General features: G+C 42.0%; 1 long non-coding RNA gene across 2 annotated transcripts; it reads right to left on the reverse strand.

The window, feature by feature from the left end:
* Positions 1-1,827: 1,827 nt before the first annotated feature.
* Positions 1,828-59,908, reverse strand: LOC135232927 (uncharacterized). Of its 2 annotated transcripts, XR_010323548.1 has the most exons (4): positions 54,496-59,908; positions 48,891-49,035; positions 41,855-42,010; positions 1,828-15,330 (listed from the first exon to the last, which is right to left on the reverse strand). It is a non-coding gene; the product is annotated as an uncharacterized LOC135232927 (long non-coding RNA). The 2 variants fall into 2 exon arrangements; XR_010323547.1 differs by lacking the exon at positions 1,828-15,330 and having other exon boundaries at positions 39,577-42,010; positions 54,496-58,009.
* Between the last annotated feature and the right edge of the window lie 12,181 nt (positions 59,909-72,089).

The raw sequence follows: 72,089 nt of genomic DNA on the forward strand, positions 1-72,089 counted from the left end.
TCTTGGAAAGAGTAAGTGAAATAATATATGTATGAGGTCAGGGGCAGATGATCCAATAGGCAAGGTAAGCACGGTGCTTACCATGTGAACAATTTCGCATTTTTTTTACCACATCAAAGATTCTGCTTCTGGGTACGGCTGGCATCTGTCTCCCAAAACCATAACACCTTCCTACAGAATCAAAGCCTCTTTTCAAATTACAATCCCTGACAGAGGCAGATAACCCAGTAAGCAAGGTAAGCATGGACTTACTTGTGCTTACTAACACATCTTTGATGTGGTAAAACCCATGTGAAATTATTCACTACAGATTAGTAAGCAAGCACAAATAAGCCTGTGCTTACCTTGCTTATTGGATAATCCGCCCCTGTATGGGATATCCAGCACAGTGACAGCTGGCTTCCCCTTTCAACAGCCTCCTGAAAAGCAAAGACCTATACAAGGAACCCTTCCTTCTTCGATGGGTGATCCCCCACGGTCTGAGCCCCGTGCTATGGGAGTTTAGAAAAGGAAGCGACATCACTGGAGGCAAAGGACCTCAGAGAGCAAACAGGACACAGTGGTGTTCAAATAAGAAAAATTTGAAGCTGAGGATTATAACCAAACGGATGCTTTCAAAAGTGAAGCCACTGGAATGTCAGTTTGCTGTCACTTCCATTTCATCCTTGGGCCAGTGCTGTTTCTACCCACCTTGACCGCCACCACCAACAGCTCCTACTGGCTCTCCAGAGGCTATGCAAGGCTGGAGAATGACAGGAATGAAAGAGCCCTCCACCTCATCTCAGGATTCCTGGTGATCAAACAAAAAAAAACCAAAACACAACCTTCTAAAACACCTTAAGCAACCCACTTTCCCATTCAGAATTGCTCTGGGACAATTTGAACAAATGCCTGACTGCAAAAGCAAGCCCATACCACGTACGACCATGCGGCGGCCCCCCAGGAAAGCTCTCTCGGGGCACCCGCCTCACTGTAGCTTGGAGAGCACCTTCCCACCTCCACTCAGCGCCCACAGCCTTCATCCGTCTACACTGAGAACATCTATGGGAGAGAAAACAATTGTCCCAGGAAGACTGAAAACATCACTCCCGCTCCTTGCCAGACCATTTGCATTTTTGGAAGAGGTTCTTATTTCTTTTTAAGGCTCAGAGTGAGAAGCTTTTAGAAAAGCTAAAAATATCTGGTGAAGAAGAAGAAGGGAAAAAAAATCCAGCTTTCTTTCCTTCGTGCAAAAGGCTCAGCAGCCCTGAGAGGTGCAGAGTCAGCATTTAGATTCTCTCATGAGCTGAACATCATACAAATGAAAAGGTGTCATTGGGGCAGGGGCAGATTATCTAATAGACAAGGTAAGCATGGTGCTTGTCTTGCTTACCAGATCATCTGTAGTGAACAATTTCATATGTGAATCAAAGATGTGGTGAAACACATGTGAAATTGTTCACTATAGATTAGTAAGCAAGCACAAGTAAGCCCATGCTTACCTTGTTTACTGGGTAATCCACCCTTGTCAGGGACTGTAAATTTGAAGATGCTCTTTTTTTTTTTTTGATTCTGTAGAAAGGTGCAGTGGGTTTAGGAGAGAGATAGATGCCAGCCATACCTAGAAGCAGAATATTTGATGTGGTGAAAAAATGTGAAATTATTCACTACAGATGATCTGGTAAGCAAGGTAAACACTGTGCTTACCTTATCTATTGGATAATACACCCCTGCATTGGGACCTGGCTCTTTAAGAAACAAATACTGAGATAAAGATAAAAGAAACCCAAGAGCACACTATGGAATCAGAGAAGTTTAAAGCCAAAAATGGTCTGTGAGTTAATATAAATTCCACATTTTACAACTAAAAAAAAAAAAAAACACAGTTGCCATAGAATCTATTGCAACTCCTGGTAACCCCATGTATGTCAGAATAGAACTGTACCCCATAGGATTTTCAATGGCTGTTATCCAGAAGCATATTACCAGGCCTTTCTTCTGAGGCATCTCTGGGAGGACTAGAACTGCCAACCTTTTCTTTAGTAGCCAAGAACTTAACTGTTCACACCACTGAAGTGGCCACTTTCACAACTAAAAAAACCAAACCATTGCTGTCAAGTCAATTGTGACTCACAGCAACCCTAAAGGACAGTGTAGAACTGCCCCATAGGGTTTCTAAGGAGTGGCTGGTGAATTCAAACTGCTGACTTTTTGGTTAGCAGCCAAGTACTTAACCACTGTGCCACTTTTTTTTTTTTTTTAAGGAGACTAAAATACAGAGTACTTTGCCCAGAGCCACAGGGCACAGAGTCACAGCAGCTGGGACTAGAACCCAGGTTCCTCGACTCCCTGCAGTGCTGCCTCACTGTGAGCCTCTTAGGTGGCAATGAATTGGTACAGAAGCTCCCCCGGACCATCACACCGTACCTACAATGCCAAACAGGGCTTTTGGGGATCTGTTCAAACCATGTGAGGACACCTGATTCAAAGATATGCTGATTCAGGAGCCCCCGAAGCAGCCTTGGATTTCCTCCCAGCAGCCTCATGAGCTCCCACCAATCTCAGACTGGGGACTTGACTTCTATAGGCCTCACTGAACCACTGACATTTGCAGAGGGTTTTTCCATAGGAAGGAAATGCAATATCCATAGGAAGGTCATTAGCTCATTCAGGGTTTAGGTTGATTACTTGAAGGATTCAGTTAGAGCCATAAGGGCCACTGTGATGGATTGAACTGTGTCCCCCAAATATATGTGCTGTAAATCCTAACCCCTAGAGCTGTGGTTATAATCCCATTTGGGAATGGGTTTTCTTTGTTATGTTAATGAGGCAGGATTAGTGTAGGATACGTCTTAAATCCATGTCTTTTGAGATATAAAAAGAGCAGATTGAGCAAGCAACCAAGCAAGCAAGCAGAGATGGGGGAGAATAGAAGCCAGGCCACATGAGATCTCCAAGGAACAGGGAAACAGAAAGCCGGCAGAAAGGGAAAGCTTTCCCCTGAAGCTGACGCCCTGAACTTGGACTCCTAGCCTCCTAAACTGTGAGAAAATAAATTTCTGTTCGTTAAAGCTGCCCACTTGTGGTATTTCTGTTATAGCAGTACTGGATTAATAAGGCAGCCACACCCTCCATTCAAGAAAAGGAAGGCCTAGAAATTGATCATGATTTGTGCAGCCATGCCCAATCAGTCACGGCAGGTTGGGAATAGAATTCTACTTTTTACATCAGTGCTGGCCCCGCCTTGCTGTGCTGCTCATTGAGCCTTTTGTATATCTTTCATTCATTCTTTCAGCCAACATGCTAATGTGGGAATGGAATTTCACTCCCTTGTGTGTCCTTTGGAGCCCTGGTGAGGCAGTGGTTAAGAGATCGACTGCTAACTGAAAGGTCAGCAGTTTGAATCCACCAGCCACTCCTTAGAAACTCTGTGGGGTAGTTCTACCCTGTCCTATAGGGTCGCTATGAGTTGGAATGGAACCCATGGCAATGGGTTTGGTTAGATTTTGTGTGTGCTTTAAGTCCATATCTCTAGCACAGGATTGCCAAATTTGGCAAATAAATATACAGGACACTCAGTTAACTCTGAATTTCCCATAAATGACAAATAATTTTTTCAGTATAAGCATGTTCCATGAAATATTTAAGGTGCATTCTTGGCCAATGCACCTCAAGGGCAACCATCACCCATCTGTCATTGGAGGCTTGCATGTTCCTAGATTGTTGAACAGGTTTCAGCAGAGTTTCCAGACTAAGATGGACTAGGAAGAAAGGTCTGGCAATCTACTTTGGGAAATCAGCCAGCGAAAACCCTTTGGATCACAATGGCCCTATCCCATTGCACATGGGATAGCCGTGAGTCAGGGGCCGACTTAACGACAGCAAACAACAACAAAAACAATACTCAAAAATTATTTGTTGTTTGTTATAGGTTGATACATGTCCTGACCTCCAGTATCTCTGAATGTGGCCTGGTTTGGAAATTGTTCTTGCAGATGAAGTCCATCACACTGGAATTGGATGGACTCTAATCAAATATGACTGGTGTCCTCATGAAAAGAGGAGAAAAGACACAGAGAAGACAGCCATGGGAAGACAGATGCAGAAATTGGAAACACATCTATTTACAAGCTAGGCAACACCAAGGATGTGGGAAACCATGAGAAGCTAGGACTGAGGAATGATTCTCCCTCAGAGCCTCCAGAAGGAACCAGCCTTGACAACACCTTGATTCAAGACTTTCAGCCTCCAGAACTACAAGAGAAAACATTTCTATTGTTTTGGCCACTCAGTTGGTGCTACTTCGTTTATCTGAAATTCAAATTTAACCTGCATTCTGTATGTCATCTGGCAACACAACTCCAGTAAATCATCCTATTTGAAACTGAAGACTGCAATATTCTCGTATTATTAGGAAGAAAATTCCTATGCAGTGCTTTCAAATTAGTGCATAAAATTTGACCCTTTTCTTCAATTTACCTATGGGAGTTGCTTAGGCCTCAGAAACAGAATGTCCACAGTAGAAAACATAAAATAATAGAAAGCTTATGACAACAGATGAGCATTCTAGATCCCTCCACTCTCCTTATACTTCTTATACGCCTAATAATTAGCCAGGCTTGTACTGCCCTTGAGGTTTTTCAGTGCCTTTTAGCAGATGGTATTTTCTTGGTCTCATAGCCACCATATATGAGAAATAGGCTTGTTATTATTATTCCCAGTTTGCAAGCAGAGAAGAGGTCTGAGAGCACTTAAGCAAACCACTGAAGGCCCTTTCTGAATGTGGTCAGTGTTAGAACCACATAGGAGTGCCCGTAAGGTGCTAACAGTTAAAAACTTGGCTACTTCACTAAAAGGTTCGAGGTTCGAACCCACCCAAAGGTGCCCCAGAAGGCAGGCCTGACAATCACAGCTATGAAAACCCTATGGAGCAGTTCTACTCTGCACACGTGGGATGACGGAATTGACTCGATGGCAATCTGATTTTTTTGTTTGTTTTTAGAGCCACATATTTCCGTATCTCTGCTGATTTTTAGATGACACAGTGCTACCAGAGCCCTGGTGATTCAGCGGTTAAGACCTCGGCTGCTAACCAAAAGGTCAGCAGTTCAAATCCACCAGCTGCTCCTTGGAAACCCTATGGGGCACTTCTGCTGTGTCCTACAGGATTGCTATGAGTTGGGATCGACTCAACAACAGCAATGGGTTTGTTTTTTATACTGCTTTTTTTTTACCAGCATGGGTAGAGGTTTACTCTCAGGTTTCAATTTCTTAATCCTATAGCTCATACTTTGAAAAATGTCAGTACATGAACGGTTAGCTGAATAATTAAAACAATCCTATTTTATGAAATCACACCCTCAAGAAAAGAAGGTCTTCAGGGAGCCCGTGATCCTCTCCCTACCTTTAGGCGGGTGAGGAGGAAGCCTGTTAGGCAGGTTATCTGGGGCCCACAAGGGATTCCATGGATCCTTGTCCATCCTCTGTGTGAGACCATTTGGTGGTTGTACTTGGAGTCCATTTCTTCTTGCCCTGGACTCAGAAACGTGAGCAGACACTCACCTTCCTCTGAGTGTAACACCTCCACACCTTTGCATCAAATAATGACTCAAAAGCCCTCAACCTGTGACCTTCTGAGACATCCATATCAGGTATCAGCTAACTGTTACTGTGCGCGCTAGCACTAAACTGGACAAACAAGGCAACGGAGGCTCACGTAAATAATCTCTCTGCTTTCCAACCACCTGTCTTAGCTTAATCAAGGCTCCCTAGGGAGAGAGAATTAGTTCCATATACGCACATGTACATATGAAAAGAGAGAGAAAGAGCAGGGTTTATTTTAAGGAACTGGCACATGCAGTTGTGAAAGCTGGCAAGTCCAAAATCTGTAAGTCAGGTTACAGGCTGGAGATGCCCAGAGGCTTCAATCCTAAAATCTGTCCCTAAGGCACCTACAGGAAGACTGAAGTATTTCCAAAAAGATGTCTATTTATAGTCTGGAAGCAGAATATACCCTATGGAAAATTCCATCTTTGTTTTTAAGAGCTTCAACTGATTGGATAAGGCCCACCCACGTTATGGAGGGTAATCAATTGGCTTCACTTAAGGCCAACTGATTTAATCACACATAATCACTTCACAGGGTTGCTACGAGTTAGAATGGACTCAAGGGCAATGGGTTTGGGTTTTGGGTTTTTAATAACTACATGGGAGTCCCTGGGTGATGAAAACAGTTAACAGATTCAGCAGCTAACTTAAAGATTGGAGGTTCAAGTCCACCCTGAGGCACCTGGTGATATACTTCCAAAAAATTAGCCATTGAAAACCCTATGGAGCACAGTTCTTCTCTGGCACACATGGGCACACCCTGAGTAGGAAATGACCAGAAAACAACTGGTTTGGTTTAATTACTTCATAACAGCAACTAGGCTAGTGTTTCACCAAACAATTAGATACCTTATCCTAACCAAGTTAGCACATGCAATTAACCATCACACCTCTTGAAAAGTATTAACCATCTCGAAAGTTAAAAAATATCTTTAATATTTTTTTAAGGATCTTCTCAAGAGTTAACAGTAACAACCCTCTACACAATAATTAAAGAGCCCTGGTGACACAATACTGCTAACTAAAAGTTGGCTGTTGGAACCCATGAGAGAAAGACCTGGTGATCTGCTTCTATGAAGCTTACAGCCAAGAAAACCCTATGGGGGCAGATCTACCCCATTACATGGGACCTCTATCAGCCGGAATCCACTCTACGGCATCCAACAACGATGATAACCAACCAAAAAACCAAACCCACTGCCGTCAAGTCGATTCCGACTCATAGCGACCCTATAGCACAGAGTAGAACTGCCCCATAGAGTTTCCAAGGAGCACCTGGCGGATTTGAACTCCCAACCTCTTGGTTAATAGCTGCAGTAATTAACCACTACGCCTCCAGGCTTTCCACAATGATAACAACACACAGTAATTAGCCACCCCATGTCCCTTCTTATTGCATGAGGAAAAGATCAGGAGAGATCAACCCTCTGATTGCTTCTCCTGCGTAGAGGAGGCAGCAATAGCTCTGAAGCAATGGCCACATCATATCACACTACACTACCTGCTGGTCACTGGTTGACCTCTCAAGGGCGGCTGATGGTCACTCTAATCACAGTCTGTGACTCCAGCTAGTTAGCAGAGGCCAGGCCCAGAGAGCCTCCTCCCCTGCCCACCCAAATGCAGCCCTAATGTCAAACAGATGCACTTTGAACTGGAGACTCAAACCAAGGAAGACAGAAAAAGGAAAGGCAAGATAATAATAACTGTTTTTGTCAATAACCTACCTATCCATCACTTCATTGACGAAGCTTACCGTATACAAATTCTGCATGGCACACTCGGTGCCTGGCCTGTATACACATGCACACACACACACACATACACACACACACACACACACACACACACACACACACCTTCCAAGCAGATTAATCCCTGTATCATTGGCTGCCACTGGTTTCCTAAGGAGCTTATCAGGGCATGCTCTAACTTCAACAATGACCTGCTAATGGTTTTACATTTCTCTGAAATATTATAAGCCATCTTTGTCACTCTTATCTTCTAATGAAATCAATAAATTCAGGGGACAGCAAGAGATAGAGCAAAGGCAGTGCCAGAGCCAAGGGCATGGTGTGATTGTCGCTAAGCCATAAATAACTGGCATGAAACAATGATCAAACCTTGACTTTTGCAGAGAGAAATGAAGTTGCAGTTCTCCTTGCCAAACAAAATCTCTCCCCATTTTATTTTTAAAGAAAAATAATGTTGTGGGCCGTGGAGTCGACTCTGGCTCATAACGACCCGATACGGTAGAGTAGAACTGCCCCCGTATGCTTTCCTAGGATGTGATCTTTACAGGAGCAGATCACCAGGTCTTTTCTCCCTGGAACCCACTGATGGGTTTGAATCACCAGCCTTTCCACTCGTAGATGAGCGCTTAACCATCGTGCCACCAGGGCTACTTTAAAATAATAATTCACCCCATATTTTGTGATTTGCTAACACTGAAAAACCTACCCCTGACTGACAATTCTATTCCTGTGTCTTTCAGGGAGCCTGTCATAGCACCTTGTGGCCTTTTATCTCCAGTCCATTCTAAAGTGGCTTTTTAAAGCAACAGACTGCCTAGGTGAGTGGTTCAGTTTTAGTTACCACACGGTTTGCCTTGATCTTTAAAAGTCATCTGGCCCCTACATAAATCTTCCTCACCAAACAGCAAAGATCGCTCTTTGTATTTCATTACTTCTTCCTAATCCTCCCTTATTCTGGGACAAATCTGATCAGATCACCACCAGCCACCATCTCCTGCTTAAATTACTTCAGTGGCTTCTCACTGCTATTATGGAAAGAAAAAAATTTTAATATGTCCTCTGCCAACTTCTTCTCCATTCTCTTCCCTCCTCCTCTCTTTGCTGCCTGGGCTTCAGCTCCACTGGTCCATTTCCAACTCTTACAACCTGCCTTACTGCTTTCGAATACAGGGGCTTTGCAAACACTGTGCCCTACCTCAAGCACCCTCTCCTCCTGCCTATGCATCCAGTGAACTCCTACTCATTCTTCAGACCTGTGTTCCAATGTCTCTTCCCCCAGGGAGCCTTCCTTGATCTCCCTGAGTAGGGAGGGAATTATACCATTGCTTAGCATTTTGGGGAGCCCTGTGTTGCAGTGGTTAAGAGCTCGGCTGCTAAACCAAAAGGTTGGCAGTTAGAATCCACCACCTGCTCCTTGGAATCCTACGGGACAGTTCTCCTCTGTCCTATAGCGTCGCTATGAGTCAGAATCGACTCAATGGCGACTGGTTTTGTTTTGTTTTTATAGGACTGTGCACCTTTCTTTCATACCATCAATTGCAACCATCATTTTACATTTGTTTAAGTAACAACTTGATTAATATCTATCTTTTTCTCTAGTCGGTAAGTTCCCAGAGAGCAAAAGCAAAATGTTCCTAGGGTCTAGCCAGCATGTAGAAAATATTCCATAAATATTTCATGAATGAAAAAGACAGGAGCCTGAGCTAGTTGGAGGAGATGATATTATTCCTTGACTATTGTCCTGCTCCCCTTGACGCACAGAAGTCATATCATGTGATTCAGCGTAGTCATTCCCAATCAAAGAGACTCTTTGTTCCAAGTTGCAGCTCCCCCAAGAGGGGTCACTAATTGTTCCAGATGAGGTCAGACTGACTCAGCTATGGTCAAAGGAAGAGGGTCACATAGTACGGACAAATCCACAATTGCCTGTTCCACTGCGTCATGAAGCTTGACCCCTCAAAAAAGAATGATGAGCTGATCAGGCACCCCAAAAGTTATTCACCTGCGTCCTATCATGGGAAACACAACACAACATAGCAGAAACACACACACACACCACAATGCATTCAGTAGTACCCCTCTACCTAACGTGATACACTGATAGAAACATACTCCCTTTCTCCATAATGAAGAACAAGTCAAGATAACTGCAAGGCAATGTCATGCTGCCACCATTCCATGTCCAACATCTCTGTGTGATGTTCTTCTCTCCCTGAATTCTCTCATGATGGTGACCCATGAACTAAATGATAAGTGCAACCACGAAAATGCAAGAGTGAAGAAAAGGAAGAGGAAAGAGAACAAATATTCCCTCCTGAAGTCTAGGCTTCTAGAGAGAAGCGTGGGGGAAGGTAGAATCTGAAAGAGGGCTCAGCCAGAGAAAGGCCATGACTCTGAAGGCAAGGATCTCAGGGCCTGGAAAAAGGGCAGGTAAGCCCAGCCCCTCAGCCTACAGCAAGCTTGTAAGTCATGTGGGTGATTATATTTATAGACTGCATACCCCAAAGTCAACTCTAAATCATGTGTAGTTACTCTAAGTGATACCTGACAGTTTAAAATCCCAATTCAACTTCCCCTACCATGCCCTTAACCTAACCATCTACTCATGCCTCTCATCATTTCACCCCCAACACCAATGTGTTCCAGGACAGCATGTCTTAGACTTTCATGTGCATGTGAATTATCTAGGAATATTCTGGGGGTTTGTTTAAATGATGGTTCAATAGATTTGAAATTTTGCATTTCTAAAAAGATCCCAGGCGGTGTCCATGCTACTGGTCCAGGAGCCCCATAGCAGTTCTAGAATGAGTTAACAGATTAACTACATAGCTCTAAATCAGCCGGCTGAAGAGCAAGCTGATAACTAGCTGGTAACCAGTTGTTTTCTCTGGCTGTCTGTATAAGGCACATGTCAGCTGAATTCACCCCATCCTTTGAGATTTACATAAAATTAATTTGACTTCCCTCTTCCATGCCTAGAGAAAAGCGCAATGCCCTGTTCTTTAATTTCTAGTCACTTACATTCTCATAGGCAACCCTTGCCCACACCTCCCTCAGCTGGCCTCCCAGAATGATTCTCTTCCCCCTGCTTGCAACAAGCCTATGGGAGCTGATCAGCTACCTGAAACAACACTACCACCAGGTATTTGTATGTGGCACTCTTTACTGAAGATTTGGAGTCAAGAAGGTGTGTTACATAGGAGAACTTCACTGCTAGTAGCGTAAACGACTTTTCAGATGCCCTTGGAGCCCTGGCGGTGCAGCGGTTAAGAGCTACGGCTTCTAACTAAAAGGTTGGCAATTCAAATCCTCCAGCCACTCCTTGGAAGCTCTATAAAACCAAACCAAACTAAACCTGTTGCCATCGAGTCTATTCTGACTCATAGCAACACTACAGGACAGAGTAGAACTGCCCCATAGAGTTTCCAAGGAGCGCCTGGTGGATTCGAACTGCTGACCTTTCGGTTAGCAGCTATAGCACTTAGCCAGTATACCACCAGGGGTCTACTCTGTCCTATAGGGTCACTATGAGTCAGAATTGACTCGATGGCAATGTTTTTTTTTTGTTTTGGGGGGAGAGTGGTTCTCAAAAATTCTATCAACCCTCTAATAAAAAAATTTATTCTCACCTCCACAGGGCCTACCTTATCTGCTAGCTTGTTGCTAGGCCTTTCTGCCCCACCCTACCCCCAATTATTTATCTTGTGAGCAAAGTAGTGTTAATTTTATCTCCATTTTACTGTTTTCTTCCAAACTATGCCTTTCATCTCAAGCAAGAGTTTTGCTTAAAAAATAAAATGGCATACAGTCAGAAGAGAATTTAGACTGTTCTCTTAAGAACAGAAGACACTGCAGTTCAGTTGAGATTAAACCACTTTCTTTTTCCTCTGCTAGACACGTGGGATGGTCCAAAAAACATCAAGTTCCTTTTCTAGTAATTTCCAGTAGATGACATTGGACAAGTTGTTTCAACGCCACACCTGTTTCCTCATCTATAAACTGTAGTTAATACTACTTATCTCACAGGTAGTTGTGACATTTAAATAAGCTAACATGATACTGTACCTAATGCAGTGTTGTACATAGGGTCACTGCGAGTCGGAACTGACTCAAAGGCACCTAACAACAGCAACGACAATGCAGACTGCAGCAACAATTGCCTGACTACTACTGGCTACTACCATGCCTTTCCCTGAAACATTCATGATCATCTTAATATCAGCCACTTGTAGAAACAACTGGAGCAGTAGTAGCCCTGGTGAATTTAGAGGGAAAAGTATAATGTATTCTAGACCATTCATTAGTTTGGTTATCCATGCCACACCCCCTTTCAGCATCATGGATAATTGAAAGTTGACTGTACCATTAAATTAACATCAACTGTAAGCTTTCGATTTAATTAAACCTGCATTACATTATTCCTTAGTGCCAAGAGTAAATTCCTTAATGACTAATGAGTCCCTACACCCAGGCCCAGGAGTCGGCTTTTGTACAATAAAACCAGCCCTCGGAGGAGACACATAAGCAACCCTTTACAAAAGGAAGCCATTCTATTTTTATTATATTTGTTTTTTGAAAGCCCTGGACCAAAAATCAGAAAGCTAAGCAGAAGGCATCTGAAAAGAAATGCACCATTTGGTTTGCCTCCAAACGCATTAGTAAAGACACACGCCCTTTTAGGTTTCAGTATTTTTCTCCTCCGGATTTATGACACACACAAACAGCAAGAAGACAACTGTCCTCATTAAAACACATTAATATTGTAATGACATGAATCATAATGAAAACAGTTAGGAGAACGCTCACAAGATAGCAGGTATTCTTTAAGTCCTCGATAACCCTCCATCACAGCAGTCTTCTTGGAATACTCTTCCAGCCCTTGGAAAATAAAAAGCAAGAGCGGATGGGGGTGGAGAAAATCCTGCCTTGTCTGGGTAGCCAGCAAAAACGGAGATGATGGCTAAGCCAAGTGTCTCTGGACTCTGCCTCATCGTGATTTTCAACTCGAATAGGAGTTTCCTTTTCTTTTTTTCTTTTGAACAAACAAAGCCAGAACATGGGAATTAACATAATTGAGCCCCTTTGTACGAATTCCAGCTGGCACATCTGTGGGCAACATTGTCGGAATGACTGGAATCAGGCCCAAGAAGGGTTTCTGGGGCCCTGAGGTGAAGTCGGCTCAAAGGTGTTACTACTGGCATCCTGTGAACACCCTGCCACCTGCACAGGTAAATGAGCCTTAGAGAAGAAAAGAAAAAAAAGAAGAAGAAGAACGATAACCACAGAGTTTGCAAAACTGGTTATCTCGACTTGCAGGATCTGAATCCAACCAGACCAGCAACTGCAGCTGACCAGGATTTCCATCTTGGAACCCTTGCTGCAAAAGGAGTGAAATCACGTAGCTCAGTACCCAGCCTGCTGAGAAACTGAGCTTCTGCAGACAGCGGGAGAGTCACGGCCAAAGGCATGTAGGAATCTGGATGGGAAAGTGTCTGTCTGTCTGTTGGTCCTCAGACTTCAGCCGCTTGCTTTTCCTCCCTCACCTTCACTGCATCCAAGGGGAGGTTACAGCTCACGTCTAGAGACTGAGTTTCACAAGGCTCTTACCTACACTATCTCATTTAACCCTGGCAACAATACTGCATGTTGGGCTAAAAACCCATTGCCGTCGATTCAATTCCGACTCATAGTGACCCTATAGAACAGAGCAGAACTGCCCCATAGGGTCTCCAAGGAGCACCTGGTGGATTCTAACTGCCAAGCTTTTGGTTAGCAGCCATAGCTCTTAACCACTATGCCACCAGGGTTTCCATGTTGGGCTAGGCAGTGATTATTGTCACATTCACTTTACAGTTGAGAAAGTGGAGGATTAGAGAATACTCTAGGCTACCCAGAGCTGATGTCCCCGGGCGGTGCAAATGGTTCATGAGCTCAGTTGCTATCTGAAAGTTTGGAGGTTCTAGCCTACCCAGAGGTGCCTTGAGACAAAGGCCTGGTGCTCTGCTTCTGAAAAATCAGCCATTGAAAACCTTGTGGAGCACAGTTGTACTCTGACACACATAGGGTTGCCATGAGTAGTTGCTGGGTTTTTTTTCATTTACACATAATTAGTGGTTACTAGCAAAGTGATATCCCCAACCCAAGCCTTCTACCCTCAACATGCAGGGATTCTTGTACCGGGCCATGATGTCCTCTTTAACTAGTGAAGTCCTGAAGACTATGGTTATATGATCTGGACCTGCCCACCCAGAGTGCTTGTACCATTTCTACAGAGGAAAACAAATGGGCAAGAGAGACAGAAAGGAGAGATGAAGTCAAGGGTCTACCGTCAACCACCAAAACGACTATCAGAAAAATCCTGTTGATCAAGCAAAGCTGAATGTATGGGGCTTCCTACAGTAAAGCAGAGCACCATGCTAGGCCTGGTGGCATCTATGGAGAGAAGGCCCAAAAGGGATGTTTCTCAGGCTGTTTTAAGGCCAGGGCTAGGTGATTTTGAGGCAAGACTTACAAGCAGGAAACTGATTGAAATCAGACAGTTTATTACATAATATATATATTACCTCAGGTGAAAAAAAAAATTTTTTTTTTAAGGAACTCCTGTGGTGTGATGGTTAAGCACTAGGCTGCTAACAGAAAAGGTCATTGATTCCAACCCACCAATGGCTTTGAGGGAGAAAAGACCAAGGCGATCTGCTCCCATAAAGATTACAGTCTAGGAAATCTTATGGGGCAGTTCTACTCTGTCATGCAGGGTTGCTGTGAAGAAGAATCAACCGGATGGCACACAACACGATCATGGTGGCACAAACAGTTAAGTGCTCAACTACGAACCAAAAGATCAGTGGTTCAAATCCACCCAGATGTGCTCCTGAAGAAAGCCTGGTGATGTAATTCTGAAAGGTCACAGCCATTGAAAACCTAGGGAGCATAGTTTTATTCCGACACACAGGGGATCGTCATAAATCAGAATCCGCTCAACGGCAATTGAATTTTTTTTTTTTTTAATGACATAATAGGTTTGGATTGGTGGGCTCAGGAAGGTAAACGCCTTGAAGCAAGTACTGACGAATAGACTGTTAAGGCTGATAAAGCTATTTCATTTGTACACAGGTTTATCTTCTGGAAGCATGTATTCCTGGAGCGAATATCTATGCTATTTTTTGCTTGGTCTTGGTGTGTTAAGCACACCATACTAAAACAAAAAAAAAAGCACACCATACTACCCAGGTCTAAACCAGACTGCAGCCCTCTTCGGTCAGCCTATCCTCTCCGAGCTTCTTTTCCTCGGCCTTCTTCTGACACTTGGCACAAGCGTGCATTCTCTAGTCCACGCTCAATATCATTTTCCTCCAAATTTTGCTTTCGAACTTTTACCTTCTTTCTTATCTCCAAGGTCTCCAACCTGGACCAGAATTCTCTTCCCACTGGATCCTATCATCTACCTAGTTTTTGTTTTATAACACACTTAACAGAATAATCAAAATGTTCACAAAGGCATTATAGAGCATATTCATTGAAAATTATAGTGGTAGGTTTTTTGATTCCTAATTGGATAGACAAGAATGCAGTTTTTATAGACAAAGGGTAGAACCATGACCTGTTTCATGATTTCTGTAGCTACTTTCATGTATCGGTTGTTATGGATTGCTGTAGAGTTTATGTCAACTCTAGGCGACCCCATGAGTCAGAGTAGAACTGTGCTCCGTAAGATTTTCAGTGGAGTCATTTTTTAGAAGTAGATCACCAGGCCCTTCTTCCTTGGCGCCTCTAGGTGGACTCGAACTTCCAACTTTTTGGTTAGTAGTCAAGCACATTAGCCATTTGAACCACCCAGGGACTCCTTACTTTCCTATTTAAAAAAACTCATATGAGAAGTGTTTGTTGAACACCTACATTTGCCAGTAGAAAGAACAGACGCACCAGAATCTAATGGCTGTGTCATTTATTCAACAATTATTTTCTGAGCTCCAAATATTCACCAAGCATGGTTCTAGAAAACAAAATGAAGAAAAACAGCCAATTAAATCTGAAATTCAGGGATAGAAGCATTTTAAATAAAATAAAAATAATAAAGCAATGTTGAAATGATTTTAGCACTAGTACATTTAGGATCCTCCAAAATAGAGAATATTCCATTCATTAAAAAAAAAAAAAGATTAAACAAAACCAGATAGTAATAAACAAGAACAAGTAGATATATTTTAAAAACAAATTAAAAAAAAAAACTTTGTTACCATCAAGTCGACTCATAGTGACCCTATAGGGCAGAGAAGAACTGCTCCATACGATTTGCAAAGAGTAGCTGGTGGATCCAAACTGCTGACCTTTTGATTAGCAGCCGAGCACTTAACCATTGCACCACCAGGGCTCCCAAATTAGAAATACAGGATATGAAATGCTCATACACTAATTTTTTTTTTTAAATCTCAGCAGAATTTACCTAGAACATGACACAAGGAGTTTAAAAATTAGAGGTAGATATATGAAAGAGCTGTCAAATAAAATGAAAGACAGATTGAGAGGTTCCTTACCTACATATAATAGGAGTTTTTGGAAGAAAGGAGAGGAAATGGTAAATAAGCAATATTCAAAAAATATAATGGCCAAAAAAAGTAATTACCACAAGGGGGACATGAATCTCAATCTCCTATGATATACGTATTTTAAAACTTTAAGGCAACAAACATTACAACAGCACTAAACAAAGAAAGTTCCCACTACGGTTTCCAAGTTATAGTCGACAGACATTGGAACTAATCAAGCAAATCTCTAAATACTATAGGAAAGATTTTTGCCCCTTTATTCAACTTCACAATGATAAAATACAAATCAACATAGGTTTAACCTAAGTGTTGTGTTAACTTTAAATTGTAGATAATCAGTAACTTCTTTTCTTGTCTTTCTTTCTAAACAATGAATAGCAATAATTCAGAGCTTTGCATTCACAAAAATACTTGGTCAATACCTTCTCAAAGATTCAGCTAAGAAAAAAAAAAACTTGGAACTATGCTTTAAAAATCAAAGGTAAACTAAAGATATTTAGGTTTTATAATGAATTTATTTCTAATATACGATCTATTAGTTGATTAGATCTATTTTAGATATGTAAGGATGGTTCAATATCTGTAAATCTATCAACGTAATTTACCACAGTAACAGATTTAAGGAAAATATTAATAAGATTAGCTGAAGAGATACCAAAAAATTATTCAATAAAATTCAAAATTTCTATAAGATTAAGGTGGGAAATATCTCCTAACAATACATGAGAATTTCTTTAACCCCATAAATGGTATCTACCCAAGATCTCTGCAAATATCATACTAAACAGGCCATTAATCTCAGTAACAAGGCAAGATTCTCTGCACCCACTGCTCTTGTTGTTAGCTGCCTTCAAGGCAGCTCCCCACTCATGGTGACCCCATGCACAACAGAATGAAATGCTGCCCAGTCCTGCGCCATCTCCATGATCAGTTGTAGATCAGACTGCTGTAATCCATAGTGTTTTCTTGGCTGATTTTTGGAAGTAGACTGCCAGTCCTTTCTTCCCTGTCTGTCTTAGTCTGGAAGCTCTGCTGGAACCTGTTCAGCCCACTCCTATTCATCATGTCAGAAGGATTGAAAGCAACAGCCAGAGAGCCAAACTATCAAGATTTCAAACCTGGCTCTGCTTCTTATTAGTTGTGTTACCTTGGGCAAGATATAAATTCTCTCTACTTCAATTGCCTATCAATAAATAGGAATGGTAATATTATTTACCTCATAGATTTGTCATGAAGACGAAAAAAGTTTATATATGCAAAGTGCTAAGAAGAGTATCTAGCATTAAAAAATACTATAAATTTTAGTTATTATTATTGCTGTATAGCTATGTAAAAAATAAATACAACAAGTAGACAGGAATAGGATATATAGAACATTAAGAAGAAATCCTATAAAACTACAAATAAATGATTATATATGAGGTTGCTGGAATACCAAGCCAATAAAAAAATCAATACCAGCAATAACATAATTTTTCAAAGTAAAAAAAAAAAAAAAAAACTATACAGAAAAATATTGTTATAGAAATATAGACTGTATATTAATGTAAAGTGTAAAAACCCATTGTATAATATTATTCATTGTTTCTGAATACCTATATGTGGTGAAGTATAAAAACCCATCAGGAAGGACACACCATAATTTCAGGAAAGTGGTTTCCTCTGGGAGTGGAATAAGGAAGGGGAATAGACTTATAGAGGGATAAATAGAAGACTTCACAAATATATAATGATTTATTTCTTGGGGGAAAAAAGATATGAAATAAAATGTTCAGTCTAGGCAGTAAACACCTGAGTATATTTTTTGGATTGTTTGAAATAACCTGTAATAAAAATACTGTTTCTAAAATTTGCTCTTGTGTGGGAAGTAGACTATAGGAGGAAGAGTGGAAGAAAGCAGACTAGTTAGGAAGCTATTTCACAAGCCCAGGGTAGAGGCCGTAGACATTTGGAACACAGTAACAGCTGTGGAAATGTTTTGCTAATATATTAGATGTGGAAGAGTGGATAAAATAAGGAAGAACAAGCTAGAATTAATCCTGAGTTTTTTATCTGGGTAACAAGGGAGATGGTAGAGCCATTAACTGAGAAAGGAAGGCTGGGGAAGAACAGCTTGGAAGGAGATATCAAGAGTCTTTTGTGGACATATTAGGTTTGAGGTAGTTATTAAATATCCAGATAGAGTTGCTTGATAAACAATGCAGAAGATACAGATGGATACAGACAGAAACCTGGAGCTTACAGGTGGGATCGGGGATGGAGATAAAAATTTGGGAGTTACCAGCTTCAAGGTATCACTTAAAACCATGGCTCTAGGTAAGCTCTTCTTATAGGCTGTGGATGGAGAAGAGAAGCCAGCCAATGACTGAGTTCCTGGCACTCCAACATTAAGAGGTGTACCACAAAGGTGATGCTGATGAAGGAATCTGAGAAAGAGTAGCTACCGAGACGGGCGGGGGGGGGGGGAAGTAGGTATGAAATTGTTCATGTTTCACAAGCCAAATGGTGAAAGTATTTCTCAAAGGAAGAAAGAGCACTGTGTTAAACATTGCTGAGAGATTCAGCACATGAGTAGAAAGAAATTACCACTGGACTTGCTGAGAAGAAGGTTGTTGGTGACCGGGACAAACGTAGCTCCATGGAGTATGGGCTTAAAACCTTTTTTTTTTTAATTGTGGTAAATATATATGTCACAAAACATTTGCCATTTCAACATCCTTCACACGTACAGCTCAGTGACATCAACCTCTGTTCACCATGTTGTTCAACCATCACCCATATCTGATCCCAAACGCTTCCATCTTATAAACCTACTTTGAAGTGCATTAAAGAGAGAATAGGAGGTGTTTGCAGTTACAGGGCAGGCTACAAGTTCAGAGTGAACACCAAAAGTGGGTAAAAATTTTGGTAATTTTTTTTTTTTAATTTAAACATCTTTATGAAATAATAGAAAACATCTCAGTGGTAAGAAGCAAGGAGAAATGTGGGGTCAAACAAGGCTCATGTGTTTACTTTCGATAAGCTTGAATGCTAATGGAGACATTCCAGTAGAAAGAGAAGAACTGATCTTCTGGTAGAAGCTCCCCTGGGGAACAGAGAGCGGATGGACCATGGATGGACCATGAAAGCATTGGCCTAGGAGAAGAGCCCCAGAAAGGATGGCAGGAGTACAGACAATGAGCACATTGGGTGCATGTAAAGATGAGGTTCTTCTTACCTGAGTGCTTCCACTATCTCAGAGAAGTGGGGATCTAGGCAATCAATCGAGACTGGGGAGAAGGGAAGGGTAGGGATTTGGGAAGTTGAAGAAGTTGTGAAATTGTCATTTGGGAGATAGGAGTGTGATCCACCACTTACCAGCTAAAAGACTTCAAGGACAAGTCACTTAACCTCACTGGAGTTCCTATTTCCTTAATTTCCATCCAGCCCAATTTTCTACTGGTTAGTTCTTGTACAGAAAACCCACTTCAAAATGAAATGTCAATAGTCCCAGGCAAAAGGAGAATAAAAGAAATTCTTGGTTTTCTCTTACATTTCCCAGCAACAACAACAAAACTTACAAATTGTCCCAAAGATCATACTTCGTATTTCAGGAAGAAAAAGCATCCCAAAGTAAAAGCCCATTTCTAGAACTCTGACAGCAGGAAATTCAGTCCTAAAAAAATCAATGAGCACAATAAAGTCAGGGTCTTTGGGGGACCATTTTGAAACATTAAAACTCAATTTTCAATGTTAATACTTAAAAAAAACTACATGAAGCTTGATCCTCAGCTATATGAAATCTGTTACCATTTCTTAGACTTTGGAGATTTTATTTAATTTAAATATTGAACTATGACACAATTTTCATAAGCCTACATTGCAAACCATATGTTTCTAGAGTAGAAGGCTGTTTTCACTGCCTCCCCCGTTTAATGAACTATTTCACAACCATGAAAATGTGATTCATTTATTTATATTTAATCAAAATACACTACAAAAACTTGATAACTTACTCTTGAGAGCTTTGCATCATTGATGACAGATTAGAAAAAAAAAGGTTTGGGGAGTTAACCTCATTTACCATCATAAATATTCAAATCTTACATATTTGTTCCACAAAACAGTTGTTTAAGTGGCTTTAATTTATTTTCAATTTTATTGTCTCCACTGTATAATGCAAATCAATTGTTGGAATTGTTTCGTAACATGCATCCAATAAATGCTGAAGAGTCTCTCTCTCACTCTGTCTTTTTTTAATGTACGTGAAGTGAATTAAAATGAACATGACAGAGCTTCAGAACCCGTTCGTCCATCCTGCCAATTTCAAAGTGGGTATTTGCAGCACGTCAGCTGAACCAGTTCTCTGCATGTGCCGAGTGGGGAGATACTGAAATATCTTTTTTACTTGTTACTGCAGATGTCTGAAATTTCACTATTATCAATAATGTTTTCTTTAAAAAAAAAAAAAAATTAACCTCTAGGAATCCTGTTTCCAGTTACATGGCAGGCTACATGTTCAGAATGAACACCAAAAACAAGTAAAAAAGGTTGGTAAATTTTTTTTTTAATTTAAACATCTTTATGAAATAATAAACACTAGTGGCGTGGTGGTTAAGTGCTCCGGCTGCTAACCACAGGGTCGGCAGTTGGAATCCGCCAGGCGCTCCTTGGAAACTGTATGGGGCAGCTCTACTCTGTCCTATAGGGTCGCTATGAGTTGGAGTCGACTCGACAGCACTGGTTTTGTTTTTTTTTTTTTAATGAAATAATAAGGAATTAACAGTCCAAAATATAAGGGAAAATTGGAAACCAAAGGAGAATAGCAATGAAACCCCTCTTGTTCTGAGAGCCAATCTGGTGAACTTTCATCTTCATGGCCTTTATGACAAAGCCCAGGTCGCCAAAAAAGTGGAGAATCCAAAAAAAAAAAGAAAAACTTTCTCCATAAAACTGGAACCCCAAAGGGCTATAGGTTCATTGTAAGAGCAAATGGGATGCAAACCCCACACTTGCACCCACAGGAGACTGCCTTGGTTCTGAGAAGGCTGGGCTGGAAGCCAGGGAAGGCCTTGAGAACTTGTAACTAAAAAATAAGCTTCCTGTGGATCTATAGCTCAAATTCACAGAGCTCGAGCTTTTAGGGGGTATCTTTTTATGAGCTGGAATTGATTCAACAGCAATGGGTTTGTTTTTTGGTTTTAGGCAAATACTATCAAAAAATTGGAGTAGCTATAAAAATAATCAGGAAAAATATATTTTAAAACAAAAGTATTATCAAAGACAAAAGGGCCACAACATAATAATGAAAGAAAACTCATTAGGAAGGTATTTAAAGAAATTCCAAAAATGTGAGTGCACATAATAATGAATGTGTGAAAAGATGTGAGGAAAAAAAGGAAAACTTTGCTCACAGGGCACTGTATGATCCTAGCCTACAAATACAAGTGTGAACAACGTGCACCTCTGCTTATTTTTCTTTAACCCAACTTAAGTAAGTCACTGGGAGGAATGGTAACGAAGGCCACCCCTACTGCATTCTACTACCTCCTTTGGTTCCCATGCCCATGTATTCTAACTTCTAGGGACGCAGCATCATTGGCATAGTGTGCACGCTGTGCCCTAGAGGATAGTGTCCTGTTCTCATAGGGTATTAGCTGGCTCCTCAGCTGCTTCTATGAGAGGCCTTTCTGCCACTCTATCACGACTATCATACGTGATAGCCATGTCCCTGCTGCTGCACACCCTTCTGTAAATCCACACACAGTGGCTCTAGCTTAGAACCTGCAAGCAGGAAAGGCAAGCCCAAGCCTAAACTATTTGATGATCCCAGCCAGGATGAATTTCTATCCCTTTCAGGGTTAAAATTGTTCACGTAGTAACTGTTCACCAAATGTCTGATTGGTTTCTTTGAGAAAGGGGCGTACACCCACTCCTCACTTATCAGTAGTCTTGTTACCTGGCATTTTGCATTCACGACAATAGTAAAAAATCTACTACCCAATTTAACAACGTACATCTGGCAATAACAAACGCCAAGGTGTGAGGTGAGAATAATGCTCCCTGTGATGGTTAAGGTTATGTGTCAGTTAGGCTAGGCCATGATTTTCAGTGGTTTGGCAGTTATGCGATGAAGTAATTTGGCAGTTAATATAATGATGTCTGTCATTTTGTCATACTGTGGGGGCTTGTGTGTTGCTGTGATGCTGGAAGCTACGCCACCGGTATTCAGATAGCTTTAGGGTCACCCATGGCAGAGAGGTTTCAGCTGAGCTTCCAGACTAAGACAGGCTAGAAGAAGGACCTGAAGTCTACTTCTGAAAAGAATTAGCCAGTGAAAACTTCATGAGCAGCAGCAGAACATTATCTGATATAGTGCCAGAAGACGAGCCCCCCAGGTTGGAAGACACTTAAAAGATGACTGGGGAAGAGCTGCCTCCTCAAAATAGAGTCAACCTTAATAACGTGGATGGAGTCAAGCTTTCGGGACCTTCATTTGCTGATGTGCCATGACTCAAAATGAGAAAAAACAGCTTAAAACATCCATTAATAATCAGAACATGGAATGTACCAAGTATGAATCTAGGAAAATTGGAAATCATCAAAAATGAAATGGAACACATTAACATCGATATCCTAGGCATTAGTGAGCTGAAATGGACTGGTATTAGCTGTTTTGAATTGGACAATCATATGGTCTACTATGCTGGGAATGACAACTTGAAGAGGAATGGCACTGTCTTCATCATCAAAAAGAACATTTCAAGGCCTATCCTGAAGTCAGTGATAGGATAATATCCATATGCCTACAAGGAAGACCAGTTAATACGACTATTATTCAAATTTATGCACCAACCACCAAGGCCAAAAGATGAAGAAATTGAAGATTTTTACTAACTTCTTCAGTCTGAAATTCATCAAACATGCAATCGGGATGCAGTGATAATTACTGGTGATTGGGATGTGAAAGTTGGAAACAAAGAAGGATTGGTCGTTGGAAAATATGGCCTTGGTGATAGGAAATAATGCCAGAGATCACATGATAGAATTTTGCGAGACCAACAACTTCTTCATTGCAAATACCTTTTTTCACCAACATAAGTGATGACTATATACATGGACCTTGCCATATGGAATACACAGGAATCAAATCAACTACATCTCTGGAAAGAGACTATGGAAAATCTCAATATCATCAGCCAGAAACAAAGCCAGGGGCCTACAGTGGAAACAGACCATCAATTGCTCATACGAAAGTTCAAGTTGAAACTGAAGAAAATTAGAACAAGAGCCAAAGTACAAGTACAACCTGGAGTACATCCCACCTAAATTTATAGGCCATCTCAAGAATAGATTCGATGCGTTGAACACTAATGACCAAAGACCAGACGAGTTACGGAATGACATCAAAGACATCATACATGAAGAAAGCAAGGGGTCATTAAACAGACAGGAAAGAAAGAAAAGACCAAAGTGGATGTCAGAAGAGACTCTGAAACTTGCTCTTGAATGTCGAGCAGCTAAAGCAAAAGGAAGAAATGATGAAGCAAAAGAAGTGAACAGAAGATTTCAAAGGGCAGCTCAAGAAGATAAAGCAAAGTATTATAATGACATGTGCAAAGAGCTAGAGATAGAAAAGCAAAAGGGAAGAACACACTTGGCATTTCTCAAACTGAAAGAACTGAAGAAAAAATTCAAGCCTTGAGTTGCAATAGGAAAGGATTTTATGGGGAAAACACTAAACAATGCAGGAAACATCAAAAGAAGATGGAAGAAATACACAGAGTCATTATACCAAATAGAATTGGTCGATGTTCAACCATTTCAATAGGTAGCATATGATCAGGAACCAATGGTACTGAAGGAAGAAGTCCAAGCTGCGCTGAAGGCCTTGGCAAAAAACAAGGCTCCAGGAATTGACGGAATATCAACTGAGATGTTTCAACAAATGGATGCAGCGCTGGAAGTGCTCACCTGTCTATGCCAAGAAATCTGGAAGACAGCTACCTGGCCAAATGACTGGAAAAGATCCATATTTATGCCTATTCCCAAGGAAGGTGATCCAACTGAATGTGGAAATTATCAAACAATATCATTAATACCACCCAGAAACCCAGTGCCATCAAGTCGATTCCAACTCATAGCAACCCTATAGGACAGATTAGAACTGCCCCATAGAGTTTCCAAGGAGCGCCTGGAGGATTTGAACTGCTGACCCTTTGGTCAGCAGCTGTAGCACTTAACCACTACGCCACCAGGGTTACCACACGCAAGAAAAATTTTACTGAAGATCATTCAAAACTGCTGCAGCACTATATCCGCAGGGAGCTACCAGAAATTCAGGCCAGATTCAGAAGGATGCAGAACCAGGGATATGATTCCTGATGTCAGATGGATCCTGGCTGAAAGCAGAGAACACTGGAAGGATGTTTACCTGTTTTATTGACTATGCAAAGGCATTCAACTGTATGGATCATACCAAATTATGGATAACATTGTGATAAATGGGAATTCCAGAATATTTAATTGTGCTCATGAGGAACCTGTAGATAGATCAAGAGGCAGTTGTTCGGACAGAACAAGGATATACTGCATCATTTAAAGTCAGGAAAGGTATGCATTACGGTTGTAGCCTTTCACCATACATATTCAATCTGTATGCTGAGCAAATAAGCTGGACTATATGAAGAAAAATGGGGCATCAGAATTGAAGGAAGACTCATTTACAACCTACTATATGCAGGTGACACAACCTTGCTTGTTCAAAGTGAAGAGGACTTGAAGCACTTACTGACGTAGATTAGGAACCATAGCCTTCAAGTATGGATTACACATCAACATAAAGAAAACAAAAATCCTCACAACTGGACCAATAAGCAACATCATGATAAATGGGGAAAAGATTGAAGTTGTCAGGGATTTCATTTTACTCGGATACACAATCAACACCCATGGAAGCAGCAGTCAAGAAATCAAAAGACGGCAAGAAGCAGCATCAGAGAAATGGTGGCAGCAAAACCAAGAGACCAGCAGGGGAGACCGGTAGGAAATGGTGGCTTCTTGGCCCCTGGAGCAAGAAAGATGAGTGCCTTCAGGCAGGAAGCTTGCTGGCAGAGAGGGGTGTCTCTGGGTACTTCTCAGCAGAACTAAAAGAGCTTCGTAACACTTGCCAGAGCAGGGCAGAGGCTAAGGGCCAAAGAAAGGCCTGCCTGGGGGGCATGGCTGAGAAGAGATTATCCTGGTGGAAGAATTGTATCCTGAGCATTCCTGAACCTGAATTGTAAACCTGTTACTTCCCTAATAAACTGTATAACTGTGAGTATGGTCTGTGAGTTCTGTGTGGCCATTGCAATGAATTATCAAACTCAGTAGAGAAGCAGAGAATGCAGTGGGAGAGACGATTGGTATCAGAATTGGTAAAGACGGCTGAGAGAGGTGGCATGTCTGACCTCTGCCTCATAGGAACAGCCTTGGGCTTTTGATCCTGATTCTCTTTCCGCCTTGTGAAGTTAGGTAAGGTCAGGCCATGCCCCTGCCATGCCATTTTTATAACATCTCAACCCTATCCATACTCCACTCACCACCCATGGTGGCGGTCCTCGTTGTCAGCTGGCCATGAGATCCGTCTCCAAATTCCCATTTAGAATCTATTTCTCACAATCACTTCCGGTTGTCAACTGTCTTGGAGGTTTCTTAGAAACAGAGTCTGAGATGGAAAATTGAATGCAGATGGATTATAGGGGAGTATTCTTGAGAGATTCACTTACGTTGAAGTAAGAAAGAATTTTGCAGGAGAATCTGACCTGCAGTGTGGTTGCAACAGAGGCTGCCCTCAGCCAATCCTGTGGGCAGCTCTGGAGCTGGAAAACCCTTCAAATTGAGGGAAAAGGGCTGAGGCATTGTATCCCTACCTCAGCCAGTCACTGAACATGGGCTGTCCTATGGGAAGGAATGTAATGGCTGGGGGGGGCGGGTGTGTACGGTTTTCTGCAACAGAGGGAAACATCCATTGAGAGACTCAGCTGTGAGTCGTTGCAGCCACAGTTCCCAGTAAGTGGGTGCTGGTGCATCACCCCTGAAAAGGAATCCAGGCAGAGCATCCCGTATCCACTTCAACCAAAAGGGGACTGACTGCCTTTTGTTCTCTTCCTTCTATTCCCACATCTATCACCTAAGATAATGAACAGAGAAAGGTCCTGTGTGAATGGGAAGGAAGGCAAAGGAAACAAGGAAATACAGGGTGAAAGGGAACCCTCAATGAATATTTCAAAATGTGATTCCACATCAGCTTAACACTGCTAAGAGAAGGTTCAACTTTTCTACCACACTCTCTTCTCCATCACACTGACATTTTCTCGAAGGCAGTGACAGGGTCATGTACATCTTTGCATCCTGAATGCCTACAGTGGTGGTACCCAAGAAGTATTAAATAAACAGGTGTTAAAATTAAGCGAGTAATGCATATTCATTCTGGTCATTTATGTGGTTCTGTGACAAAGGAAAGGGGCCCAGGATACAGAAGAAAGGATTTCAGAGTGTTTATAGAGCCCAAGGAAGATGTCCAGAAAGCACGTAGCACAATTTATATGAGGAATAGATCTAAGGAGAACATACCATTTTCTAAAACAAGAAAAAAAAAAAAAGGAAGGGAGGGGTGATAGTTCAAGTGCATAAAACAGAAGATAAAAATAACAGCCTTATATTCTCCAAGCCCCAAGTTAGAAGGTGCCCATCACCACAGGCTGTGCAGTAAGGTGGGCAGAACCCTAGCTTTGAACCAGAAGATCTTTACTTGAAGACCAGTGTGAAGAACCACCTCTCACCAGCTGAGCAAGTTACTGAGCAAGGACTCTGTCCCTTTGCCTTTAAAGCAAGATCCTAAAAGTAACAGATCCTAGCTCACAAGGTTGTTGTGCAGTCAAATGAGAGAATACAGGTAAACTGTAGTTGCTACCCTCATAAGGACAATCTTACATCAACACTCCCAGTGTAAAGAATTCCCCTGTGGGTGCTTCCTTCTGGATGAGCCCTCCCTGGGTAAGCTGGAGAGAGGGGCCTGAGGAGACATCCCATAACCAGGAAGAGCAAGAGAGTTGGTGGAATCCTGGACCCCCAAGGTCCTGGCTGTGGAATCTTTTCGTTAAACTTCTTACAATATAATTTCTCCGTTTGTGAAAGGGGGATGGTAATGCCAAACTCATGGATTTGTTATAAGGATTAAAATTTATAATTTATATAGAGCATTTGATTATTGCAGAATCAAAGAAACTATGAAGTTATGTTAATGTCCTGGGTTCCTTCTATAGAATACTAGCTGTTAATCAGGAAATTGCTTTCTTTTTTATTTCATTTTCTTTTTTCAATGGTTAAGTTGTTTTCTGTGGACTAAAAGATCATGTTCTCTGTCATTAACCACCAAGAAGGCTTGGCTTTTGCTAGTATTTTCATTTTTGCTTTAAGGAAAAAGAAAAAAAAAAAAAACTATTGACAGCAGTAACTTTTCACTGAAATTGCCTTTCCCTTCTGTTTTCTGTTTACTTCAGCCCTCCCTGACCAGCCCGGTGCTGAGCTGAGAGGGGGCTCCTGGAGAAATAGCCTTGAAGATGCATCACTGACTGGAGATGCCCTAAAGGCTGGAGTGAAGGAGTGAGAAGAGTGACATGCCACGGTTCTAACAACTAAGCTCCAGTGCAGAACTGCGTTCCTTGCCAGAAACTCAACCTTTCTCCACGGGCTACGCACCTCCCACTGTGAACACACAGACTTGTCACCTCTGGCTAAGATGGTCCACTGCCTCCATTAGAGGGGAACAAAGTCCGATAGGCAGCCTTGGTGTTATCACCCAGTGACGGCCTCTTGGGCTTGTACAAGAACAACCTCCAAACACTGGGCACGGTGCACATTCCCAGCTGAGTCAACATTTGCTGGACCCACCCAAAGGATCACTGCATCTGACAAATAGAGAAACCAATTCAAACACTAATTTTATGGCAAGGAACAGGAAGCCAAGAAGACACATGGGCCAGTTTCGAGGTTAGCAGGGAGGGGTCCTAGTGAGTCCAGATCTCCAGTTTCTGTTCCTCTCCAGGGTTCAGTCCCCTCCCTACCCATCAGTCAGGCAATCAAGAAAACATGTGGAGTTAAGGATTGCGTATCGCTCATATCCAGCGCCTAACGCAGTGCCCTGCACACAGGTTGTTATTGTTAGTTGCCATCAGTGGATTCCAACTCACGGCACCCCACGTGTGCAGAGTAGAACTGCTGCATAGGGTTTCCAAGGCTGTGACCTTTCAGAAGCAGGTCACCAGGCCTGTCTTCCAAGGTGCCTCTGGGTCGGTTTGACTTGCCAGCCTTTCAGTTAGCAGCCCAGTGCTTAACCATTTACACCACCCTCTCAAGGGCACTGGGTTTTTGGGGACTCCAGCAGAGACTATAATGAGTGAATGAATTAAAGTAGAAGCTGCCCCTACTGCCAAACCACGATTGCCTCTTCCAGTAGAGTAGAACTGATTCTCAAACGGCAGAGTGGATGGTATAAGTGGGGCAGAAAATATGATCTGAGTAGTAATAGAGGTCACACACGATCAGTCAATAAATAAGCATATGAATAGCTGTATATAAACCAAGGTATTTATTACAGTTTTATTACCAGTTTAAAAAAGGTAAAACAATTTACTAGTGTGGAACTCCATTTCTTCAAGTATGATGCCCTGCAATGGGAAGTGTCTAATAATTATTTCTTGCATGATGAATAAAAGGATGGATGAATACCAGCGAGAAGTAGGGAATCTGAGCTCAACATAACCAATACTGAAAGACTGCTAACCAACGGGCACAGGAATTGAGATTGCTAGAGAAGAGCCTCTGGCCCAAGGGACTTAAACCAGAAAACTCAATCCTGTTGCTGTTGAGTCAACTCCAACTCATAGTGACTCTATAGGACAGAGCAGAACTGCCCCATAGGGTTTCCAAGGAGCAGCTGGTGGATTCAAACTGCCTACCTTAGCTGCCATAGCTCACCATAGCTTTTAACCAGCGTACCACCAGGGCTCCCAAAGGGGCCTTAAGGCCCTGCTAAAACAGAATGCCAGGAGAAGCAGGTACCTAAATGAGAGAAAACAAAGGCAAAGAACTTCTAAATCCAACCCTATCCTGCCTTTTTTTTTATCCTGCCTAGGAAACCCTGGTCGCATAGTGGTTAGAGCTACATCTACTAACCAAGAGGCTGGCAGTTCGAATCCACCAGGGACTCCTTGGAAACTCCATGGGGAAGTTCTACTCTGTACTATAGGGTCACTATGAGTCGGAATCAACTCGACAGCAATGGGTTTGTTTGTTTTTTGGTTTTATCCTGCCTAGGTAAGAGCTCAGGCTGCTAACCAAAAGGCTGGCAGTTCGAATCCACCAGCCACTCCTTGGAAACCCCATGGGGAAGTTCTACTCTGTCCTGTTGTTGTTGTTAGGTGTCATCGAGTTTGCTCCAACTCATAGTGACCCTATGTACCAAAGAACAAAACACTGCCCAGTCCTACACCATGCTCACAGTCATTGTTATGCTGAGCCCATTGTTGCAGCCACTGTGTCAATCCACCTCATCGAGGGTCTTCCTGTTTTACCAAGCGTAATGTCCTTCTCCAGGGACTAATCTTGGATTACATGATAACATGTCCAAGGTATGTGAGATGTAGTCTCGCCATCCTTGCTTCTAAGAAGCATTCTGGTTGTACTTCTTCCAAGATAGATTTGTTCGTTCTTTTGTCAGTCCATTCTATGTTCAATATTCTTCACCAACACCACAATTCAAAGCTGGCAATTCTTCTTCGGTCTACCTTATTCATTGGCCAGCTTTCATATGCATGTGATGCAACTGAAAATAGCATGGATTGGGTCAGGCGCACCTTAGTCTTCAAAGTGACATCTTTGCTTTCCAAAACTTTAAAGAGGTCTTCTGCAGCAGATTTGCCCAATGCAATGTGTCTTTTGATTTCTTAACTCCTGCTTCCATGGGTGTTGATTATGGATCCAAGTAAAACGAAATCCTTGACAACTTCAATCTTTTCCCCATTTATCATGATGTTGCTCATTGGTCCAGTTGTGAGGATTTTTGTTTTCTTTATGTTGAGGTGTAATCCATACTGAAGGCTGTGGTCTTTGATCTTCATCAGTAAGTGCTTCAAGTCCTCTTCACTTTCAGCAAGCAAGGTTGTGTTATCTGCATATCACAGGTTGTTACTGAGACTTCCTCCAATCCTGATGCCCCGTTCTTCTTCATATAGTCCAGCTTCTCGGATTATTTGCTCAGCATATAGATTGAATAGGTGTGATGAAAGGATACAAACACACAGCATCCCCTTGTTCTGTTTGAATGACTGCCTCTTGATCTATGTACAGGTTCCTCATGAGCATGATTAAGGGTTCTAGAATTCCCATTCTTCGCAATATTATCCAAAATTTGTCACGATCCACATACTCAAATGCCTTTGCATAGCCAATAAAACACAGGTAAACATCCTTCTGGTATTCTCTGCTTTCAGCCAGGATCCATCTGACATCAGAAATGATATTCCCGGTTCCATGTCCTCTTCTGAATCCAGCCTGAATTTCTGGCAGCTCCCTGTTGATTACTGCTGCAGCCACTTTTGAATGATCTTCAGCAAAATTTTGCTTGCATGTGATGTTAATGATATTGTTCAATAATTTCCACATTCAGTTGGATCGCCTTTCTTGGGAATAGGCATAAATATGGATCTCTTCCAGTCGGTTGGCCAGGTAGCTGTCTTCCAAATTTCTTGGCATAGACAAGTGAGTATTTCCAGCGCTACATCTGTTTGTTGAAATATCTCAGCTGGTATTCCGTTAATTCCTGGAGCCTTGTTTTCGCCAATGCCTTCAGTGCAGCTTGGACTTCTTCCTTCAGTACCATCAGTTCCTGATCAAATGCTACCTCTTGAAATGGTTGAACATCAACCAATTCTTTTTGGTATAGTGACTCTGTGTGTTCCTCCACCTTCTTTTGATGCTTCCCACGTCATTTAATACTCTGTCCTAGAGGGTTGCTATGAGTCAGAATTGACTTGACGGCGACAGGTTTGGTTTTTTTGGTTTTATCCTGCCTAGAACTGACCCCATACACCTAGGAAACTTCATGACCCAGGAAATCAGAGCTGGTATAGATCTACTCTCAGAATTTCTAGTTGGTGCGAACAGTTAACACGCTCACTGCTAAATGAAAGATTGGAGGTTCAGGCCCATCTAGAGTCACCTTGGAAGATAGACCTAGCAATCTACTTCCAAACAATTGGCCACTGAAAGCTCTAGGGAGCACAGGTCTACTCTGACACTCATGGGGTCGCCATGGGTCAGAATCAACTTGATGGCAACTGGTTTTTATTGTTGTTGCTGTTGTAATAAATCTACTCAATGTTTCTGCCCAGTGAGAACAAAAAGTCCTTGACACATCATGTCTGTGAGACAGAAAGACTCAGAGAGAAATTGAGTATTCACTGGGGAGGAACAAAACAGACAGACAGGAATAATGGGAGTTTTAGATTGCATAATCTTTGCAAACTTTCATTTCAGAGTTCCCTCTTGGGCACTTGTCATTCTGGGCAAAATTTTTAACCTCCCAGAACTTCGGTTGGCAATTACAACAAAGCTACCTACCTCATAATATTGTTGTAAAGATTAAATAAATATAATTCTCATAAAGTGCTTCATACATTGCCCTCCATGCTATCCATGGTTATTTTTTGTTATTATACAATGTGGCCATTAACTTGCTGTGCAGTATGGACTTCTCTACCCTTGGGTGCTCGTTCTCTGATGTCACGTATGTAGCATGCTGTTGTTGTTAGGTGTGGACTCATAGCTACCCCATGTGACAGAGTAGAATGGCCACAGAAGGTTTTCTAGGCTGTAATCTTCACAGGAGCAGATTGCCAGATCTTTCTCCCACGGAGCCTCTGGGCGGGTCCAAACTGTCTTCGTTAGCAGCTGAGCACTTAGCCGTTGAGTCTTTGGAACTCCCACGTAGCATAGCCCAACATTATTACTAAACAACACAATGCAAGGGCGAGAGCCCTGCAATGGATGTCAGGAGGAGAAGGCTTTCATCTCTGACCTGCCACAGAGCCACTGTGTGAAACCTAACAGTGTCACTTCTCTGGCAAAAGAGAAGATTCACATTAGGTGGTCTCTGACCTATTTTTCCAGATCTGACAACTTCTGTGTCTCTGATTTTAGAAAGCAATCTCATGGCGGAACAGAGACTGCTGTGCATGTTGCTAGGCTCTCCTGAGCTCTCCCCCAAGCCCTTCCAAGACACCTCATCGTATTCTGCTCATGTAGAAGCCACCCTCTGGGACTGTTTATATCCCACCGCTTTGATTACAGCTGATTAGTAAATTTACAATGTGTTTGAACTTCACCAGGCTTACATTTCACAACAGAGAACAAGGTTTAGTCAACACTTCCATTTACTAAGGGCAACCATCCAGGCTTAAGAAGACTTTCCCTAAACAGACACCTTCTTAAAAAACCCCTAGGAAGCCAAGTGTTAAACAAAAGTATAACTTGAGAATTTTTCTCTTGATTCCCTATTATGGGCATTTGCTGTTTAGTTTACAATTGCATTGGCACACCCAATTTACACAGGCGTATGGATGCATACACACATGCACACACATGCACACATGCAACAGAGCACTGCCCAAGGTGTGACTATTCCTGATGGCCAAGAAGAACGGTACTAGGTATTTACATGGGTGAATGGTTCAGCAGTGTGAACGGGGTTTTCTGGAAAGGACTGTGGGATCAAATACTGCCAGAGTAAATGACAAAAAAAGGCAAATGAGGAAAATGGTCCATTCAAAACACATTGAACATTCTATCTCCTTATGCACAGAGATTACCAGTTCTCTGAGAACTAAGACTATAGATAAAACAAGGAACAATGGAAGGTCCTTAGATTTACAGATTAAAAAGCAATCAAATTCCCTTGATTCTGGTGATCTCTTTGTCACCACCTTGTTGCATAAAAAGACTTCTGAAAAATAATTACATCTCTCTGGACCTCAGTTTCCACATCTGTGAAATGAGAGTTTAAATTAATTGGCAACTCAGGTCCTTCCTACTTTCAAAATCATGCGAAATCTCTCTACAACACACCTTTAACCCTTTTGGGGTCATATGGATCACTACAAATGCCTCATGAAAACTTGGAACTTCTGTCCAGAAAAATATACGAAGGCTCAGGAACACACCGAGTTTATGCATGGAGCGTCAGGTGATCCAGAGACCTGCAGTAGCAGGAGATGCGTTGAAAACTCTGAGCTTTAAGAACACTCCAGAGACAACCTCTCTGAAATAAAAGCCAAGCACATAGCAAGTGAGGAAGGTTGGAAATCTAAAATTTTAATTTCGAAATATAGTTATCTCATTCTGAGCTTTTAAAAATTAAGCCATAATTCTGTATAATGCTTCAAGGGAAAAAAAAAAAAGGATGATGTTAAAGCAAGACTCATTACTGTGATGGGCTAGATAAGCTGTATCTGAAGCCAATTGGAAGTTTGGAGGCAGATTCATACCGGTCAAGTATTCTGCAAACATCCAGGACTGCAGTTAAGGAGTTGAGTGTCCCTCAGATGTTCCATCCATGTTCCAGGGTAGGAGGGAAGCTGGCTACAGACCAAATCAAATTTTTATATTCTGTGATAGCGCCAGGCACTGAGATTTCATCAGTCTAATATCAGAGGCGCCAAGGCACCACATCACGGTTGGATAAACCTACATGCAATCCATTTTACTAAAGACAGGACAAATAAACCAGAAATCAGAGCACTCAATGACTCATATCAGAGGTATAAATTGAAAGTCAACACTTGTCCGGCATATAATCTAGCTGAAGAAGGGTTTATAGTCTGGAATTTTCCATGTTGAATGCTGGTGCTGCTTCCTAAAAGGAAGGCTTCCTGAGTGTGGGTGTGGGTGTGGATGTGGGTGTGGGTGTGGGTGTGTGTATTTATACTTACAGCTTTAAAATACACCGCTCACTCCAGGAAAATGGAAAAGAAGGAAAAGGAACTCAAAACTATTATTTTATCTAGAAATAAAAATGCAAATCATTGAAAAGAATAATGGCCAAAAGTGTAGTTGAAATTGTGATTTTAAAAGAATTATTTACTTTCAAGTATCTTTCCAGAGACAGCACTTATCAGAACTGTGTATCACCTCTTCACTCATCTCTCAGTACGGTGTGCTTGTCCTAGCTCAGATGCTGTTTTTCAAAGGAACATTTTGGAGTTTCTAGCTACTTGCACCTCTCTGGAAAACCTGGTGCTATAGTGGTTAAGAGCTATGGCTGCTAACCAAAAGATCGGCAGTTCAAATCCACCAGCTGCTCCTTGGAAACCTTATGGAGCAATTCTACTCTGTTCTACGGTGTCACTATGAGTAGGAATCAACTTGACGTCAATGGGTTTTGTGCCCCTCTATTAATGATGCAGTCATAGTGGTGTCATAGTGATTAAGAGCTAAGGCTGCTAACCAAAAAGGTCAGCAGTTCAAATCCACCAGGCGCTCCTTGGAAACTCTATCCTACAGGATCCATATGAGTCAGAATCAGCTTGACAGCAACGGTTTTTTTTTTTTTTTTTTATGTTATTAATGATACATTGTATGGCAGTTTATATTTAGGAGTTTTTGTTCCCCTCTAGATATACTTAAGGACTGAGGTTCTACATTACTTATACATGTAGCCTCATAACACCTTGTACAATGCTTGTCACATGGATGATCCTAACTGTTTGAAAAATTAAACTTTATTTCTTGGAGGCCAATGAATGTCACGTAGTGGGCTAAGAGGCAAGATACTGAGTTCTAATGTAGCCATTCACTAGTTGTTTTAACTTAGGCAAATCCTTAAACTCCCTCTGACCTTAGTTTCCTTCTTTATAAATCAAGAGTTTGGACCAAATATGAAATCCAAGTCCCACCTAGCTTTATGATTCTCTATTAGCCAAGAATCCTGCTTCAGATGTAAGTTACCTAAATCCTGCCCGTCTCAGACACGTTTTAATCAAACAAATCCGTTGCCGTTGAGTCAATTCCGACTCATAGCAACCCTACAGGACAGAGTAAAACTGGCCTATAGGGTTTCCAGGGAGCGCCTGGTGGATTCAAACTGCCAACCTTTTGGTTAGCAGCTGTAGCTCTTAACCACTGTGCCACCAGGGTTTCCTTTAATCAAACAGGATATATAGAAATAGACAATCCTTCAGGCACCCAGACGTGGCTCTGCATGCTACCAGTGGGTGGGTCAGATTTCTAGAAGCAGGGTTCCCTATTTGTGAATGGCCTCTGATTTACATGGAACCTGAAACCTACTCAGGAGACCATCTTCATTTTAAAGACCCTTTTTTTTTTTTTTTTTAAGGTGTTCTATCTGAAGATTGCATTTGAAACTTGCACTAAAGGGAAACTTTACCTTACAAAGAAGAGGTTATTACCAAGCCCAAGGGGCAGTGAAATGACTTCTGTAAGGTGAAATGTTCTGAGCACACTAAGGTAATGGGAACATGGACTGGAAGGGGGCGGAGACAGAAGAGTGGTGCCTGTAGGCCTACTTTCCTGAACCTGCCTGGAATTTGCTGACAAGAGGAAATAAAGGCAGAACAAGGACACAGTGTTCCTCCAAGAAAAGAAGGAAGAGAAGTCAGGTGTTCAACCTGAGATCAGTTCTTTCCCTCAGTCCGAAGGTCACCCCAGAACCAGACAAGTTTTGGTGGAAAAATAGCACTGAGAGAGACAATATTGTCTATTCTGAAGGGCTGTTCACATAGACCTTCAAAAGCAGTTCCCCTGAGACCCAACGGAATCTTGTTGTAGCTCTCTGGCCTCCTGCCTTGGGGTAACTTCTCTGTCTTCCTCTGCCTGTGGGTCTTCCCTGACCTTTCTTCCCATGCCTCACACAACTACCGTCCTCATCCTCCAGACATGGCTCTCCCAAAATGCCTTGCTATATCTCTATTGTTACCTTCACTTCATTGTAAAATGATTATCTGTATATATTTCCATCTCTTATAGTGAAGGGGGGCAGCGGTGGTTCAGTGGTAGAATTTTTACCTTCCATGTGAGAGACCCAGGTTCGATTCCTGGCCAATGTACTTCAAGACTTACGTGTTTCTATGAGGTAGAACAGGTTTCAGTGGAGCTTCCAGGCTAAGACAGACTAGGGAGAAGGACCTGGAGATCTACTTCTGAATCAAACCCAGTATGCCGTATCAGCCAATAAAAACCCTATGGATTACAACAGTCCAATCCTATTGTACTTGAGGTCTTCATGAGTAATGTGGCTTCCTTGAGGCAGTATGTGTATCTAATTTATTTTGTACTTTCAGTATTTAGTTCAGTGTCTACCACAGAGTTGGCACTCAATAAAAGTTTAATGAAAGACCAAGTAAATGAATGAGTATACAAACCTGGGCAAGATGGGTATTACTTGGTGTCATGGATTGAATTATATCCCCCCAAAATATGTGTGAACTTGGCTAGGCCATGACTCCCAGTATTGTGTGATTGTCCACCATTTTGTCTTCTGATGTGATTTTCCTATGTGCTGTAAATCCTACCTCTATAATGTTAACGAGGCAGGATTAGAGGTGGTCATGCTAATGAGGCAGGACTCAATTTACAAGATTAGGTTGTGTTTTACCTCAGTCTCTTTTGAGACATAAAAGAGAAAGGCAAGCAGAGAAAGAGAGGGGGACCTCATACCACCAAGAAACAAGTGCCAGGAGAATAGTGTGTCCTTTGGACCCGGGGTCCCTGTACCGAGAAGCTCCTCGACTGGGGAAGATTGATAACAAGGACCTTCCCCCAGAGCTGACAGAGAGAGAAAGCCTTCCCGTGGAGTTAGAACACTGAACTGAAACTCTAGCCTCCTAGCCCGTGAGAGAATAAATTTCTCTTTGCTAAGGCCATCCATTTGTGGTATTTCTGTTATAGCATCACTAGATAACTGAGACATTTGGGTATATATTAATTCAATAACATTTTTTAGTGGCAGCTCCGTTGGCAGGACTTCAGGGATGGAGGAGCTCAACAGAGTAGCCAATGGGAGACAGGGATATTCCCAAGCTTTATCTCCCCTTGAGGGCCTTGGTATCCCTCTAAGTACTTACTAAAGTATGTTACAAGTATTAGTTCTATCTGTGTAAAAATGGTGACATGGTGGTCAGACCTCATCTAACTTCACAGAGGGGAGGAGAGAGATTCAAGATGAGCATCAGCCCAAGGCCAATTCCTGAGAAGGGGAGGTCAAACATATCTCTACCCTCCAACCTTTTTACCAGTTCTGACACCAGCCATCCTTCCCATGGCACTCTCTACTTCTCTGCTGGGTTCGATAATTTGTTACAATAGTCACACAGAACTCACAGACCATACTAACAGCTAAGGGTTTTATCAGGAAAGCAATAGGTTCAACTCAGGCTCAGGATCAACAGGCTACAACTTAAGATCAGGAAGCATTCAGGCAAAGTCTGGAAGGCTTCCCAAAGTAGAGAACACATCCCTCCTTCTTCAGTGTTGGACAGAGCTGTCAGCTACTCTTGGCCATGCAAGAAGTAGGCTCTTCTCTCTGCATGCACACACCCTGAGGACCGGCTCCTTTCAGACCCCTCAGGACAGGCTCCTCTCTGCCTTGGACTCTGCCCTGCTCAGACAAGTGTAACAAAGCTCTTTAGCTCTGCTAATAAGTGTCCGTAGGTAATCTACTCCTTTAGGAAGCCTTAGCCCAAAGGCACTCAGCTCTCTTGCTCCATGGGCTGCACACCCATTGTAGCTGCCTCATTCCATGGGCAGGGAAGCCCATTGTGCCATCTTGCACTGGTCTCCTGGTTCTGCTGCTGCTGTTTCTCTGCCACTGGATTCTGCTGTACTTGCCACTACATCTCTTTATCTTGTGCCTTCTCCCGTGTTACAGCTGTCTCTGCCTCCTGGGTCTAGGAGGTTCTCAACCCAGGGACCCAGAGTCCAAAGGACATGCTCTGCTCCTGGCTCTTCTTGACGGTAGTGAGGTCCCCTTCTGTGCTTCTGAGATTTGGCTCCCTGTAAGCCTAGCAGAATGGCAAAGTGAACCAATTCCCCCGTTAGTGTTCCATACACCTTATACGCATTATTAGTAGGCTGTCCAATCCCCTTGATGGGCCACAAGCACCTTATTTGCATAGTTCTACCCAATCAGTTTGTGGGAGTCACAAGATCACACATGGCAGGAAGGGCCATATTAAGTAATTTACTGCACCACAGTCTATCTCTCTCTAGCCAGACCACTCCGCATGAAACAAATGCAGAGAATACTGATATGTGTCATCTCTGGTCCATAGGGACACTACTTTGGAAGATTCACCACGGAGATGATAAGCTTTCCTAGGGAAGGGGCTGAGAAGTTGATGGAGACTGGCTACCTTGAGGGAAGAGGAGGTGTTCTAAAAGGAAAAGCCGATATCTGTGTCACACCAGACCACATGAAGACAGCTAAATGGCTGTGATCCCACACACAAAATGTGCAGATGGAACAGGGCAGGGGAGACCACAACAATGGCCAGAGCAACCCAGAAAAACACTGCAGCAGTAACCTGTGAGGCAGACAGGGCTGAGTTACAGCTCGAGACTGAACCCTGCTTGGAGCCAGGGAGGGTGTTGGGTCTGTAGTTGAGACATTAGAACCTTGAATATCCTTTCTATCAACCAAAACAAATAGGATACCCAGATAACCATGGCCCTGTATATTCAACACTGTAAAGCCATATCTACAAATATATCCCTGGTGGGGCAACAGTTATAATGCTCAGCCGCTAAACAAAAGATTGAAGCTTGGAGTCCACCCAGAGGTGCCTCAGAAGAAAGACATGGAAACCTACTTCTGACAAGTCAGCAATTGAAAATCCTTTGTACCACAGTTCTACTCTGACACACATAAAGTCACCGTGAGTCAGAACTGACATGATGAGAACTAGTTATAAATAAGCACATAGACTCTGAGACTAGGTTGTTTGGGTTCTAATCCTAGCTTTGCCACTAGTCTTGTTTGTAGTAGTTATGAGACCTTGGGCAAATTACTTAACTACTCTGTACTTCAGTTTCCTCAGTTGAAAATGGAGCTAATAATAATACTTACCTAACAGTGTTGTCCTGAGGTATAAATGAGTTAAAATACACAAGTCACTTAGAATAGTTAGTCCTAGCATATAGTCAGTGCTATGTATATCACTATTATTGCTTTTTATTCTTATTATTTCTATGGTAATATAGAGTAAATAAGGAGCCCAGGTGCTAACTGAAAGGTTGGTGGTTTGAACCCATCTAGCAGCTCCTAGGGAGAAAGACCTAGCGATCTGCTCCCATAAAGTTTACAGCCTAGAAAACTTTATGGGGCCGTTCTATTCTGTCACGTGGGGTCACTATGAGTCGGAATTGACTGTACCCCACCCAACAACAACAATAGAGTATATAGCAAAGAAGACATATGCAAAATCAAATCTTAAAGTATATTAAAATACACTGTGACACGGACAGAACACAATCACATAGTTAAAGATGGTCGCATTAAAAGAGTATGCACTGTCGTTGCATCCCATAGCCAAGTAGCAGAGGGCATATGGGGCGGGGGGGCGGGGGGTGTGAGCAGGGAGAGTGGATGGGTGTGTCTGCATTCCCTGGATAAAAATTTATAGCAAAATGCATAACAATCACTTTTTCTTATTAGATTACCTACCTGATACAGGGCTGATAATGACGAGTTGGCAAGAAAGGCTACATGGAGTAAGCATAAGCAGAAAGCGCATGGGGTGGTAGTCCCAAAACCACCACTAAGTCCCCACGTGTGACCTTGTCAAGTCACTTCGCATCTCTAGGCCTTAGATTTCTTGTGTAAAATATGAGGAGAATTAAACTAATAAGGTCACAGAAGCGTGACAAGAATATCAGCTTACAGCTCTGGAAATTATCTCCTCGGACCACTTCCCCCACTCAGCAGCTCTGAGAGGCAAGTAAGCCAACCCAATGAGCCCAGGCTTTACAGACCAGGGGCAAAGGCTCAGAAATGATTTGCCCAGGTTCCCATGAGAGGTGGCAGAGTTGGCCCATGAACTAAGGTCTTCTAACTCTTGGGGTCCAGAAAAATTACCAAAGTAAGTCTGAGGGAATGAATCCAAGAGAAGGGGCACACCGTGGAAATGGATGAGAGGCCAGGGGGCTCTCTAACCCTTCTCAAACCGTTGGCCCTCAAAGGGTTAACTGAAGTGACAAGGAAGGCAGAGACAGCACTTGAAGAATCTTTGATGTACAAAGTCTGGTTTGCTGGGGAGGGTGTGTGGGAATCAAGGGAGAAAGTGGCACTTTGGGGACTTCGTGCAATTATTTTCCAAGACTAACAGGATGCCACTTTCTTCAAACAAATCTGATGTCCTTGTGCCCTGTTGCCCTCGATTTAGATCAGTTTCAAAGCCAACTTTCTCCCAAGGTGATCGGGGCCTATGACTCTCTTTCGAAATTGTCCTTCAGAATGCCTTTGATGTCTTGGTCCTAGCTCCCTTGGGTATATTTTCCTTGGCTTGGTCAACTCTCAAGTATGTTTCGAAGTAGTTTCTTTTCAAAAGCAGCCTTTTTGTAGTTTCTCAGTAAACATTTCAGCATAAAGTTCTATGCGTTTATGTAAAAAGCTCACTTCAACTATCAGGCTGCTTCTGAGGCCAAAAGCAGTTCAGGATTTACATGATTGGTGCTCCTTGGAAACCCTGTAGAGCAGTTCTACCCTGTCCTGTAGGGTCACTATGAGTCGGAACCGACTCAACTGCAAGGAGGAGTTTTTTTTTTTTAAGTGCTCTAATCTGGTTTTGCTTGCCTACCAGATCCTAACAGCAGAGTTAGGAACACATGTTAGGAAAGCAACACCATTCATTTACTCATTCGTTCATTCATTCCACAGACTCATAAGCCTCATCAAGGTACTTGAAGAATGAAAGAAAAGGCAGTCACAAACAGCACTTACGAGAAATGAATGCTATAAGAAAGGAATGTAGAACATGTGACCAAACCAAAACCCGTTGCCATCAACTCGATTCTGACTCATAGCGACCCTACAGTACAGAGTAGAACTGCCCCATAGGGTTTCTAAGAAGCGCCTGTTGAATTTGAACTGCTGGCCTTTTTGTTAGCAGCCGTAGTTCTTAATCACTACGTTACCAGGGTTTCCAGCACATGTTAGGAGGCCTCAAAAGAGGGAAAGGTAATTGGCAGAGGCTATTAGAAAGAGCTTCCAGATGGGGCCTTGTCTACAACGATTGCCAATTTCCTTGGTGTAAATATTCCCACTTAATAATAACCAATCAGAAGCTACCAATATGACATCGCTGAATGCAGAGTTGGGAAGAGATGTGCAGCAGCACGCCATTATACACCCACCCACTGCACAAATACAATGGACGTAAATAACTTCGAGAGCATAGATAAAAGTAAAATGCAGTGAAAGAATTAAGAAGTGACGAATTTTAGTAATATCTTTATTTTTACTATAATTTATTTAATTGTACAATTTTATAATTTAATTTTTAATAATGACTATGTTTAATGATCAGCTCTCAAAATTTCTGAAAATTCAGCTCTCATGAGTTGGCAAGAGCCAGCTCCAGCACATCAGTGGGTTATTCTCTCACATACATCTACAACCTTGGTTTAAACGAATATCATACATCTCTGCAGGAGTATTATTACGCTGTCCTTCTAACCAGTCTCCTTGCCTCAAAAGCTATAAATGGAAGATGGCGGAATAGACAGACGCTACCCTCGAGCTCTCTTTACAACAAAGACCTGAAAAAAACAAGTATATTTGTGACAAGCTGAGAGCCCTGAGCATCAAAGGCAAGCTTAGACAACGAACTGAGGGGCATGGGAAGGAAGAGACCGTTCAGAAGCAGAGAGGAGTTACCCGACCTGAATCACAGGGAGCCCTCAGGCACCATCCCAGAGTGGCGGCGGCTGTGGCGGCTGTGGCGGCTGTGGCGGCAGTGGCGGGCTGGTCCTGGCGTTCGGCCGCAGTTTCCTCAGGGAGAAGCAGCCAGCCACACAGCCCACTCACATCTCCAGAACCTGAGGAGAAGGGCGCTCTCAGCAAAAGCTAAGGACTTGCATATATTCTACCACGCCCCCCACCTCCACCCCCAAGCCAGCTTCAGCTGCTGAATCCCTGGGCCTGAGATAGACTCTGGTGAGCACCTGGAGCCCTCCTCCCGGCCTTGGGGAAGGAAAAAAATTCCATTTGGGGGGAATAGATAATTTGCTAGCTCCATTAACTGGGAGAGCTCAGAACAGAAGCGGCTCCTGTCCAGGCATAAACTGTCCATGGACCTTGAGCACCTTTCCATTCTGCATGGACCTTTGTGGGCCTATTTCAGAATAGGCCCTTGTGGGTAGACTCCAACCATTTCTGCTATGCGGTAGAGAGGTGGGTGTTTGACGTTTGACATTGCTTTGCCTATTAAACAAGGTCTTCACCTACCCACATCAGGGACCTAAGGACTGGTAGCTCCACTCAGGTCACCCAGGCACCCATGACAGGGGTCCAAAGATAACTGGTACCTCCCAGTCCTTACAACCAAAAACATTAGGTGCCCATGGTCCCTCTGCAGAGCCCACCCACCAGCACACTCTAGGGAACAGGTATGTGCTTTCCTCAGAGACAGCTGGGAGTCGGTTCTCAGCCCCCTGCCTTGTTCAGAGCGTGACCCCCTGCTGCAGTCAGATACCAGTACATACACCAATCACCCCTGGCCCTCTAAGACTGTAGGACAGAGCCCGTACCACACACTTGATGATCAGCTACCTGGAAACCTGAGCTGAATTCATACAAGAAAACTGACTGAATGGAATCCTAGACTGATATACTTGCTAACAGCTCTAGCCAGCTGGGGACAGGACACCAGAACTCCAAACGCAAAAATAATCAAGCTAGCTCACTCAAGCAACCCATAGGGGTATACCGAAACAAAACAAAGCAAGCAGCTACGACACAGTAAGCAAGCATAAACTAATACAATAGCTTATAGATGGCTCAGAGACAAGAGTCAATACCAAGTCACATAAAGAAACAGACCATGATCACCTCAACAGGCTCTCAAAACAAAGAATGCAGGGATCTTCTAGATGAAAGTACATTCCTGGAATTACCAGATGCAGAATACAAAAGTTTAATATATAGAACCCTTCAAGACATCAGGAAGGAAATGAGGCAATATGCAGAACAAGCCAAGGAACACACAGATAAAGCAACTGAAGAAATTAGAAAGATTATTCAGGAACATAATGAAAACTTTAATAAACTGGAAAAATCCACAGACAGACAGCAATCAGAAATTCAGAAGATTAACAATAAAATTACAGAATTAGACAACTCAATAGGAAGTCAGAGGAGCAGAATTGAGCAAGTAGAAGCTAGAATTTCTGAACTCAAAGATAAATCACCTGGCACTAATATAGTTGAAGAAAAATCAGATAAGACAAAAAAAATGAAGAAACCTTAAGAATCATGTGGGACTCTATCAAGAGAAATAACCTATGAGTGATTGGAGTACCAGAACAGGGAGGGATAACAGAAAATACAGAGAAAATTGTTGAAGATTTTATGGCAGAAAACTTCCCTGATATTGTGAAAGATGAGAAGATATCTACCCAAGATGCTCATCGAACTCCACATAAGGTAGATCTTAAAAGAAAGTCACCAAGACATATTATAATCAAGCTTGCCAAAACCAAAGATAAGAGCAGTGAGGGATAAACGAAAAGCCACCTACAAGGGAGAGCCAATAAGAATAAGCTCGGACTACTCGGCAGAAATCATGCAGGCAAGAAGCCAATGGGATGACATATTTAAAAAATTGAAGGAAAAAAACTGTCTGCCAAGAATCATATATCCATCAAAACTGTCTCTTAAATATGAAGGTGAAATTAAGACATTTCCAGATAAACACAAGTTGAGGGAATTCATAAAAACCAAACCAAAACTACAAGAAATACTAAAGGGAGTTCTTTGGTTAGAAAATCAATAATATCAGGTATCAACCCAAGACTAGAACACTGGGCAGAGCAACCAGAAGTCAACCCAGACAGGGAAATCCAAAAAAACAAAGCAAGATTATATAAAAAAAAAAAAAAGCCCAAAACAGAGTAACAGCGATGTTATTATATAAAAGAAGACAACATTAAAATAATGAAGAGAGACTAAGAAATGTAATCATACACCTTCCATATGGAGAGGAAGATACGGTGATACAAAGAAATAAAAGTTAGTTTTAAATTTAGAAAAATAGGGGTAAATAATAAGGTAACCACAAAGGAGACAAACTATCCTACTCATCAAAATAAAATACAAGGGAAAAATACAGACTCAGCAGAAACAAAATCAACAACAACGAATAGGAGGAAAGGACAATATATAAAGAAAATCTGCTCAGCACATAAAATCAAGTGGGAAAAAGAAACTGTCAACACACAAAAAAAGACATCAAAATGATAGCACTAAATTCATACTTATGCATAATTACCCTGAATGTCAATGGACTAAATGCACCAATAAAGAGACAGAGAGGGGCAGAATGGATTAAAAAACATGATCCGTCTATATGCTGCCTACAAGAGACAGACCTTAGACTTAGAGACACAAACAAACTAAAACTCAAAGGATGGAAAAAGTATAACAAGCAAACAACAATCAAAACAGAGCAGGAATGGCAATATTAATTTCTGACGAAATAGACTTTAAAGTTAAATCCATCAGAAAGGATAAGGAAGGACACTATATAATGATTAAAGAGACAATACACCAAGAAGATATAACCATATTAAATATTTTATGCACTCACTGACAGGGCTGCAAGGTACATAAAACAAACTCTAACAGCATTGAAAAGTGAGATAGACAGCTCCACAATAATAGTAGGAGACTTCAACACACCACTTTTGGTGAAGCACAGGACGTCCAGAAAGAAGCTCAATAAAGACACGGAAAATCTAAATGCCACAATCAACCAACTTGACCTCGTAGACATATACAGAACGCTCCACCCAACAGCAACCAAGTATACTTTCTTTTCTAGTGCACATGGAACATTCTCTAGAATAGACCACATATTAGGTCATAAACCAAGCCTTAGCAGAATCCAAAACACTGAAATATTACAAAGCATCTTCTCTGACCATAAGGCCATAAAAGTGGAAATCAATGACAGGAAAAGCAGGGAAAAGAAATCAAACATTTGGAAACTGAACAATACCCTGCTCAAAAAAGACTGGATTATAGAAGACATTAACGCTGGAATAAAGAAATTCAGAGAATCCAGTGAGATGAAAACACTTCCTATCAGAACCTTTGGGACACAACAAAAGCGGTGCTCAGAGGCCAGTTTATATCAATAAGTGCACACATCCAAAAAGAAGAAAGGGCCAAAATCAAAGAATTATCCCTACAACTTGAACAAACAGAAAGGGAGCAACAAAAGAAACCCACAGACACCAGAAGAAAACAAATAATAAAAATTAGAGCTGAACTAAATGAAATAGAAAACAGAAAAACAATTGAAAGAATTAAAAAGACCAAAAGCCGGTTTTTTGGAAACAGATCAAGAAAATTTTTGAACCACTGGCCAAACTGACAAAAGAAAAACAGGAGAGGAAGCAAATAACCCAAATAAGAAATAAGAGGGGCGATATTACAACAGACCCAACTGAAATTAAAAGAATCATATCAGATTACTATGAAAAGCTATACTCAAATTTGAAAACCTAGAAGAAATGGATGAATTCCTAGAAACACACTACCTACCTAAACTAACTAACTAAATAGACCCATAACAAAAGAAGAGATTGAAAAGGTAATCAAAAAACTCCCAACAAATAAAAGCCCTGGTCCAGATGGCTTCACTGCACAGTTCTACCAAACTTTCAGAGAAGAGTTAACACCACTACTACTAAAGGTATTTCAGAGCATAGAAAAGGATGGAATACTACCAAACTCATTCTATGAAGCCACCATATCCCTGATATCAAAACCAGGTAAAGACACCACAAGAAAAGAAAATTGCAGACCTATATCCCTCATGAATGTAGATGCAAAAATCCTCAACAAAATTCTAGCCAATAGAATTCAACAACATATCAAAAAAATAATAATAATTCACCATGACCAAGTGGGATTCATACCAGTTATGCAGGGATGGTTCAACATTAAAAAAACAATTAACGTAATCCACCACATAAATAAAACAAAAGACAAGAATCACATGACTTTATCAATTGATGCAGAAAAGGCATTTGACAAAGTTCAGCACTCATTCATGATAAAAACTCTCAGGAAAATAGGAATAGAAGATACAAAGCCAACAGCCAACATCACCCTAAATGGAGAAAGCCTGAAAACATTCCCAGTGAGATCGGGAACCAGACGGGGAAGCCCTTTATCACCACTCTTATTCAACATTGTTGAATCTTATTCAACATTGTTGAATCTTATTCAACATTCCAACATTGCTGGAAGTCCTTGCCAGAGCAATTAGGCTACATAAAGAAATAAAGGGCATCCAGATTGGCAAGGAAGAAGTCAAAGTATCTCTATTTGCAGATAACATGATCTTATACACAGAAAACCCTAAGGAATCCTGAATTACTGAAACTAATAGAAGAGTTCAGCAGAGTATTGGGATACAAGATAAACATACAAAAATCAGTTGGATTCCTCTAGACCAACAAAAAGAACATCGAAGAGGAAATCACCAAATCGATGCCATTTACAGTAGCCCCCAAGAAGATCAAATACTTAGGAATAAATCTTACCAGAGATGTAAAGATGTATACAAAGAAAACTACAAGACACTACTGCAAGAAAGCAAAAGAGACATACATAAGTGGAAGAACATACCTTGTTCGTAGATAGGAGGACTTAACATTATAAAAATGTCTATTCTACCAAAAGCTATCTATACATTTAATGCAATTCCGATCCAAATCCCAACGACATTCTTTAATGAGATGGAGAAACAAATCACCAACTTCATATGGAAGGGAAAGAGACCCCAGATAAATAAGGCATTACTGAAAAAGAAGAACAAAGTGGGAGGCCTTACTTTACTTGATTTTAGAACCTATTATACCGCCACAGTAGTCAAAACAGCCTGGCACTGGTACAACAACAGATACATGGACCAATGGAACAGAATTGAGAATCCAGATATAAATCCATCCACATATGAGCAGCTGATATTTGACAAAGGCCCCAAAACAGTTAAATGGGGAAAAGACAGTCTTTTTAACAAATGGTGCTGGCATAACTGGATATCCATCTGCAAACAAATGAAACAAGACCCATACCTCACTCCATGCACAAAAACTAACTCAAAATGGATCAAAGGCCTAAATATAAAATCTAAAACGATAAAGATCATGGAAGAAAAAATAGGGACAACGTTAGGAGCCCTAATACATGGCATAAACAGTATACAAAACACAAAGAATCTAGAAGAAAAACTGGATAACTGGGAGCTCCTAAATATCAAACACTTATGCTCATCCAAACACTTCACCAAAAGAGTAAAAAGACTTACCTATAGACTGGGAAAAAGTTTTTAGCTATGACATTTCTGATCAGCGCCTGATTTCTAAAATCTACATGATACTGCAAAAACTCAACTGCAAAAAGACAAACCCAATGAAAAAAAGGGCAAAAGATATGAATAGACACTTCCCTAAAGAAGACATTCAGGTAGCTAACAGATATATGAGGAAATGTTCACAATCATTAGCCATTAGAGAAATGCAGATCAAAACTAAAATGTGATTTCATCTCACTCCAGCAAGGCTGGCGTTAACCCAAAAAATACAAAATAATAAATGTTGGAGAGGCTGTGGAGACATTGGAACACTTCTACACTGCTGGTGGGAATGTCAAATGGTACAACCACTTTGGAAATCGATTTGGAGCTTCCTTAAAAAACTGGAAATAGAACTACCATACAATCCAGCAATCCCACTCCTTGGAATATATCCTAGAGAAATAAGAGCCTTTACATGAACAGATATATGCACACCCATGTTTATTGCAACACTGTTTACAATAGCAATAACATGGAAGCAACCAAGGTGCCCATCAACGGATGAACGGATAAATAAATTACGGTATATTCTTTATTTATATGCATCAATAAAGCACAGTGAGGAATCTGTGAAACATTTCGTAGCATGGAGGAACCTGGAAGGCATTATGCTGAGTGAAATTAGTCAGTTGCAAAAGGACAAATATTGTAGAAGACCACTATTATAAGAACTTGAGAAATAGTTTAAACTGAGAAGAAAACATTCTTTTGTGGTTATGAGAGGGGGGAGGGAGGGAGGGTGGGAGAGGGGCATTCACTAATTAGGTAGTAGATAAGAACTACTTCAGGTGAAGGGGAAGACAGCACACAATACAGGGAAGGTCAGCACAGTTGGACTAAACCAAAAGCAAAGAAGTTTCCTGAATAAACTGAATGCTTCGAAGGCCAGTGTAGCAGGGGTAGGGGTCTGGGGACCATGGTTTCAGGGGACATCTAAGTCAATTGGCATAATAAAATCTATTAACAAAACATTCTGCATCCCACTTTGAAGAGTGGCTTCTGGGGTCTTAAACGTTAGCAAGCAGCCATCTAAGATGCATCAATTGGTCTCAACCCACCTGGATCAAAGGAGAATGAAGAACACCAAGGACACAAGGTAATTACGAGCCCAAGAGACAGAAAGGGCCACATGAACCAGCAACTACATCATCCTGAGACCAGAAGAACTAGATGGTGTCCGGCTACAACTGATGACTGCCTTGACAGGGAGCACAACAGAGAACCCCCGAGGGAGCAGGAGAGCAGTGGGATGCAGACCCCAAATTCTCATAAGACCAGACTTAATGGTCTGACTGAGACTAGAAGGACCCAGGTGGTCATGGCCCCCAGACCTTCTGTTAGCCTAGGACAGGAACCATTCCCGAAGCCAACTCTTCAGACGTGGATTGGCCTGGACAAGGTGTTGGAGAGGGATGCTGGTGAAGAGTGAGCTTCTTGGATCAGGTGGACGCTTGAGTCTATGTTGGCATCTCCTGCCTGAAAGGGAGATGAGAGGGTGAATGGGGTTAGAAGCTGGCGAAATGGACACAAAAAGAGAGAGAGGAGGGAGAGAGTAATTGGGAGTGTGTAGCAAGGTGTAGATGGGTTTTTGTGTGAGAGACTAACTTGATTTGTAAACTTTCACTTAAAGCACAGTAAAAGTTATATAAAAAAAAGGTATAATTATTCCATTTCGCCCACTTTCCAATCCGTTCTCTACAGCAGAGCCATAGTAATCTTTCTAAACTCGAAGTGTGACTGTTATTCCCCTGACCTGATTAAAACTTATTGATGGTTCTCTGTGGTTTTCAGTCTTCTGTGCGATGCAGACCCCTCTCGCCCAGGCAGCCTGCATCTTCACCACTCCTCAACATCCCGCGTGTTCTGTCCACGTCACCAACCTCTACTTCCCCTCCTCCAACTGCACTCTGACCTTATGCTTCAGTTCCACCTGCCTAGAAGACCCTTCTCTTGATCTTCACATTTGGTTAACTCCTACCTGCCCTTCAGATCTCAACTTAGATGCAACTTCCTCTGGCAGGTCTTCCCTAGTCCCAGGACTAGAGAAGGTGCCCCTCCTTTGTGCATCCACAGCTGTCTGGGCTCAAGCCACAAAGGCACCTACCACACTGGGCTGTAATGACCTGGTTTTACAGCACAAAGTTGAACATGGAGCCTGGTGCAATTCTGCCTGGGTGCGAATCCCGGCTCTGTCACTTACTAGCTGCGGGTCCTTGGTAAAGCTACTTCACGTTTCTGAGTCTCTTTCTTTCTCTGTAAAATAAGGCTAATAGCAGCCTCTCACTCACAGGGTCATTATGAGCCTGGAATGATGTAATGTACAGCAGTCAAAGGGCTTACAACAGTATCTGGCCCACAGTAAGTGCTGCACACGCGTTAACTTCTATTGGCTTCCTTGTCTGTATTCCCCTTTTGACTGAACCCTCTGTGAGAACAGGGGCTGTTTCTGTCCTTTTGTTCTTGTGTATTGTTATGTATTGAATTGTGCCCCCCACCCCAAAAAAGATATACTAAAGTCCTAACCCCTGGCACCTGTAATGTGACCTTGTTTGGAAATAGGGATTTTCTTTCGTTTTTAGTTAAATGAGGTCACAGTGGAGTCGGATGAATCCCACCTCTAATCCCTTCTGAGGGATGGCTTTTAAAAATACACGGAAATGGAGTCACACACAGGGGGGTGACAACACGTAAGATCCATCTACAGCAAGGGGACACCAAGAATTGCCACTCTTGCAGTCACCAGAAATTGAGAGAGAGCCATGGGACATCTCCTCTCTCAAAGCACCCAGAAGGAATCAACTTGGCCGATAGCCTGACTGAGACTTCTAGCCTCCAGAACGGTGAGAAAATAAGTCTTACCCTTTAAAACCACCCGCTTTGTGGTTATTTCATCATGGCAGCCCCAGGAAACTAAGGTGTGTGCTGTCAATGTGGCACGCACAGTGTTGGGCACCGAGAAGGTGCTCAGTGACTCTGCTGAACAAATAATTCAAAGAATGAAGGAATGAATGAATAAATGAAGGCAAGGAAAGCTGGGCATTTGTGGTAGAGAAGACACCAGGTGAGGGGACCCAGAGTATGGTGAGCTCAGAAGAAGGTGGAAACCAGAGCCTTGGTGCTGGATTCAAGCTAACGTGGCAACAAGCAAGAAGACTCCATGGGTGGTAAATGGTCAGGATCTGGACTCAGCAGTCTTTCTGAAACACCCACCTCAATTCCTCCAACCCTTCCCAACCCCTCCCAGCGCCCCTCAGCTCTACCTACAGAAAGAGCAACCCTGTCCTCTTCTCCATTCTCTGGTGTGGAGAGGTGAAGGGGAAAAACACTTCATCAGCATTCCAAGTAAGCCAGCTGCTCTGGGCACCTCTGCTAATGACTAGCTAAGTGTGTCCACTGCGACTAGAGCCTGAGAATGTGGTTTTCTAGCTAGGGACCTTATTAGCGGCTAACTGCTGAGAGATGAAAAATTGCAATAGGAGCCATTCAAGTACTTGGCCTTTCAGCTAAAGCACCCTTTCTGGGGGCTCACCTCTACCTCCACATATTCAGTTTTCCAGCCAGTTCAGTTTCTGTCAAGTAATTATTTACAAATTAGATTCCCAGGGAATACGTGATCAGAGAGTGCTAGCATTTTGCACACATAAATAAGATAATAAATGATTTTTCAATCAAAGGCAAACCATTCTCCAAATAACTAGTCATTAGAAAACTCGGGGACCTGTCACAATAGCTACCCATGACTGAAAGCATTTGTCTCCACTGATTACAGCTGGGAATTTATACAGTAAAAGTGATTGGTTAGCAGAAAGCTATGATTGATGCCTCCTAGACTTTATTTGGGGTCACTAAATACAACTTTTTTCAAATCAAATGTTCTCAATTCAAAATTCTTGGGCACTGGGTGAAAATGGACATCACGTATTCATGGTTTCATTAAAACTATAGTAACTGCTTCTTTTAGTGTTTGCAGGAATTGGTTAGGCGTTGTGACACAGCCGGCAAATTCTCATTAAATACCCACCCTTCCTCCTCGTAACAGAACCTCAGTATTATTTGTTCCCAGCTAAAAGACTTCGTTTTCCGGCGACTCTGCAGTTAGGTGTGGCCATCTAAGTTCTGACCAAGAATGTGCAAGATGAAACATGGGTCTGAAGGAGGGAGGGGGGAAGGGCTTCCAAAAAGGCTACTTAATAAAAGCAGAAGGGAGTGGTACCTTCTTTTTTTTTCTCTTCCTCTTTTCTGCCCTCTGAAATATGGATGTGATATCTAGAGCTCCCACAAATATCTTCACCATGAGATAACTGTGAAAAAGTAAGCCACGTGCTAGAATGGTGGAGCAGGAAGGTGGGAGGAGCCTGGGTCACTGGTGTCCATGAAGTGGTCACCACGGCTGGCGACTGCCTGCACCAGACTTCTTTTGTAAGGAAGAGGGCTAAAGCTTTATCTCATGTGAGCCTCTGCTCCTTGGGTTTTCTCTCAGGGCAGCTGAACCTAACCCTAATTGATACAATGTTTTACCCATGCTCTCTGTATAGGGACCACAGATAGCATGGACGTCTGAAACTCAGTTACAGGCACTCCCTGACTTACAGTGGGGTTCTATTTCAACAACTCTGTCATAAATTGATTCTGATAGAAGTCAAGTATCTCTTTTTTTTTTTTTAGTTTTCATTATTACTGCCTTTTATTGTCAGTATCTTTACAAATCCAATCTTTATTTGTCTTTGAGGATTGGAAGTATTACATATAAACTTACAGATACGATGCCATCAGCAAATTACATGCTGCCCCTACATTGTATGTAGTACATATTACTAACGATATAATGTCCAGGAAAAAAAAAAAAAGGGACAGTCTTTAAGTGCTGTTCGTCATAACTTGCGTACGTCATAAGTCAGGGACCACCTGTGTTTTGAAGACATCACGTTTGTTTTTCTTTCACAGATTCATTTAAAGATTATTTGCTGAGATTCTGTTCACTAAGCTGCCAAAAGGCAAGTTTGGCCTTTAGCTTTCCCAATCTAGTTTAGAATTAAAATCTGCTCTTAACGAGATTAAAATATAAGGCAAGATATCCCAAACACAACTCTCCCCTGCCAGAATTTTGTCAGTGTTTCTCAAAGTATGGGAATCGAGTATGTTTGGTCTTTTCTTCTTCATGGCTTCCAGGATAGACATTCAGAAAAGCTGTGATAAAAGTGTGTGTGTGTGTGTGTGTGTGCGCGCGTGCGTGTGTGCCTGTGTGTGTGCCCAAGAGCTCTTAGGCATGCAAGCCTGTTGGGGGGTGGAGAAGGAGAGAGACAGAAGAAAAGTGTGAGACTATGCAGATAAATGCCACTGAATTAACATTTCCTATCAAAAGCACCACGATTCTTATTAACATTTACATCTAAACACTAACTCATCTGCATTTAAGGATTGTTAAAGCTCTACCCACCACAGCGAAAAATGTAGTGTAACAGCTCAACTCCATACAATTTTGTTCTTTTCCATAAAAACCCAATGTTAAGTATGTAACTAAAAGCAGCTGAGTTTTTATGCTTACATAATTAGACTCAAACATCTATAAACTTCATTTTAGACCACAGCCCCAAGTTTTGGTGTAAAAAAGGTGATTGCCATTATCATAAGACACCTCCATCTGAGAAAGTTAACTCTGAGAAACACCCGAAGAGTCTTGTGAATCTTCCAGAAAAAAAAAAAATTGTTTTCATATTCCTATGATGATACTTATTACTAAGCTCAGATATTTCAAGTAATAATCATATAAAACTAACATTCTATGCCAAGAACAAGACCCATTAGGCTGGAGTGTGGTGCAGAGTTAGTAATCGACTCTATCAACTTTAAACTGAAATTTCAGTCTTTTTCAAGAGTTTGTTAATGGCCTCTGCCTGCGAGATTGTGGGGCTCATGTTCTTTTTTTTTTCCACAAAAACCAAAATGACAATAATTAAACCAGGCAGCTGCTGCCCCTAGCAACATGACAGGCTCTCTCCACTCCCTGGAATTTGCTGGAATCACCCTGCTAGAGCTCATCTCATTCGAATTAGCTATTCCCTCCCTGTGCCCTAGCAATCTGGGTGAGTTTCACATCTATTAGCTGAATTATTCAGATGTTTTCCCACAATGGTACCTCCAGTGCTCATATAACTAGTTTCTAAATCAACAGTGAATTACATTATTGACAATCTGAGCAGATTAATTAAGAAATCTGTCAGGAATGACGCTAAGAGAGCTGGCTCACTTTCAAGTCAGAGCCACACTCTTCAAGACAGAATCCTACCTGACACGATTTCAAAAGTGGAAAGCAGAGGTAGGACCCCAGATCTGGGGACAGAGTCATCCGCAGTAGGCTTAAGGGTAAAACCAGGGTGGGCTGGGAGCAGAAACACCTGGGCAGAAAGCCACACACTCTCTCTCTCTCACACACACACACACACACACACATTCACTTGCCCTCTCCTCGCACACACGTATATTTACACACACACACCTCACAGGGTTGCTGGCTGTCTCTCTCACAAACATGCACACACACATGTATATTCAGACACACACCTCCCAGGGTTGCTGGCTCTCTCTCACACACAGACACACATGCACGCATGCACACACTCTCACGCACATCTATTCACACACACCTCACGGGGTTGCTGGCTCTCTCTCACAAACATGCACACACACACGTATATTCAGACACACACCTCACAGGGTTGCTGGCTCTCTCTCACACACACACACGCATGCACACACTCTCACGCACATCTATTCATACACACCTCATGGGGTCGCTGGCTCTCTCTCACACACACACATGCATGCACACACTCTCACTCACATCTATTCATACACACCTCACAGGGTTGCTGGCTCTCACACACACCCATGCACACACACATACGTGTGCACACACACATATATTCAGACACATACCTCACAGGGTTGTTGGCTCATTTACATTGACTGATGCACAGCGCTGCAAAAATATTCTCTATGCCTTTGGGTTTATGCCGGAAAGCACTTTTTAAAGATAAGCTTTATATTATTATTACTCTTGTGCCCAGATTCTGGTGACAGGAAATATTACAAGTGTGGCAGAAAAGAATTCTTCACCCTTTGGGCCTTTGAATGCCTGTGCTGCTAATGTTTGGGGTCTGGAGCTCCACTAAAGTAAGACAGCCTGGGAAATCCATTTGGTGCCCAGCTATGAGAAAGCAACTTCTCTATCCACTTATTTTTTCCCCTTCTAATAAAAGATTTGGAAATCCTGGTGACGTAGTGGTTTAGAGCTACAGCTGCTAACCCAAAGATTGGCAGTTCGAATCCACCAGGTCCTCCTTGGAAACCCTACAGGGCAGCTCTACTCTGTCCTATAGGGTTGCTGTGGGTCAGAATCAACTCGACGGCAGTGGGTTTTTAATAAAAGGTTTATCAATTTTTTCCAGATACTGTGGCAACCAAAACCTAGCATAAGATGCAAATAATAAAAAATCAGAATATCATAGTACTCTATTTTTTTAATTGAATTAATTTAAGAAATTTTAAGAGCCTAAATTTTTTTTTTTTTACTAGATCAGTCGGCGATAATTTTGTAAATTTACAGTGAATAAATCATGAGATCTAAAATCTGAAGTCCTAGATTCAAGTTTAACTCAGCCCCTTACTAACTGGGTGACCTCAGGTCTGTGACTTCACCCCCATATCTCAATGTTTTCATCTGTTAAGTAGTGGTCCCTGCCACCCAGGTTGCTGTGGGGACCGAGCAGAATAACGTATTGGAAAGATTCAATGGCTGACATTCACAGAGTGCCTGTTACCCACCGAGTACCTTAAATACCTGTTGCCATTTAATTTTCACAACAATGCTTCAAAAACAACATTACCTCTGGTTTAAGAATAAGGTCATAGAGGCTTAGAGAGGTTGAGTACATTTTCCAAAATTACAGAGTGACTAAAAGCAGGGGCCAGACCTCTGTACCTTCTGGCTCCTAGGCTGAGGCGTTTCTCCTGGGGGCCCAGGGGAACGTGAGGTGCAGAGAGAGAAAGTGTGGTAGAACTGAGACGCTGAAAGCAGGGGCAGTCAGAGTTCTCAAGGAGGGAGGAGCATGGAACGGGCGGATGCACTGGGGAAGGAGGGTGATATGGGAGTGTCCCTCAGAGAAGGAACTACATGAAGCCAGCAGCAGACATGAGGGTGCATGGGGTGTCTATGAACCAATGAGTGAACTAATGAAGTCATCCCTACCCACAGGAGGTAGGCAGAGGTCATTATAACAACAATTAACACTTACTGAGATCTCAGATCAGACCATTGTGATCTGTAAGGGTTTCATTGGCTGATTTTCAGAAGTAGATATCCAGGTCTTCCTAGCCTGTCTTAGTCTGAAGTTCCACTGAAACCTATTCAGGATCATAGCACCACGGCAGACTCCAATGAAAGATGGGCAGTGGCTATGCGCGCGGTGCACTAGTCAGGAATTGAACCTGGTCTCCCACGTGGAAGGCAAAAATTCTGCCATTAAACCACTGATGCCCCCAGATAATTCCTTAAGGTGACAATTAAACATTCCTGAAGGATGCCTCTATCATTCTGGTTAATGGATCAATGTTATTTGAAGTCAAATAAACATGATACATAAATGTGACACCAATAAAATGTTTAATATTTCAGAATAAATGGTGACTCCTTGGGAATTCATACATGTAGAAACCAACAATAGGAAAGGCAGACCAGCACTCCTCTTCTTTCCTGAACCAAGCCTGAGGGGGCATGATACCAATGTCTGTGTGTAATCTCACAGAACCAACAAGGTGAGCACGTTCTCACCTGTACTATCTCATTTAATCCTCATAACAGCTCTACAGAGTTGCTGTTATCATCTCCATTTTAAAGATGAAAGAACCAGAGCTCTGCTAGGTTAAGTGAGCAACATGTCCAGAGCTCCCAGGATTTGAGCCCACATCCTTTGATTAAGCTTCTGTGTACTTTCTACCACACTAATGGTTTTCAAACTGATCCATTGTTGTTGTTGTTAGCTGCTGACTGGTCTCCTCCTACTCATGGTGACCTTATGTATAACAGAACAAAATGTTGCCTGACTTGTGCCATCTTCATGATCATTGGTAGGTTTGAGTCCATTGTTGAGGCTATTGTGTCCATCCTTTCATTGAGAGTTTCCTTCATTTTCACTGACCCTCTACTTTTTTTTTTTCTACTTAATCAAACAGGATGTCCTTTTCTAGCAATTGTTTTTTCCTGATGACACGTCCAAAATAAGTGAGCCAAAGTCTCACTATCCTTCCTTCTAAGGAGCATTCTGGTTGTATTTCTTCTAAGACTGATCTGTTTGTTCCTTTGGCAGCCCACGATATATTCAATATTCTTCATCAGCACCCCAATTCAAATGCATCAATTCATCTTCTGTCTTCCTTTTTCATTGCTCAGCTTTTGTATGCACATGAGGCAATCCAAAAGACCAAGGCTTGGGTCAACCATACCTTAGTTATCAAAATGACATCTTTGCTTTTGAGAACTTTAAAGAAATCTTTTGCAGCAGATTTACCCAGTGCAATACAGCATTTGATTTCTTCTTCCATGGACATCGATCGTTGATACAAGTAGAATGAAATCATTGACATCATCAATTTTTCCTGCATTAGAGAACTTGAACAATAGTCATAATAATGATAATGAGAACAATTATAGTAGCAAACACTGAATATTTACTATGGGTCAGCTGCTCTGTTCAGTGTGTTACTCTCTTTTTTAACCTTCACTGATATCTTGTGAATGATCAAATCACTTAACCAAGGTCATGCTGAAAACGTGGTAGACCTGGGCTGAAGCCCCAGGCATCTGACCCTGGAGACAGCATGCTTACTCACCAGTAACTTTCCTTCTATGAGATGCTACAGGGACCATTTCTGTGGATGGGAAAATAAAGGTGGGCAAGTAGGCAGAGCTCTTCTCAACTCCCCCCCTTCTGCCCTCCTTCCTCCGGTTTCCTTCAACCAGAGCAGGTCCTCTTGCTGCCTTCGGCTCTCAGGAAAGCAATGGCAAAGCTGGTAGGGTGGGGAAGGGGTCAAGGTAGGCTTTTAGTCCTACCCTCTCTGGACTTCAACAATCTCCCACCAAACCACCATTAATAAACATGTCAACTAATTAGAAACAGTATTCTTGCTATGCAAACACAGGTTTAAGGCAAGTCCCCAACCACCTGACTACACTTTCAACCCAGGTAACACTTGGGGTTTCATTTGAAGAAAGAGTTCTGTGGCCAAAAAAAAAGTAATAAAGTTTTCAAACTATTGCAACTGCTGCCTATCAATGGCATTGCTTTTATTACCAAGGGTAGGTGGTCTAGACTCTTGCTTCTCAAGGAAGTGTTCCATGGACCAATAGTGTTAACACCACTGAGGAGTTTGTTAGACATCCGGAATCTCAGGCTCCACCCCAGACCTAATGAGTCAGAACCTATATTTTAACAAGGTTCCCAAGAAAGTTGTAAGAGAACTAGAATTGCAGAGGTACTGCTCCAGCAGACCACCAAATACAGTGATTTGAGGAATGGTTCAAGACTCCAATTGTGCCACACTATTTTTTGCACTGACTTGGGATCTCTATTCTAATTATATATTTGCCAAAGGCTATGTCTTCAAAAGTTCCTGTGCATTGGCCCATTTACTCTCATCAACATAGTTCAGTTTGTCACAGACTTCTCCTGATACAGAGCTTGTCCCTTAGGAGTGGAGCAGATACCAATTTCTAAGTTTTTCAACAGTGTAGAAATATGTGACGTTTTAATAATCAATGAAGGTGGGAGTTAAGGCATCTTTGTAAGCCTGAAGTTGTCAAATGAAAGATGGTATTTTCATTTCTTCTGTAATGAAACCCGAAGGACTTAAATTCTGTTTGATGCTTACTTCAAACTTTTCAAATGGAATACATTTGCACTCAGATCCAGAGTCCACTGGAGAGAGGACTTAGTCATATTTGATACAAAGGAAGACCTAATCATCCGACCTTGGACAAATTACTTCGACTCTCTGAGTACAGATTTTTCTTATCCTTAAAATAGAAATTATGATACTACCTACCTCATAGCATTTCAATGGGGGTTGCAAAGCGCTAAGAACACATATAAGTATATATACTGAATACACACACACACGTACACAAGCAGAAAAGAGTTAATGCTTGTTATTTCTGCCTAGTTGCATTCCAGACGTAGAGAGATTATTATTTTCTTCCTTATGCTCTTCTATACTTTCAAGTTTTCTACAAAGATGACTTTTTATATTGGTAATCAGAAGAAAAAACAACTGTCTTAACAAAAAAAATATGTATTACAAATAGCTAACATAAAGCCTTGGCTTCTAGAAGTCTGAAGATGAAGCTGTGAAGCATTAATGGGAAAAGCACAGAAAAGGTAAGTCACAGCCTAGCCATTTGTTGGTCACTAAATTTCGGGCAAGTTTTTTAACCTCTCCAGACCTCATTTTATAATCAGCAAAAGGCATTTTACAATGTTTTATCTATAATTCCACTGGATTTCTAAAAAAATCCAACCTGATAATGTGCATAAAATGAATATTTTCTTTGTATATTTTGTTTGAATATTTGTATATTTTAAAGGGCATGCCTGTTGTTACCATTACTGTTGCTGTTGTTATATTTTTATAATAATTATTATTATTGGTATAGATGTAACCTGGACACTCAGTAACAAAATATATTTAAAATTTTTCTTTATATGAAAGTGGTAATGTAGAGGAGTATCTATTATTTTAGAACTATCATATTGACAATGAAAATAAAGTGGCCGCTTTCTATATGTTTGAGTTTTATTGATATTCACTAGCCTGTTTACATAGATCCAGCTGCTTTAAAAGTGCAATTAATCAAACTGAAAATTTGCCCAGGGATCTGGGGAATAAGAAAATATTCTCCTCACATCAATCTTCCTATTTTTAAGATGAAAAACTGTATATCCTTTAGCCAAGACTAGAGGGTCATTCAGTGGAAACACAACTTCTTATTGAGGGTTGTTTTCCCCAAGGCAGTTTTCCTTGGTCCTGACACTTTCTTTGATCTGTCCAAATAAAAAATATTTACCCTTAGCAAGTCTAACCACCTTCAGAAAAACTTGAAACTGGCCGTTTAAAACAATTATGATTTTACTTATATTAAATATTACTAACACATGAACCTGCAGTATAAAGGACTTTGTAACCCTACACTACAAATTAAAACAAAACACACTGTGCAGACTTCATTTATGACCAAAAAATATATATAGTTATAGTGATGGGGTCTTCCCAGTTCAGATGATTCTATAAATGAAAACAAGAGATTTGTCATTAACTGGTATTGATGATACCCATAGTGTCCCTGTGTTTTTCAATTTCATTAACCTTTCAAATGAGGTATTCATAATGTGTTAATGACAACATAGCACAGCATTATGTTATGCAATGTAATTTCATGCATATTATGTATAGCTGATAATATTAGAATTTCTTCTCTTTACAGCTGTTAGAAAACATTATACTTTCCAAGATCATTAGGGATGGTAAATACCAGACACCTAAATCCACGGCTCCAGTAATGGTCCCTCCTTGGTCTTGAATTCAGATCAGGGGATGACTAGACAGTTTACACTGGCAAAAGGATAAGCTCTCTTTAATGTTTTATACAAGAATTGGAAACTCACAGAGCTGATGAAAAACTTGACAATTTGTTTAATTAAATCCCCTGCCTTCAGATTGGTGGTGATAAGTTATTGTTTAGCAAATAGTCACTCCTCCTCCGCTTGGAATAGAACATACTTCTGTCCCACTGACTATGGGCTTGGCCAATGACTTGTTCTGAACAATGGAATGAGAGCAAACAAAATGGGGGCAAAGAGTTTAAATATGCTTGTGTGACGGGTTTGTCCTTTTGTGCTCCCGTGATCCAGTATGAGAAGAACATGGCCCAGGTGGCCACTTCAACTTTAGTGTGAATCCCAGAATAGAAATCCTGGAGCAAACCTGAGCCTTATCTGAGCCTGGAACCAAGTTCAGCCAAGCCTACCTAGTAAGATCAACACAACCTCAGCCAACCCACAGACCCATGACTGAGAAACATACATATTTATGACAAGCCACTGAGACTTTAAAGGTCTTTATAAAGCAGCATTTTTAGGGTAGTAGTGGACTAATATAATGTCAGAACTGTTTATAAACTACAATAGAATCATAGAACCTTCTGCAGTTTGATTTCTGAGGACTACAAAATTTTCAACTTTTTTATTAAAATCTTGGCATTGATACCAAATGATCTTGCTTAATTTTGTGTGTGTGTACTTGAGTTTCTTAGTCAGTCAGTCACTCATTCACACAACAATTTTTTTTTTAAGGCTTTTTTTTTTTTAATGTTCCAAACATTGTGTTAACTGCTGGAGATAAAATGGGAATAAAAGAGATAAGGTTTTTAAACTCAAGGAACTCATGTTCTATAAAATAGGTGTAACACCCATCTATCAACCTGATATGGTTGAGAAAATAAAATAAGATTGTATATGTGAAAGTGCTATGTAAAATTTGAAAGCCATGAGCAAACTAATCTTAATTTGAACTTTCAGATTTTCATTAGTTAAAAATCTAACTCAAATTAAAAAAGATTCATGAGTCTGCTTATGATAAGACTCTTACCTCCAACCCTTAAACAGACTTCCTCATCCTTAGCTTACCAAAAAAATGGAAATCTTTATCTGTTTCATCAAATATTATATGTGTTTGGCATTAAATGGTTTTGAATTCTGCAAGTGAAACCTAGGCATCTTCTATTTCATCTCTAAGACTCATGAAAACATGAATGAATTTTTTCCTTCCAATTTCTTCTGATTAATTTCTATTTTTCAAATTTAGCTTTAGCTACTCTTTAGTAATAAGGCTTATAATGGATGCATTGTGATGACAGGATTTTGGTCACTGGTGTCTGTGAAGTGGAAGGCTACCCCTAGTATGGTAGACAACTGACTCTTACAGCAGGAGGGTACCTGAAGTATCACCCAACCCCAACCCTCACCTGCACACAAGGAAACTAAAATACAGGGGTGAAGTGGTGAATTTGGAAAGAGCCAAGACTGACACCCATATCTCTCTACTCACACCATGCTCTTTCTTTAGAAGTTGCAGAAAGTTAAATGATCAATTAATAGTAATAAAATCTACAAACCATTATCTTCCATCTGCAATGCCCAGTCCTGGGTTGGAGAGATACAAATAGTAGATAATTGGCTCCCTATCCAGAAAGAGTTTCCAGAATCTCTAAGTGATAGAATCAGCTCAATCACGCAGTCCTTCTCAAGGTATAATTTTCTCTAAAAATAATCATATGTTTTTTCTCTTTGAATTTTTAAGAGCCAGTAGTAAGAGGCCTCTGCAAGGTTGTTTCTCGCAGTTGGAGTAATTGGATCTGGCATTGATGGACACAGCCCAAATTTGCTTCCTTCATTCATTCTTCTATCATGAGAATACAGAAGCAGCCAGTATCAATGGCACACCCTATATACTTTCACTATCTAATGGCCTTGCTTTCACTCTATACTGGCACACCAGCCTTTCTTTCACTGTAAAAATAAACTAATTAAAGCTACTCTCTCTGGTCCTTCTCATGTATATTCTGATTTTTACAACCCTTTGAAGTGCCTCCTATTATGCTCTTTTTACAGATGAGGAAATGAAGCTGAGCAATTAACTTGCCCAAGGCTCCACAGCTACCAAATATCTGAATCAAAATTCAAATCTAGTTCTGTCTTTACAACATTTTCCCTTCCCGCCAAAGCACACTTCTTAGCCATGGAAAGAGATGAGCAATTTCATGGCAAAGTTTTCTAAAGATGAATCCAGCTGATCTTACTTCTTAAAATCCACAGAAAACCATAACAAAACAAGAAAATTAAAACTGGGATTTTCTTTTGAATTTCACTTGGCTCTATGGTGGTATTACCTACATTGATAAAACTTTTTTACTTGCTTTAACAAGGAAACCAAAAGGTCCTTTGTAATAGTTAAAAATTTCCCAAGGTTTTTTTTACCCAATATTACAGAAATTAAAGCTCCATCCCCAAGTGACCAGAAAATGTATTTCCTACTTTTTTTTTTTTTTTTTTTGATTGCCACATTTTAGAAAGAGGCATGAATCTCAGGAAGGTACTAAATGTGAGTTTGACAAGTAACTCCAGTAAGTTTTTAAAAAAATAAACTAATACCTAAAGCACAGATGTTCTTATAATTGCCAGTAAACGTATATTCTTTGAGGCTGAGAGAATGGGGTGCCATGCTACATTTGAGGACCATGGACAAGCTCAGCCTGGACAATAATTAAGGGCGAGCATTTAGTAAATAACAGCAAAAGCACTTGGAAGATGAAAGAGCATCGTAAGTCCAACAATTGCCTGAGGCACCTGGTTTTCTGCTTCCTGGTGCTATCTCAGAACGGTAGATGGAACCAACCAACATTCTCCCAAAGAAACCAACAACGGCAGCCGTGACTTTAGACCACCCTTATGCCTCCTTCAGGATGGGAACCTATCTGAGGTGGTGAAAGAAGTCATTTTCTGCATCAACTAAAAAATAAAAAAACGTAGAACAGCTTTGCCTCCACTGCTTAATGACATGACAATCTTTCTCTTCACAGGAAGTGCATGGTAGAGTTCAGCTCCACAACAGTCAAATCAAAAACAAAAAAAACAACAGAACATGTTAATTCGATTCACTTAAGGCTGCCTTTCTCACATCTGCTCACACTTGCCAAGGGGCTGTCTAAACACATTGTCCTGCTCTCGGAGACAAGACACATTCTGTGTCATAAAGGGATGCATGACAGGCACAGCTGGTCACACTGCCCGTAGTGCAGGGCTTCAGCTGCCTTCTCAATTTAGGAAGTGAGCACACCACTTCCTGTGTCATGACAGCCAAGTCACCTCGGGTCTCGTGTTCAGTGGAAACGTCTCTCAGAGCTGGGCTATTCTTTTCACACCTTCAAACGAAGCCAAATTTTGTTTGTCAGGTTTATCTCATTGTTTTGCCCCGTAGCAGAACCTCTTGTGCAGGATAACACCTGCCTTGTGGTTGCTTCTTTGCCTGCTTTCAACTCCCACAGTCCCCTTTTAGGTGGAACTCATTTACTGTGAGTTAACATCTGTTCTTTTCACTTTATACTTCAAAGGTCAGCTTTGGAAGCTCAGTGGTGAAAGGACAGGGCAGGTGTTCCTGGGAAAAAAGGAAGAATGACAAAGTTCTTCAGTGTCACACAGCAGAAACAATATGGGCCTTGGCATCAGGCAGTCCTGGATACTACTACCGACTCAAGTCATTTGCCATCTGGGTGACCTTGAGCCTCAGTTTCCTCACTGTTAAATGCAAAACAGCTAAATGAAAGAGCTTGGGCAAAGTTCTGCGTACTTGTAAGTCACTCAATAAACAATAGCATTTATAAAATATTTCAAGAGCAGTCAAGTCAAAGAGTGTAGGCTGTTTTGAAAAGCTGAAAATAATAGCTAACATTTATTGAGTGCTTACTAAGTGCTGGGCTTCAATCTTATTTTCATTTAATATGTTCAGAAATCCTGTAATGTAAATGTTGCCATTATCCACTTTTTCCAGAGGAGGATGCTAAGTTTAAGAGATTTTAAGTGACCTCTGCAAGGACATACAGTAAGCGTTGTGATACAAACCCAGGCAGTCTGACTATAAAGGCCACTGTCTTAAGTGCTCTGCTATACTAACCCTCTCCAGTGAGGCTAGCGAATCTCAGAATTTTCATTTTGAGAACCTGCCCTCCAGTGGCTCAGGTTTTTTTGTTTGTTTCTCCCCTACCAGGGAAGCTGGACTAGAACTTTTTCAAAGCTTCGTGAATGCTGGAACAGAAGCCTGGGAACACCAGTAGGAATGAGGGACGTGTCTGCAGACTGAGAAATCCCAGACAGCGAACAGCCATTTGAGACTTGACTTAGCTCAGATTCCCTAGAAAACAGAGACTGAGGCAAGTCTTAAATACTAATGGCTTATTGGAAGATACAATCTCAGGGCAGGGGTGATGAGGGGAAAGAGGGAAGTAAGAAAAGGAATAGAAAGCAAATACGAGGTTGGATGTTACCAACCTGGCCATTTCTTCATAGGCCAAGAGACACTAAGTGTCCCCTTGGCATGTGGGTTATCTTGAAACAGACTGCACAGAAAACCTGTCCCTTGGATTGGTCCACCCAAGGGTGCAATGGGGAGGAATTTCTCTCCCAGCTTTCTTCTGTCACCTGTCTCCCATTAGTCAAAACCACCCCACAAAGGCTGAACACCCCCCACATCCCAACGGTGTCACCTGGCTTCTTCAGGAAGCCAACAGGGAAATCAGGTCCTACTCTAAACATTTCTTCCTGGTCTAGAAGTGTCAGGTGCCAGAGCCTTTGTGGCCTGGTGTAGCTCTGGACAGGAGTGTGATAGAGGCCATGTGGGAGCCTGCACCCACCCTGCGGGAGGCGAAGAGGTGTGGTAACAGAGCAGCTGCCAGGGTCCTTCATGAGTAAGCACCAAAGGGTCGAGAAAAAAACTGAGGCTGAGAGACAAGAAGGCACTGAAAACTGCGTGATACAGGACTCCAGAGTCCCTCTGAGAAGCCACAAGCCAGGTGCAGGAGACTGTGCCGAGATGCAGTCTTGGGTTAATTCACAGGTCTGGCAGGGAGATCAATCCATGATGTCTAGAGCCATCAGTGTTATGGGGAGTCAGACCATCTTGAGCAGCATAGTCTACTCTTCAAGCTTCTTGAGATTGGGAAGACCCCATACCCCAACTAGCATCCTGAGCTGGAATCATCCTAACTACCAGCCTGGGGAAAGTCATAGTTTCAGGGCACTCTTCTTGAGACAATGGGAAGCCATTGATTTGACACCTGTTCAAGATCTGTTTGCCTCCTCTTAGTTGCATGCTCTTGGATAAGAATTTTAACCATGTCTGTGAAAAGACAGTTGTAGCCCTACCAGACTCTCAGAGGTAGCTTCCTGAGCTTCAGTCTTCTCATCTGTAAAATGCAGATGATCATCCAGGCTGATCTGACTCACGGGGTTGTTGTGAGGATCAAAGGAGGGTGATGTTGGAGAAAGTAATTTTCAGACTGAAACCCCTACAGCCCCTGCAGGGATTATTATAAGTACACATGAAAGTAAGCACAGGCCTTCAAGGCAAGGGACCAGAAAGATGTTTTCATTACTGTAGCTTAAATCTTTGCCCAATACTTCATCTCTGAGGGACACAGAGACCAGGCTTGCATCCCCTCCCCTTCTGTGGAGCTTCCCTTAAGATCATATTATTTACCAAAGCCCATAAGGGGAGGAGTTATTCCCTGAACTAGTACAACCTTTCAACTGGGGTGAGAGGAGTCCCTGCCATGGGTCCTAAACATTAGAAGGTCCCACTCTGGCCGTCTTCCACTGCACCTCTCTCCTTTGGCCCAAGGGGATGTGTCCTCCCAAAATGCGTGGCTCCTTCTACACCATGCTCTGAGGAGCTCTGGTGGCGCAAGTGGTTTGAGATAAGCTGTTAACTGAAAAGTTGGCAGTTTGAACCCCCCCAGCCACTCTGCAGAAGAAAAGTCCTGACCATCTGCTTCCATAAGGATTGTTGTTGTTGTTAGTTATGCCAAGTCGAGTCCAACTCATGGCTGCTACACGTGTGCAGAATAGAACTATTCCATAGGGTTTTCAAGGCTTTAGTCTTTCGAAAGTAAATCACCAGCCCTGTCTTCCAAGTTGTCTCTGGGTGCGTTTGAATTGCCAACCTTTTGGCTAGTGATTGAGCACTTAACTCCTTGTGCCAACAAGAAAACCCTATGAAGCAGCTCTACTTTGTAACACATGAGGTTGCAATGAGTCAGGGGTGGACTTAACAACAATAGTATACCATGATATGGGTACCCAGGATCCGAGAATTATTGTCCAGATATGGCCACACCTACTTCCAAGGTCTATTTGCCGCTTTCTCAAGTCTGTGTTCAGTAAGCCAGCTGCAAGCACACACTCTGAAGGCTGAGGAGACTGAGTTTGTTGAGTGTCTGCTCTGTGCCCTTTGCAGGTGGTTAGAATGGAGCATGGATGCATGCATGGGCTGGGGTGTCTAGCCATATGGGTGTGAGGCCATTTGTAGGGCAAAAGGAAGCCCAGCATGGGACAAGAGGAGATATGGGAGGAGAAGGGGGAAGGCTGAGGGGGAAGGCTAGAAGCCGCTCTCCCACTGCTGCCATATTCTGGTGCTAAGTCTCAAAGAGTCTGAAGACTGAATTTGAACCTGGCCTTCAAGGTAGAGGTAGGAGGTGAGAAATGATTTTATTCAATAATTTGTAACCTTAGTTTATAATTTTTGAAGACTTGGGTATTTAAGACCAAAAGGTCCCCATTCGAATTCTTGTGTCTGGAATCTGCAAATGTTGAGGGCCTCGGTCTCCTTTGACTCAACTTCTTTCTGGCACCATCTGCCCTCTGCTGCAGCAGATCCCTGATAGCTCCACTCACCGGCAGGAACAAGAGACTGAGGGCAGGTGGACAGCAGCTGTATAACGGACAGGACATCCTTCGGGAAGGCCATGTTCCAAAGCTGCTGTTGTGGTTGTTGTGTGCCGTCAAGTCCAACTCAATCCATAGCGTCCCCATGTGACAGAGTAGAACTGCCCCATAGGGTTTCCTAGGCTGTACTCTTTATTGATGCAGATTACCAGGTCTTTCTCCCGTGGAGCTGTTGGGTGGGTTCAAAGTGCCGATCATTCAATTAACAGTCAAACACTTACTATTGTACCACCTGGGCTCCTTGATCCAAAATAGACCGTGGTGTTCCTTCACTCAATCACTCATTTATTCAAAAAATGTTTGTTGAGTATCTTCTCTGGGCCAGGCACTGTTCCAGGCTCTGGAGATATAGCAGTGAACAGAATGGGCAGAATGCTCTGCCTCATGGAGCTTACATTCTAGTAGAAGAAGACATACAATATGCTAATCACCACATAAAATACACTGAGTGACAGTAGCAGCAACCTCCAGCACCACCAGTGACCGAGCTCCAACTATGTTCTGGGCACTACTAAGGGCCTGGCCTGTATTATTTCACGAGAGCATGTAATAAAGTCCTACCGAGGCTCAGAGAGGTTAAGTAACACACACATGGCCCCTTGACTAGTAAGTGATAGAGCTGGGATTCCTGCCCAGATGGGTTCAGTGCCAAAGCCCACACTCTTTCTGTGCAGGACCAGGTCCCTCAAGTGTCAGGGATTAGCATTAGTTTTAATAAGAATATTAATTAGCTAATCTTGGCTACTTCCTCTGGTACAATATTAGGACCACGCACCAGATGAGAAAGAAAATTGATTGAATACCACCCGCAGAGACAAACTGACATCATGATTAACAATGGTGGATTTCCCCCCCACCCCCCAAACACTAATAAACAGGAAAAGAGTCCTGGTTTCAAAAACCAACCAATTTTCCTGCTATTGCCGTATCTAGGTTGTGTATCAAAGAAAACAAAAATAATCCTGGGCACAGAAGAGAGATGGAATATTTTCTGCACTCAACATTGGGCCAGTTTGGCTTATTACCAGACATAAAGAATTCTGGTGTCCCTTTTTAAATAAAAATAAATAAAATAAAGCCGTTCAACCCCCAGACTGAGTGCCAACAAAAGTCACAAAGCAGTGGGGAGTAGGTGGATGGTGTGAAAACGTTTCGCAATTGCAAACAGCAGCCCGGTTGTGAAGCAAACAGCTGTGAGGAAAACACAGGTGTGCTAACACGCCTACCGGCTATTCCCATCCCTCCCTCCCACTGCCCCAGTGTGCTGGCCAGCATTATGGGGCTGCAGCTGACCACAGAGAGCCTCAGAGAAGGAAGGCAGGAGGGGGGGCCGTTGCCAAGCAAATGTCTGTGGAAGGGTCACGTCCCTGCTCCCACCCACACCAGCACAGTGCTCCTGTACAACCCACGCCATTTGCTCCTAGACCAGGGGGCCAGGGGTCAAAGGCTCTGCTGCTTTGCTGGTTCCTGTTGCCAGAAATAGTAACAAGGAATTTAATAAGGATACGAAAAAATACCAAATGGAGGACTCGCACTGGGTACCGCTTTGCAAGGGATTAAGGGGATAAAAAAAAAAAAGTTCAAATCCTCCGTTTGGCTTTGTGGCCTGGGTATGCCAATCTCTCCTGGTCTCAAGTTCCTCACTGTAAAATAGAAATAAAATTTATTTATTTTTCTGTAGCTGAGAAGAATTCTATATAATGTACATAAAGGCCCTGACATAGGAGCAGAAGTGTTCATTGCTGTGTTCTATAATAATCCTAAACCCAGTGTGCTGCAGATGGTTAACCTGCACAGCTGCTAAACAAAAGGTTAGCAGTTCGAGTCCCCCCAGAGGTGCCTTGGGAGAAAAGCCAGCCATGGAAAAGCCAGCCATTGAAAACCCTGACACGCACGGGGTCCCTGTGAGCTGGAACCAACTGGACAGCAACTGACTTTTTTATAACAATTCCAGCAGTGATCCTAGAGCAAGTTTCTAGAAGAACTTAAAGAAATGCAAGATATAAACCTCTCTCATTATGCTAAAAGAGAAGCCGGTGACCTAGTTTCCCACCTCATACAACCACTCCCAACTCCCACAAAAGAAAACTTTCGGTAACCTTTCATATTCTTTATCTTTGAGGAGTATGAATTCTTTCCAAGTAAACTTCAGAACAGCCACAGGAAATAGAAAGAGCTGATAGAAAGTAATTGGCATTCTTATGGCCATCTTTTGCTGTATGGTTAACACCATAACTGTATTAAATGATTTAAATAAAAAAGATAACAAACTGCCATTCTTTAATGTTTTCATTGCTGTTAGATTTGCATGGCCTACAGAGGACAAGCCCATTCTTCGCTCTAATGCAAAGTTTCTAAAGCCAGCATCTCTGGGGATCCAGATGGATCCAGGAGCTCGGGAGGCTCCTGGAGTGGTGTGTACACATGCTCCTTTTCCTGGAGGGAGAATCTACAGCTCTTATTCACATCTCAAAAAGGCTAAAAGCCACCGATGCAGATCACGCACTCCAGCGCCAACTGGGAATGAAACTCCTGTATGTTGAAGACGAACCAGATATTATCAGTTCTCTCCTTTAAAAATCGACCAGGGAGGACTAAACATATTGATGCCTATTTCCAGTTCCCTGTTTGCCTTCCCTCTCTGCCTATTTCATCTACTCAAATGCACTATTTTCTCAAGGGATTCTTTTCCTGAAAATAAAAGCTAGGATGGAATATAAGACAAGGTGGCAGGAACGTGAATTTGGACGCCTAGCCTCCTAGAACGTGAGAGTATAAATTTCTGTTTGTTAAAGCCATCCACTTGTGGTATTACTATTATAGCAGCACTAGATGACTACGACACAAGGGAAACCCTCACTGAGATGGATTGACACATTAGCCTATATGCTGGAGTCATACACACCAACGATTATGAAGATGGCACAGAACTGGACAACATTTCATTCTGTTATACGTTAAGGTCATGTAAGTTGAAGCTGACTTGAGGGCAACTGAAAACAACAGCAACTAGGTGAGTACTGGCCATGAGAGATAAAACAATGAGAGGCCTGGACTGCCTCTGCTCCTGCTCACAGAAGACTGGGCGAAGGTCGCTTCAAGCTCTCTTGTGTGGCCTTTGAGCACTTAGTTCCCTGCGGGTTTTAGAATTAGATATAGAGATACTTACATCGCTGAAAGAAAACAAGAGCTGCTAGTTGAATGAATGAAGTAAAGCATTACAGTTTTACTTCAATTCTGAAAACCCACTCTCTTTGCAAGTTATCTGTGCCCTTTTGGTAAGTAGGGAGCCCTGGCAGCGCAGCAGTTAAGAGCTATGGCTCCTGACTAAAAGGTTGGCAGTTGGAATCCACCAACTGCACCTTAGAAACCCTACGGGACAGTTCTATTCTGCCCTATAGGGTCACTGTGAGTTGGAATTGACTCCACAGCAATGGGTTTTTTTGTCTGTTTCTTGATAAGTAGAGGGTGTATTGGTAGTTGTTCCAGTCTCCAACCACAGGCCACTTAGGAGCACTCACCTGAGGACCATACTCTTTCTCCAGACAGTGTTCAGGGACACAGGTGCTAACTACCTGAGGCGTCTCTTTCTAAAAAAAAAAAAAAAATTGTATCTCTTTCTAGAATACATTTATTTGTTTATTTGCCCATCTGATTTCTCCATAGTCAGATGCTCTGGACTTCTGAGGATCCTTACTTTGTCACTTTATTACCAGCTGGCTATATCTAAATTAGTTAACCTCTCTTAACCTTGGTTTCCCTGTCTGCAAAAACAAGGATATTTCTATATTCCTCAGAGGGTTGTTGTGAGTATTCAATGAGATCATGCTATTAAGCACATAACACCGTGTCTGGCACAGAACAGGTATTAGGTAAGCAGAATGATTTCAATGGCGTCCTTGATCTGGCATCTGGCTGGAGGACATCCAGGTATTACCACTCTACACTTCACCAAGGCTCACTGATCCAAAGTAAGTGAGCACCAAAGTAAACAAACGGAGGCAAGTGAGTATACTCCAGGCAATAGCGCAAAGCTACTTGCTTGCGGCAATGAAGCTGTAATAAATGCCCCAGACAGCTAATGCCTTTGGCTAGGAGACAGGCGGGCCTTGGAATCAGGGAATCATCTGGGTAGTCCATAAATGATGCATTAAAAGCAGAGCTAGCTGCAAGCCATGGAGATAGAGGCCCTGGTAACATCTGTACAGAGAGGCTGCACCAGAAAGCTGTCCCAGTTGTGCAGGTGCATCCCCCCCGCCCCCACATACACACACACACACACACACACTCAGCCAGGACCGTGTACCCGGGAGCAGGGCTGCCCATGTGCCATCCACAGCTATCTGGTTTACACAACAAGGGAATGTTTTTCAACCTTTAGTTAATTATTTAAAAAAAAAAAAAAAAGGCCAAGAGATTCCCCAATGAGAGTACACTCTCTTTTTTCTACTTTTGGAGGGTGTGAGAAAGGAAAGGAAAATTCCATCTGTAACTCCTACAATTGAGTCCTGTGAGATGGTCCCTGCCTGTTGATAAGAGTAAGTCCCCAGAGCCTGGCAGGGGGTTGGCACAGGAGGTCAAATGTGAGCTTTCTGGGACAAGTTTTCTTACACATTGGTGATCATCAAAAGTAGTGTTCTTTCTATCAATTAAAAACAAAACAAAAATCATATGTTTGAAGGTGGGAAAATGACTCGCCCAAACTTTTCCTGAGAACCTTCCTCCTTTTCTCTCCATCCAATCCATCATGGCGGAACTGTAATTTTCTTTGGTAAACTTAATCCCACAGATGAGGAGTGGGGGAAGTCTAGTACATGCTGGAGAGAGAGGGATCCTGAAAAGAAGTAAATATCCTGGCTTAAATACTGTAGACACCCAACGAACTTTGAAAACATTGCCTCCAGACCCTGCCTGTAAGGCCACTGA

Source organism: Loxodonta africana, chromosome 12, assembly GCF_030014295.1.
Source record: "Loxodonta africana isolate mLoxAfr1 chromosome 12, mLoxAfr1.hap2, whole genome shotgun sequence".
In the NCBI taxonomy this organism is placed as follows: Eukaryota; Metazoa; Chordata; class Mammalia; order Proboscidea; family Elephantidae; genus Loxodonta; species Loxodonta africana.